This window comes from Ctenopharyngodon idella, chromosome 17, assembly GCF_019924925.1.
Source record: "Ctenopharyngodon idella isolate HZGC_01 chromosome 17, HZGC01, whole genome shotgun sequence".
NCBI lineage: Eukaryota > Metazoa > Chordata > Actinopteri > Cypriniformes > Xenocyprididae > Ctenopharyngodon > Ctenopharyngodon idella.
Genome location: NC_067236.1, coordinates 34702488 through 34766659, shown reverse-complemented (window position 1 = coordinate 34766659; position 64172 = coordinate 34702488). Strand labels below are relative to the sequence as shown.

The 64172-nt window shown below is 35.9% G+C and overlaps 3 protein-coding genes across 4 annotated transcripts in view; 2 read left to right on the top strand and 1 right to left on the bottom strand.

The window, feature by feature from the left end:
• Positions 1-3637: 3637 nt before the first annotated feature.
• Positions 3638-33225, bottom strand: nol10 (nucleolar protein 10). 2 transcript variants are annotated; one of them, XM_051868537.1, is made up of 21 exons: positions 32999-33225; positions 32392-32437; positions 31766-31864; positions 31606-31683; positions 31266-31303; positions 28584-28720; positions 24241-24306; positions 23822-23882; positions 23656-23741; positions 21711-21789; positions 21439-21588; positions 21248-21314; positions 18637-18689; positions 16945-17071; positions 15317-15396; positions 15111-15209; positions 12580-12666; positions 12279-12446; positions 10681-10994; positions 7880-7982; positions 3638-4737 (listed from the first exon to the last, which is right to left on the bottom strand). In XM_051868537.1, exons 1-21 carry the CDS (start codon positions 33062-33064, stop codon positions 4561-4563), a joined length of 2181 nt encoding a protein of 726 aa, XP_051724497.1. In that variant the 5' UTR covers positions 33065-33225; the 3' UTR covers positions 3638-4560. The 2 variants fall into 2 exon arrangements, with proteins under 2 accessions (XP_051724497.1, XP_051724498.1); XM_051868538.1 differs by having other exon boundaries at positions 10681-10991.
• Positions 33226-35705: 2480 nt separating this feature from the next.
• Positions 35706-62187, top strand: atp6v1c2 (ATPase H+ transporting V1 subunit C2). The gene is made up of 12 exons (XM_051869216.1): positions 35706-35834; positions 38051-38118; positions 48965-49050; positions 54346-54440; positions 54549-54640; positions 55449-55547; positions 55635-55707; positions 55964-56052; positions 56596-56683; positions 61538-61635; positions 61719-61848; positions 62050-62187. Exons 1-12 carry the CDS (start codon positions 35706-35708, stop codon positions 62143-62145), a joined length of 1143 nt encoding a protein of 380 aa, XP_051725176.1. The 3' UTR covers positions 62146-62187.
• Positions 62188-64159: 1972 nt separating this feature from the next.
• The window catches only part of ccr6b (chemokine (C-C motif) receptor 6b), a 4225-nt gene continuing 4212 nt past the window's right edge, over positions 64160-64172 (top strand). The window contains exon 1 of the mRNA XM_051868341.1: positions 64160-64172. This exon is cut by the window's right edge and continues 62 nt beyond it. The gene's annotated coding sequence lies outside the window, so the exon portion shown is untranslated.

Here is a 64172-nt window from a genome sequence, read left to right as displayed (position 1 = left end):
TAAGGATTTTTTTAAACTCTGCTGCTCTTTCACGGAAACTTGGCTGAATTAAACTATTCTGGAGAGCGCATTACATTTTCCCGGCTTCCAGCTGTTCAGAGCAGTTAATCAGAGACAGTAAAATTCTGGACCATTCTTAAATAACTATAAAGCAGGGATGGGAAATGTTGATCCTGGAGGGCCATTGTCCAACACTGAAGAAAAAAAAAAAAAAAAAAAAAAACGCACACCTGCCTGTAACTTTAGTAATCCTGAAGACCATGATTAGCATCAGGTATGTTTAATTAGGGTTGGAGCTAATGTTCCCCACCCCTGCTATAAAGGATGCATATCACTGTCTCAAAGGCAGCTCTGATCACTATCTGGTTCATCTTATACAGACCTACAGGCAGAAACTGAAATCAGCTAAACCTTTAGTAAGGACTTTTAAAAGATGGGACTATTGAAGCAGAGCAGGATTTACAAGCCTGCTTCGAGTGCACTGAATCTAGTTCCAAATGTAGGTTCGGGAGCAGCCCAAACATTCAGTCCTGTCAATCATCATTACAAGCGTATAAGCAGTAGTCACTGCATCATCCCTCCTCCTCCCCATCTCCTCTTCTATTTCTTTTATTCTGCCTCTGCGCAGTACTGTTATTGAGCCGAGCCGAGCCGAGCGAGCCTCGGGTTCAAGCCTCCTGCGAGAACAGCAAGCCAAGTTTGTTTTACCATTAACCATTCAGACTGAATGGGCAGGCGAACTTGTGAATTGGAGCGTTTTTGAGGCTGCTACCACTGATCTGGATGAGCTCACCGATTCTGCAACATCATATATCAGTTTCTGTGAGGATATGTGCATTCCTACTAGGACTTATTTAAAATACAACAATGACAAACCGTGGTTCACTGCAAAACTCAGACAGGCCAAAGAAGATGCCTACAGGAATGGGGACAGAGTCTTGTATAAACAGGCAAAATACACACTGACAAAGGAGATCAGAGTGGCTAAATGGAAATTCTGTAAAGCTCAGGAACCATCTTGCAGCCAATGACCCCTCATTAGTGTGGAAAGGCCTGAAAGTCATCACCAACTACAAGACCCCATCCCTCCTCCTGTCCAAATTAACCCAGCTCTCTGTGCCCACCTCCATCTGTCAGTGGATCACCAGCTTCGTGACAGACAGGCAACAGCTAGTGAGGCTGGGAAAAATCTCATCCAGCACCTTCACCATCAGCACTGGTGCTCCTAAAGGTTGCGACAGGTCCCCACTGCTCTTCTCCATCTTCACCAACAACTGCACCACAAAAGACCCCTCTGTCAACACTTCTGAAGTTTGCGGACAACACCACACTCATCTGCCTCATCCAGGATGGTGATGAGTCTGCTTACAGACAGGAGGTCAAAGAGGTGCAGTCATAACAACCTGGAGCTAAACATGCTCAAAACAGTGGAGATGATTGTGGACTTTAGAAGAAACACCCCAGCACTCCCCCCCCACTCAGCATCATGGACAGCACTGTGGAAGCAGTGGAGACATTCATGTTCCTGGACACCACCATCTCTCAGGACCTGAAGTGGGAGTTCCACATAGATTCCATTGTGGAAAAAGTCCCAGCAGAGACTGTACTTCTGTTACAACCCCCTTGTTTAGAGTCGCAACATAAAAGATGGATCAGACAACAAAGTCTAATCAATGCAAATATTTATTAAATTGAATATTACAACCTATAATAATAAACAGAAGTCTAGGGATAAAACGGAAAATAAAGAAATAAGTATAATTACAACAATATCAATTACTACATTATATAAGAAATGCAGAAGAAACAAATGGGACAAGAGTCAATAAGGTCTTACATACTGCAAGAGCCACTCCTGAGAAAAACTTTCCCACATAGAGTGCCTACCCTAAATAATACACAATACTCCAACTAATTATCAATTAACACAAAGAACACCAATCAAAAACTCCCCCACTCTGCCCAAAAGGATCAGGAAGAGACTCCCCCACTCCAAAAGAAAAACAAAGAAAACAAACATAATACAAATGTTAAACTATAATTTAAATATAGATATACAGTAACATTAATACTCATCTCCATAAATCCCACTCCATTTTGCTCCCGAAATCCTAGGACATCAGAGAGAAAAAATGAGAGACAGAGAACAAAGAAAGAGAGAGAAGAAAAGATTGTCGACACTACTGGGATACCTTACAAACAATAGAGAGCATCAGCAATCAAGTTATCTCATATTATTTATTTTTAACTTGTAAGTGAAAAGGTTGTAGAATAAGGCTCCATCTCATAATTCTTTGGTTCCTGCCACGCATTTTATCCAAGAAAGTTATATAGGACCACAGATCAAACTCAAATAGACCCTGAAATGTTGAACTGCTAAAACCAGGGCTAGAGCCTCTTTTTCCACTGTAGAATACATTTGCTGGTGACGATTGAATTTTTTTGAAAAATAACTGACCGGATGCTCAATCCCATTTACATCTTGCAAAAGAACAGCGCCAGCACCGTAAGCACTATCATCAACAGCAAGGAGAAAAGGTTTTTCAAAATGAGGCATCTTTAGCACGGGAGCATTGGCTAAAAGAGATTTAGCATTATCAAAGGCGCACTGACACTGTTCTGACCATTTAAAAGGTCTCTTTGAGCTTAACAAATCAGTCAAAGGGGCAACTACATTCGCAAAGTTCTGACAAAAGCCTCTATAGCAGCCCACCATCCTGAGAAATCATCGTAACTCGCGACGGGTAGCTGGAATGGGAAAACTACAGATAGCATCAACTTTAACGTTGATATGTATTACACAAACCCGGCCAACCACCTTACCCAAATATGTCACAGTGGCCTTGCCAAATTCACACTTGGAAAGATTTATAGTTAAGTTAGCTTTAGCCAAATGCTCAAAAAGCTCTTTAATTTGTGCGAGATGTTCACACCAAGAAGAAGAACTGTACAAAACATTGTCCAGGTAAGCTTCACATCCTGTCAACCCAGATAACACTCAATTTACTATCCGCTGAAATGTAGTCAGAGCATTTTGAACTCCAAAAGGCATAATTGTGTACTGCAGAAAACGATCAGGTGTAATAAAAGCAGATAGTTCTTTAGCACGTGAGGTCAAGGGCACTTGCCAATAGCCTTTCAGGAGACTGAATTTACTGACAAACTGTGCAGAGCCCACACGATCTACACAGCCATCAATTCTGGGTAACAGGAAACAATCAGGTTTTGTTAAAGAGTTAAGCTTCCTAGAGTCAGTACTGTAGTCTGCTACTTATACTGAAATTAATACGGATACCTGCTTACCTTTTGTTTTGTTTTTGACTGTTAAATATTCACATTCTTCATGCTATCTTTTGCAGGCTAGAGAATCCATTTTATTGCATGAAAGATCATTTGATGTTTTCACAAGTTTTTTAGAATTCCATTGTTGATTTGTCCTGAAAACAGTGTCACGCGCTGCTGCTTCAGCCATCATATGATAGAAATGTCCAAATAAAAATGTGTTCAGCAAGCTGACAGAAGTCGATCCATTTCTTTGTTGGAAATGTGTAAATGTAACTGAAGTTTTGTTTTCATTGTACATATTCGCTTTCCCGTTTGGCCACAGAGGGTCACATTCAACGGACAGACACAACGCTGTATTTTTTGTATTTATTTCAACAAATGGCAACCAAAATCAAACCCATAGACGCTCGTGAACAGTTTTGCAGTGGCTGCGTACAAGTTATGCTCATTCACAAGCCAAGTGAGAGTCATACTAGCAAATGTAATGTTAATTATTAAACCAAACAAAATACAAAACTTTAAAAAACACTCAGCAATGTGATTACTTTATTGAGTGATAGGCAGTGGGTTTAATCAGTGACATTAATAGATTTGCTATCCGGCGTCTTCTCATCACCTCCTCAACCTGCTGCCTTTGTGTTTTTACAAGTAGGATAGGCAAAATTTATGTTGTGAGTTACTATGGCATTTCTCCATGCACCATGAAGGACCTACATTGGCAATTTTTCACAATCATGACAGAAAATCAAAATGCTGCCCTAAACTTACTAGCAGAAAGGCAGCACGATCCTCCCAGTATAACGTGTACACAAAGCAGTTACCCAGAACTCAACAAGGTGTGACGTCAGCTTCACATTCTCTATAAAAAACACCACATCCCATCATGAAGTGCATATATTTAGTACACACTATACAGTAGAAGTACGTAAATCGGCACAGAGCCATGTTCAGTTTTGGTCTGCCGCTCTGTGCATTGGTTGATTAGTTTTGTAGAGTAAAACCATGACTTTGTAAACTAGTATCAAAAGCATTCCAGAAATGTTCAGCAGTAAAAGTGAATTGACAAATGTGTATAAATATAAGAGAAAAGAACAGGAAAGAGCAGATGTTGATAAAAATGTTTTATGGTTCTTCACAAAACACAAAAAAGTAAGTGAGTCAGTGACGGCATCTGTAATGGAACGGTCTCTTGAACACAAAAGTAATTCCTGACATTTTAAGGCAGTATTAGAAGTCCTGTATGTCAACATCTAGTGACCACAATCAGTCCTGAGTTTAAAAGGGTCTCCTTCCTCTTCCACCCCCACCTCCTCTTCCTCTCCCACCTCCTCTTCCTCTCCCACCTCCTCTTCCTCCCCTGTGCGAATGCAAGTGTCCAGCCGCCCGTCTGATCTTCCTCCTCTCCTCATGATGGTCACGTTCAGCCTGCTGTTGAAATCGCTGCTTTTCCGTCTGTGCAAGTATAAGACAGAGTTAGTGGCGAAGCCAAAATGGTCCACAAAAGGGATTTGTTATAATTTGTTCCAAAAGGTTACAACTCTGATGAATCTTAGCAGTGTTGGGTTGTGATGAACTAAAAGCAACGACACAATAGACTTGTCTCCACTATTCAGTAGCACAACAATCCCTCAGCTATTTTAAAAATAGTTGTTTTTTCCCCTCAACTAACAGGCGCCCTTTTCAAAAAAGCGTGACAACTCACTTGGCTGCAATCAGATGCGTTTTTTCATGCTCTCTCTTGAGAGGCAATGGGTAGCTTATTCATTTTAGTGATTCATCAGCTTTCTTTAATCATTCATTGTTTTGTTCAGACAGTTCATGGAAAGAAACAGTTCAAAGAAAGGTCTCTGTGTGGCATTTTACATCATAGTGAAATACAGTCTTTAAGTGCTGTCAATCAGTATATTTTTACTCTTTTCTAGTTTTCTAAGTTGTATTTGGTGTCATTTTTCTGTTCAAGTTTAATGTGGTAAACCTAATTAAAACTGATAGAAAAACAACTACTGTTTAAACTTGTGATGGTAGATTTGTTTGGACTCTAGTTCCACCTCTATGACAACAGTGTTTTAACTCTCTTTTACTGTAATTTGATTGAGATGGTCAAGAACAGAATGTTTTATACACTACCGTTCAAAAGCTTGTAAAAGTTTGTACGATTTTTTATGTTTTTGAAAGAAGCTTCTTCTGCTTACCAATTTTATTTGATCAAAAATACAGTAAAAACTGTAATATTGTAAAATATTATTAGTTTAAAATAGCACAACGGTTTACTTTTATTGTGAGTTTACAGAAATAAAAGTGGACCCTTTACAGTTTGCATTACTCTCATCCTACTCTTATCCTTAACCTGGCGCGTTAATTGCTGCAAATGTGTCTGTTTACAACGTGATTTTGAAGCATGAGTATTGTAGCCAAGCACAGACATTACTGTTGATAATAATGGCCAATCAGAGGTGTTTAAGTTAGACTCAGCTCAATATCCCTCAAAACACTGAATAAGTTTCTTTTTAGTGCCAGTTTAATAAGTCCTATGCTCACAAATCCTCTCATAAAAAGCGTAGTAGACACATTGTAATTTAAAGATTTATTTGAAAGACTTTGTGACTTTTCCTACTTTAGTACATGAAGTGCTGAACTTGGAGAGTAGAAATGGCTAATATAAGCCAACAAGTGCTTATCTGCCGCCATCTACTGGTTATAGTGGTATTTTTCGTGTTTTTTTTTTTTTATTTATTTATTTATTTATTTTTAAATCAAAGTGTTTGTTTTCCATCAAATAAAAATTTCAGTTTTACAAATGGGGACCATCTCTGAAGGATGAATAAATAATGATTTGTCATCATATTCAAAATAACATTTGAAGTGCTGGAATGTCCAATTACATTGTGTTTCTTATTCAAATGTTCTCAATATCTTCAAGTCTGAAATGTAATCAATAAAACTGGTTCATTGGTAAATTAGGTAATTGTGACAACTGCATTAAAATATAAATGCCGCATTTACTTTGATTTAGTGTCGATAAAGGGGTACTTGAGCCTTATTGATGGAGTTGTGGGGGTACTTGAGGCTAAAAAGGTTGGGAACCACTGGTTTAGATTATTTAATCTGTAGGTACTAAATAAGCTATATCATAGAGAGGGAGGAGAGAAAAAAAAAAAAAAAAAAAAAAAATCAACCCTTTATGCTGGGTAAATAAACAACCCAATTTGCTGAGTTAAATTAGCCCAACCTGTGTTCTGTCCTATGTTTACCCAGCCCTTGGGCTAAAAACAACCCAAAATATACACATGTATGTGAAAGGAGAATGTAAGTGTGTAAGAGTGCCAGAATGAATTATGGCTTGTACGGCCCCTCATACATATATATATACATATACATACATATACATATACATACATATATATATATATATATATATATACACACACATACATATACACACACGCACGCACATGGGTCCCATGGCCAAACCAGTTGAGAACCACTGTTCTAAATAATAATAATAACACTCGTTTTTGATACATTTAATGCTTCTTTGCTATATGAAAGTATTTATTTCTTTAAAAATCTTTCTGACCCCAAACTTTGAACGGTAAAGTGTAACTGTCATATTACTTTGACAGCTACAGCAGAAGGTGTAGATAATCACTGAACAATTACAGAAAGCTATTACATGACTTCAGAAGACTTGTATTATAGTGCATGAGTCATATGGACTACTTTATTTTAAATGGTGCTCGACAGGCTGTGCTCAATATGAACTGGCGTTCTATGGAAAAGGTCTGTGTGAAGATACTTTTTTGGTGTTCCATTGGAAAATCTATTAGCATGTGAGTGAAGTTATATCATTTTCATTTATTCATTCCTTTAATGCAAAGAATGAGGTCTACTAGCACAGTCGGAATAAAAAAAAAAACGCACATGTAACCACGTCAATCGGAATGAATTGGCCAAATTCATTTCATTCGGATTGTAAGGGGTGGTTTAAACCTTTTCTGACACTTGGACTGAAAACCGAAACTTGAAAATACTGCGCATGTGCAATGATGTAGAAATGGCGTAATGACGTATGGAACAAGCTGTTGTTGTTGAATAAAGTGTCAAATGACTGACATGTCATTCTAAAGTTCACCTTCCACTCATCGTCTATAAAGTGGAGCAGGACAATGTCTCACCAGTCCTTGTTTTGGACTTTCATCCACAGATGACCGGTTTTGGGCACAGGATTGAATGTTTCTACTGCTTGATTGATACAAGCTGCATAGCACAGCGGTTCATGTGCTCGTCTTCCTAATTAGGACCCAGAATAAATAAATGTCAAGTCTGCTAAATAAGCAATTTAGGAGAATAGTTAATGCAAAATCAATTTCGATTTATTTGAAGCTTGTGACATAAACATGAACACTAAATAAAGTGATTGGGTTGATGTTCGTGTGTACACTACGATCGGATTCATCGGTCAGAATGAATTAAACGTGTAAACCAAGTAAACGTGGCTATAGTGTTCTGCAACTTGGCAGATCTGGATGAGACATCAGTTGAGTTTCAGTCTGCACAGGTGGCAGCTGGGAAAGGTTGCCATCATCATGCTTACCTTCTTGAGTGTGAAAGTAAGCTGTTTGCTTCCAACTGCTGTGTCACTGAGGTTTAGCATCCCTGATCTCTCCTCCCGCTGGAGCCGCTCCTCCAGAGAAGTCCTGTGTGACATCAAACATGTTGTTCAATTTTCATCTAATGTGTCTAAATGCACAGTGATTGAGCAAAACACATGAAAAAATTACCAACAAATAAAGAATGACTCAAATAATAGAGCACAACGGGGCTAAAGGCACTCTGGGTAAGAAACACATTTCATTTTGCTCTCCTCTAAACCACTAGATTGCACAAAAACTAACCACAGCACAGCAACGCAAAGTTGATTCTGCACTAATAATGTTTTTTTTTAATTTTATAGATGTAGCAAATATGTTTTGAAGTCTTGTTAATGATTTTCAGTCAAGTTCAAGGTAATTAAATTGACAGCTTTTCAATAACTGAAGAATGTGAATTCTTATCTTATTACATTCTCATTACCTATTGTCAAGACAACTATTCTTTTTCTTTATAATAATGTGCATTTAAGAATCATTCACAATAAGACCATGCACATATATAAATAATGCAAATAGAGTACATTTTGATTTCATGTTGACTTTAATTTGTCAAAACCCTGTTAGGGTAAGTGTAAAAGGTAAACCATGTAAAATCAAGTCTGAGCGCATTAGACCATTTTCTAACACGTTAAAATCCATTAGGAGGTTCAGAAAGACATGCTTGCTTTATTTGGCACGCACATTTATATGTGGCCCTGAGTCAACGTGTTACCTGTCGATAAACCACCCACTGGGTGTCAAACAAGGTTAGTGACATTACTGACTGACACTGAGCGCTAGTGTAGTTATTATAACTTTCATTACAACATGTACACATTTATCAAATGTCTTAGAAGTAGGAACTAAAAGAAAAACGTACTATTTCAACTCTATTTTGGCTTTGTTTATAGAAGGGGTGTCAAAAATACAGCCCGCAGGCCAAATACGGCCCACAAGGGTGTCCAATCTGGCCCGGGGGATGATTTGAACTAAAATATAAAATAGAGATGCAGTAGTCCACTGGTCATAAATCCAAATGTTTTTTAGTTTTATTTTGGTCAATCTTTATTCCGGGCTTGCAAACAAACTGCTTTTGTAATAATTTCCCAAAATTTCCTTTGTGTGGAAATATTTACAAAATCTGTAAACAGGACGTTAACACAGGCACACGCTAAATACAAACACAAAGAGAAGAACAGACACGCCAGCAGAGAAAATACTGTACCATGCACAAGCTCACTGTTCGCAAAATATAGGAAGAATAATATAAATATTGAATTGGGGTTGGTATGGATGTATCTCTGAAGGGAAATGTCTTCAGAAAAGTTGAGATAGCTTTTCCTCTTATCTCCGTATAAATTAGTAGCCTATTTATAAATGCAGCGCTGCTTTGTGTATAGTGGTAACCATGGAAACGCTATATCACTGCTGTTCCATAAGCGCCACCTACTGTCAGAGAGTGAATCTGGATTTTCATTCAGTCCGTCTGATGATTTTGTTTTGTGCAAGTGTCTTATCACAAAGCTAAAGTCATACCATGCTGTTTTTGCTGTTAATCTTGAAGTTATATAATAACTTAAACTAAAAACAACTGCTCATGCTCATATGCATAACATCTTTGTTGGGATTGTGATAAAAACGCAGTGTTTGCCTCTAATATCAAAGAGCTATACATATTTTTTTTTTTTGTTTAAGGCCAGTTTGGCCTGTGAAAAAACAAACAACAAATTCATTCGCTTATTAAAAAAAAAAAAAAAAAATCTGCAACCAGTATCAGAATCGGCCAATTTGCTTCTAAAATAAACTGGAATTGGCCATGAAAAATCTAAATGGGTGCTAAAAAAAAAAAAAAAAAAAAAAAAAAAATAATTAAATAAAGCATTATTTTAAAAATCTAAGTCCTTTCGCTCTAAAAACAAATGCAGTTTCAAAGAGCAAAGTACTATACTATTTATCTTGCAAATTAATTTCTTGCTTGTATGGTTAACATTAATACAACTGTTAGCGCACTAAGGTTTGGGGGGGAAAAAAACTGGTTTACAGTATTGTGACAGTATCGTATTGTGAGATCAGTATTGTGAATTGAAACATGACATTAGCGTATTGTTACACCTCTAATAAATAAAAGCGTTTCAAATATTCAAAATCGATATGCATCGAACAATTTTTGACATTTTTGTATTCCCTTCAATTTGAGCAACCCATCTTTAAAGGGGACCTATTATTCCCTTTTACAAAGTCTTGATGTTGTTCTTGTGTTCTACTACAACAGGTTTTCCTGCTTGAATGTTGATTATTTTCCTCATTCTCCATTGTTCAGCTCCTCTCTTCCCAGTCTGTCAGTAACGCTCTGTTTAGTTCTTGTCTCTATGAAGCCCCTCCTTCTGAAAAGCACAATGTGCTCTGATTGGTCAGCTGGAGCAGTGTGTTGTGATTGATGTTTGGGAAATGTCCATAACCGCCAGTTTCAACACACTACTAACTCAGTCAACCAGGCCCCGCCCCTTTATTCTGCGTATGAATTATTTAAATGAGGAATATTGTGAAGAAAACTCAAAACTACAATGAACACTGACACTGATATAGAGAAGAACTGGAACTTTTCAGAGCTTTTTCAGGCTCAAACAGCAACATTACACACTAAAAACAGATGAACATGAGAAAAAGCATACTAGGTCCACTTTAAGCACAAGATGTACTTCATTTTCCAAAGTTTGGTGCTATAAATGGTTTTAAAATGTATCCATGACAACGGGTAACTTACTTCTGCATCTTTTGCTTGTGGGAAACGTCGCTGAAGCTGCGAAACTCCTCTCCTGCTTTGATCTGGTAGAATCGGGGCTGGTTCTGATGCTCCTGCTGGAGGTTTCTGACTGGATCAGAACTCTGTAAGCTGGTGTCGCGGTCCTGTTGCCTTCTCTCTTTCCTTTGGTTAAAGCTGCGCTCTCGCTCCTCCACCCGTAAAAGACGTCGCTGCTCCCTCACTTCCTCCACCCAACTCTTATCGTCATCATCAGAGCTCTCCTCTTCCTCTGAGCTGCCACGGCCTTCCACCTCCTCCTCCTCCTCCCCATCCTTCTAGTGAGACAAAGTGAGTTTCAGAGAAATCTCAATGTGCAAATTAGATATTGCACTACTTGCTATATTATTATTCATAACAAATCAGGATACTTTAGCTCTGTTCCTTGTGACCTGCCTTTTCGTGTACGCCAGTGTTATTTTAGTTTTTTTTTTTCTCCATACTATGGAAGTCAAAGGGGTCCATCAACTGTTTGGTTACAGACATTCTTCAAAATCTCTTCTTTTGTGTTCAGCAGAAGAAAGAAATTCATACAGGTTTGGAACAACTTGAGGGTGAGTATGGCCCTGTTTACATCTGGGGTTTTAATCCATCTCTTTTGTCCACTTTCGAACACTTCTGCCCTGATTTTTTTATTATGGGTGGGTAAATGTATGGGGTTTTCAGGTTGCTACACATTTTCAATTTCAAAATTCCATACTTTTCCAGACTCAAATTTCCAAACCTCTCTGTAGATTTCTCAGACTCTACAATAATGCAGTTTGACCAGTGGGGCGCTGTAATGCAACTAATGTAATAATCGATCAAACATACCGATTAATTAGTGAAATAATCGTCGATTAACCATTCTAAGAATCATTAGATTAATCGCTTATCAAATGAATTGTTTGTTTTTTTAAATAAAAGCTGTTATTTTGAATCTATTTTTATTCATCAAAGAATCATAAAAAAAACCCCAAATATATTAAGCAGCAAAAACTGTTTATTCGAAATCAGCATATTAGAATGATTTCTGAAGGATCATGTGACACTGAAGACTGGAGTAATGATGCTGAAAATTCAGCTTTGATCACAGGAATAAATTACATTTTAAGAGAAGAAGAGAGTTCATTCAAAAACATTAATAATCGCATTATATTATACGGAAAATAAACGTGCAGATCTACATTACTATGTACTAAATAATCATTTTGCGTGACATTTTGCGTACTCAGCTCTATCAGTAAGTGTGAGTTTGCTTTTGTCTGTTGATTTATTATCCACATAGTTGATTAATTTTTCAGATAATAATCAAAATAATAGTTAACTGCAGTCTTTTCAGTATATAATTATGTTTGCCATCTTTCATTAAAATATTATTCATGTATTTTTTCCCCACTGTGACTGTCTTCTCTATGCTGGATACATGTGATACTGCCTAAGAATTTGGTGAAAATGATCTTATATTAGGCAGCATTATGATGCCTACCTTTTAAAATGGATTTTGGGACACATTAAAAAAGTCATCAGGTTTTGGAGCAGCGCAGTAAATAGTGCTGAATTAAAGTGATGTTGTTGTGTACCTGTTCCTCTTGCTGAACAAGCTGGCTGAGTTTCTTCCTCCTCTTTTCACCCACTTTAGACACAATGGGGTTCAGCAGGCGGAACTCCTCGCTCCGCTCATCCACCTGGTAATCAGGGTTCTCGAACATCACCTTGAAACGGTTGTCCATCAGGAGATTTTCTACGGCCTTGGAAAGACACAAAGATGGCAGCAAATTTTGAAAAAGAGTGTTGTGTGACAGAGAGAAAAGGTTTAAAAGATTGTTTGGAATATTTATTTAGTCCATCATTGTGGAAATGGGTGAAAGAAACATTGCCCACATTGCCCTTTTTCTTCTTCTTCTTGTTTGGAAGCTCACTTTCTTCCATGAGCTTCATGGCCAGTTCCTTATTGACCTTGGGCAGCTTCTGTTTAGAGATAACAAGACAGAGAATGACAGTCAAAGCATTGACGATAACAGACTCTGAGAAATTAGAAACGTTACATTCACTCAGTGGTGGACAGCTAACTAAGTATTTTTACTTTCTTACAGTATTTTTATTTTGGGAAACTTTTACTTTTTACTCCACTACATTTCATAAAAACATGTTCCTCGTTATTTTGAACTGAAGAACCAGCCCCGAGACGGATAGCAGTGTCTGATTCGTGAATGAACTGATTCTTTTCACTTAACCTGTTAAATAGGTTCACAAAAATCGCACCGAATGATTCATTCGTGAACTGGACCGGTCCGATTGGATCTGTTCTTGAGTCAACAGCTCGCTGATTCAATTGATCCGGTCAGAGCGAGTCTCCAGTTAACGATTCACTGAATTCACAAATCTGACTGACTCAAAATGAGCTGAGAACGGGAGATCCTTGGAGCGACTGATGGCGTGAAAAGTAAGTTAGTAATGCTGAATTTTAGGATTAATATTGTAAATGAAAATCATATTTAGGTCATAACTGTCAGTTGTTTGTGAACTAAATCTGCTGTAAAAGAGCTAGATGTATAAGCCCACTGAACTGCATGAATGTGGACATGTCCATATTTACGTATTATTGTCTGAACGGGGAAGGTTTTAGGTAAAAACTAAACATTAGAGTTAAAACAACTCAAATTAATGCCCATTAATGTTCCACGCTGCCGTACAAATTTCAAATGATATAAAACCAGAATGTTTGCATAGCGTTCTTCTTAAAATCTTATATTGTGTAAGTCGTCAACATTTATACACATTTTGCTTTTCCTCATTTCTATATACTACATATGGTATTTTTTTTTTTATTTTCACTTGTTTGCACACTTGAATTATCAGTAATTATCAGTAGGGTAGCTACCAGTGTACGACAAGTTTTGGTTATAAAATAAAAAATAGAGCTAGAGCTGGCTAATTAAAAATTCATAATGATGTCATACTGGGCTGTATTTTAAGCTCTATCTGTGTGTCTAGTACAATATAGCACAAATACTTTGAGCAGCAGGATGGAGTATATGAAATTGCAAAATAAATCAACTTTCATCAATTAGTACTTTTTACTTTTAATACTTAAGTACATTAAAAATCAAAGTACTTTTGTATTTTTACTCAAGTAAAATTGAAAAGGAATATTTAATACTTTTACTTGAGTACTTTTTTGTTACTCAATTACTTGACTTGAGTACTTCGTCCCCCACTGCATTTACTCAAACGAGGGCTCTATGATTTATGATTTGAGGAATCCAGTCATAAAACTGGAATTTACAGTATAACACAGAATGTCAATGAATTTGGCTGATTTTGGATAAATAAATATGAATTCTGCATGTCTCTGTGTGAACGAGCAGTGAAGTTTCGTCTACTACATACTCAAGAATGTTAAAGGAATATCACACAAATTTAAAAGGATTAGAAAAAACTATTTAAAAATCACTGGACTACATAAAAAGAAATGACAATACGTTTCAGTGTTCATCCAAACACCATCTTTACTTGTACACAGGAAGTAACTCTGGCAAATATACAAAAGTCACATGATCCGCACACATGTAGAAGTCACATGACTACCAAGTTGTCCACATAGTATGCTGAAGATGGTGTTTGGATGAACACCGAAACGTCTTGTCATTTTTTTTTTTTTTTTAATGTAGTCCAGTGATTTTTAAATAAAGAATTTGTTTGAAAATTTTATAACCTGGATGTTTTAGAAAGTCATGAACCTACAATTTAAAAGGAATCGTAGCATTTTCGTTAGAATAAAAAATTGATAGTTTTATGCCTCTAAATCATACTAAATCATGAATCCAGAAAAACAGACAACACAGATTTCTGAAAACATAAATCATCTCAGAGCCCTATTATTGTAAAACAACAACAAAAAAAAAGTTACATAAATTGTATACATTTCATGATTTCAATTAATCAGGCAAGCAAGAATTTAGATTACTAAAATTATTTTTAAACATTAAAATAGAATCCAGAAAAAATTAAATAAAAAAATAAAAACTACAGAAAACAAAATAAAAAAAATAAAATGAAGTTCATAACTCCAGCTAACTAAACATTTTTAAAAATCTGACTTGAAAATTTGTATTTTTTCCTAAAGAAAAAGTGTTTAGTGATTTGATTACACTTCTTATTTTAAGGTGTCCTTGTTACAGTGTAATTATACAGTTAAGCAATATTGAGCAATATTAATTAACTACATGTACTTTGGTACTTGGTTCAGGGTTAGTTATCACTATAGTAACTACGTGTAACAAGGACACTTTCTGTAACAAGATTTCGTTCCGCCATCCCTTCAGTCATTCTTCATCTGCCATGTTTACTCATAGCCAAGATAAGCACACAATCAAACATACAGAGATGGTGAATGTGGCAACAAGTGTTACCTTAAGCTGGACTCTCTGAGCTCTCGACTCCTCGATCTTCTGCCGGATTCTGTCCTTACGGTACTCTTCATAGGCAAATGGGTTCGCCATGGTCTTTACCTACAGAAATGCAATCAAAAAGCAATCAAAAATGTTTCATCATTTAAAATACACCAAGCAGATGTCCTTTAAAGAACATACACTAACACTCTGACACAAATCTGCACCTTGTGGTAGAGCCTGATGTCCATGAAGAAGCCGTGCATGTAGGCCCTGAGGAGAGGCGAGCCGATCAGATGCATCACACCTTAGAGGAGGGAAACAAGCACAATGTCAGGAATGCATGAATTACAAGTATGGTAAAAGTTTAGCACAAATATCATAACCTGCTCAGTTGGTCCCAATCCACTATATTTTTCTATGGACACTTAAGCCAGATTTAGTGCACTAAAAATCACCTTGACATCAGTTAATTAAAGAGCCCCTATTATGCTGTTTTAAAGGTTCTTAAATTTTGTTTTGGAGGTCTCCTATATCATGCATCAAAGGTCAAAAAACGCTTTCATTTTCTCACAATATACATTGAACATCACCACATTTTTCAAAGATTCTCCAATCCCTGTACAGCGCATGCAGAATTGAAACGCCCTTTACCATAACTGATTCAGCTCCGGAGGCTTCCAGAGCTCAGCAATTGTACACACTGTAAAGACCGTAACGATGGTGTCGATTTTACCATATCAATCTGAGTGTGATTCCGATGATGAAACATTGGAAGAACTAGTTATTCAACCCAAGCCCCCATCGCAAGAACTGATACACTACTCAGTTTAACGTTCATCATGAGATGTTGGAACTGTAATTTCTCTACATCAGCATTAACAAGTGTATGTCCATCAACAAACCAATGTGTATATATCTCATTATATTGTGGTGTACATGTCTGAACTGTATCATTTAACTGTATCAATAATAGTGCTTACGTTAGTCGAGAACTAATGTGAATGACTGATGTAACAAAGTTTGTTAAACAAATCTTGCTCCATCCTTTATCATTACCGAGTTGTAAAAATGAAATCTGTATTAATGGACACAGTTTTAGGTAGTAGTGAACCACAGCTGATTAGCAGAACTCTTTCAGTAAGAGTGATAACATGAGTTAGCTGGAGACCTAGCACAATATAAAACAATATAAAGCAGCACATTTGAGCTTCAGCAAGAACCAATAAGATTCATTCTTGTGTTACGCTGTACGTTTGAGCTGCGTAACCAAAACTGAACACCCTTTCCCAATAAAAATCTTGCCTTCCATCAAATCAAATCAAGGTGCACCCAATAAATTAATGGTAACACACATTTAAAAAAAAAAAAACGGTGGTACAGTGGAACGCTAACAGGTTAAGAAACGAAGTAAAAGGCTCTTTTTTATGAATAGATCATTGAATCACCGATAAGTTAAAAATCCATTCAGGAACGAAACACTGTGTTGCTCAGAGATGCAATTTTGTGGTCATTCTAACAGCATTCTACTAGACAATATCACACAATGAAAGCATGGACTCGCAAGATGAGCTTTTGCAAAGGGAGTGACACACTAATGTCAGCTTCCACATATTTAAAACAACAATTACGACATTAACGTGAATGATACATAATCGCACACCCCTACATAAAACACTTATTTATAATACTGGTTTCCATTAATTACAAATTCAAGCCTGAAAAACTGAGCAGAACCCAGCACAAAATCTAACTTGGGTCCAGTTGGACTCGGGTTGGGTAGCAGATCTTTAATGCAAGTATCTTATTGGTGATCTTAGGACCAATTCTCCAGGTTCCAGATTCTCCAACTTACCCAGGTTCTCCAGGTCTTTGCGGGTGACAAACTTGTAGTCGTCATAGATGGTGCTCTCCGGGTTCTCCTCAAGCTCCTCGGTGAGGTTATCCAGGAAGGAGCACCAGCGTGGAGCTGGACCCAGAGCCTGAAAGACAGCATAACACAGTAGAGAAAATGTGAGTGAATGGCAAATAAGGATCCTTTTGAGGGAGATCATGAATGGCTTCTCAACATGGTAGTTTACAGACATTATGAAGATGATCTTGAACAATTAAGGATCGATCTAACAAAAACAGTTTTTTGATTAACTGATTAACTGGTCAGATTTCACAGCAAAATCAAAAGAAGTTGCCCGAATAAAGGCTATTTTATGTGTCAGTTTGTATTGTACTTAATTGCCATAAAAAAAATAAAAAAATAATCAGATTTCCTTCCAGAATTCCCAGTGAAGTGGAAAAAAAGGGTACATAATGGCAATATTTGTTTTAACTGACAATAATTTATGCTGCATTAAAAAAAAATAAAAAATAAAAAATTACCAGATAAAATTGATTTCTCTTGAAAAATTTATGGCAGAATTCTATTATTACTGAGTAATAAAATTTACTTCTCAAAGTAATAACAACAACATTAGATTGATTATTATTATTATTATTATTATTATTATTATTAAGAACATCATACAACCAAGATAGTTTTAAAGATGTTTTAATTTATACAGTATACAAGTTCTGTTGTGCAGCACCTTGTTTGACATAGTTATTTAAATTTTTAAAGTTTCATGAATTTATTTCATTAGACACTTGTAAATTAATTGTTATTTTTATTTGATTACATTTTAAATAATTAAATTATGAATTTTATTATTTTCATAATTCATAAAATTATGAATTGAATTGTTATGAATTTCATTAGACATTAATTTTTGATAAAATTTGTATTAAATCCTGAAATGCAGAATACAGAAAAAATAAAACTGAAAACACGGAATCTGGCAAAAATGAAACAGATTTCATGGGAACCTAAACTAAAAAGTAGCTTGCTCTGAGGAGTTTAAGCTGAATTTACGTTAACTCTTCAGCTCTTGTTAAATATCAATACCGAATGATATGAAAAAAAAAAAAAAAAAAAAAAAAAAATTAAATGAATATTTCTGGCCATATAGCCCAACTTTAATTGTGCGTTTGGGGGGAAATGTGATGAAATTCTGGCTTCATTTTCTTCATGCAAAATACTATTTAATTAATTCTTTTGAGTTTAGTGTGAAATGTGAGCCAGACATTCCATTACACATTTCACTGTTGTTTGACAGAAATGTCACTGCTTTCATGAAGGGCTTATCAACTGATCGAGTGTGTTTGTAGTTCTTATTTCTGCAAATGTGTGTATGTGTTTGTACTCAAGCACAGACAGAATAAACTCTCTCTTATTGCCAAACACACAGAGCTATATAATGTGCAGGTCTGGATCACAACACAGTTTCTCAGAAATGTCTCAGTTGCCCTTAACTTCCCTAAACTGCCCTGTTAACAATAAACACTATAAACCCACTGTGAAGGCTTTTACTTAGAAAGACAAGAAAAAGGTGTAATTAGTAGAGCAAGCCGTACACGGACATGCCATGACTAATCAAGGTATGAGGAAAGAAATGTGCTCAAAGCATTGGCTCATTTTTACATTATACTTCATAACACGTCATCTGGTACTTACAGGAATGTAAAAGGTGTTCATTTTGGGAGCTTCATTGGCAGTGAAGAGCATTCCTGTAAATTGGGTCACAAAGCAGCAATTAGAAACAAAAACAGCACTCATGGGACATGAAACCCCTATACATGCGAGTCAACTTCAGCACATGTCAGCTGATGGTCTCAGACGTGACAATGTCAACCATTTCCCGATGTGTGTTTACAGGCCTAATCATTCCAGCTGTGTAATTATAATGCACTCCCAAAAAAGCAAGCACAATGAACCAGTCACTACCGTTCAAAAGTTTGGGATCAGTATAATTTTGGTCAGTAATACTTTTATGAACACCATATTTTTGATCAAATGCATTGAACAGTTAAAAACAGTAAAAAGAGTCACATTGGGAAATCTTATTCAAATAAAAAACTTCTATTGAAATATATTTTATTATCTATTGCTTCTTTTGGATCAGGGTTTATTTAGAAATTTCATTAATAGATGAAAATTTTAGAAAGTGCTCTATGAAATATTAAACTGAAAGATTTTATATGAGTTACTGTAATGTTGCAAGATGTTTAAATGTATATTGTTATATAATTTACATAACACAATTTTGCGTTTTTCTGCAATAATTTGCTAATTTTTCTGCAATAAACCAAACTCCAAAATACAGTAAAGACAATAATATTGTGGAATATTATTACAATTTAAATTAAAGCTGCAAGCAGCGATGAAAGGGCCCTCGCACCCAGGCTCACCGCCACCCGGTGGCCTTAGGAAAACTGTGAACAGTGGGTGATAGTCATTTAAGCGGATAAATAGAGGAGAAATATGGCAAAGTCATTTTGATGCACCACATTTCCTGCTGCCAGAAGGTGGCGCTTTGACTATAACTGAATATTGCCATGTAGATATCTTCAGGTCAGGACTATTATCAAACATGTAAAGTTTGGAGCAGATCGGACATTGAATGCCTGAGTTACAACAACTTCCTGTTTCGTTGCGTTAATCGCATACTTTAGCACTTAGCCAAGTGTTTCATGATTTAACATGTATCTAGTATGTTTGGCACTTCATGGCATATTGAAATGTGTTTCTGAGTGTGAATTACAGTGCAAAGCATGCCATTTCCTGTTGCCTGCAGGTGGCACTATGACTAACCTAATATTGCCGTATAGATGTCTTCAGGCCAGGACTCTTATCATACATGTGAAGTTTGGGGCAGATCGGACACTGTATGCCTGACTTACAACAGCTTCCTCTTTAATGGCAAAACATCAGACTTGTCAGGCCCTCACAGACACACCCTTCAATGAAAACTCAAGATCTTCGCAATTTAACATCACTAAGACCTCAAGATTAGACTGACCAAATATGTTGATGTTCTGATTAAATCTCTACGAGGAGTTTATCACAATGTAAAACATGTCACTTTCTGTTGGCTGCATGTGGCGCTAGGACTGTAACTGAATATTGCCATGTAGATGTCTTCAGGCCAGGACTCTAATAAAACATGTGAAGTTTCAGGCAGATTGGACATTGTTTCATGGCGAAACATCGAAATTTGTCAGGCCGCCACAGACACGCCCTTCAGCGAAAACTCAAGATCTTTGCAATTTAACGTCACAAAGGCCTTTAGATTACACTGACCAAATATGATGTTGATCTGATAAAAACTCTAGGAGGAGTTTGTTAAAGTACAACGTCTGGAAATGGCAAAAACTGACAAAATTTTGCAGAGAAAATTCAAAATATCTCACTTCCTGTTGGGTTTAAAGATTTTGCACCCAGGGGCTTTTTTTGTAGGTATTGGGCTGTTACATCTGTCTACCGAATTTCATAACTGTACGTGAAACGTAGCGCAAAGGGCACTTAATTGAAATTTTTTTAGGTGGCGCTGTCGAGCCATTTTGCCAAACCTAATTCTGAAACCCATATCAGATGTAAATTTTCACCACTTCTGACGCGTGTGCAAAGTTTCGTGAGTTTGAGCATGTTTAGGCCCTCAAAAATGCGATTCATTTTGGAGAAGCAATTAAAATTGGCCGAGCAATTACAATAGGGTCCTCACACCATCAGTGCTCGCGCCCTAAATATCTTAAAGTCCCCCTGTACTGTAGTCAATACTTGTATCCCTTAAAACTCATCTTTGATCACTAAAATGACATATTTAAACATTTTTTTTCCTGTGAACAAAATTTCGACATGCCTTAAAACAGCTAAAATCATCTGGCATGTTGGCATTCCTGCTAAATAAATTCTTCAGGATAACAGAATCCCTTTTGTTCCAGATCACCCTGTAGAGTTTAATTTGTGATAATGACTAGCTGCCTATTATATTTCCTTTTAAAACTGGAAATTGAGATGGAATACATCAAAAGAAGTTTTTAATATCTAATATTCTTTCATTTAAGACATTCTCATTCTAAATTTGGTCTGCTTTCCAGTGAGAAAACTAACTTTTAAAATATATATATATATCTTCTACAAGTTTTATGTTGGCAACCTCAAGCAGTGTATAAGACCTTAAAAGTCACAAGGACGAAATGCCACAAAACTCCAATTTAGAAAGGGTCAGTTAGAAATGAACTACTCTTATTGTGGTTAAACTTCAGTTCTTTTTGTGTTAACTAACCAGAGCCGGGGTAGAGACACACATCATTGATGTTGGCCTGCGGTTCGATGGAGGAAAATACTCTTCCCTGAAATCAAGACCAAAAAAAAAAAAAAAAAAAAGGTTACGCATTTGATGTTTTTCCAATAAAGGATCCATGCAGAATGTCTGCATTAAAAAAAAAAAAAATACACCAGCAAAGCTGGCCTTACATTGTCTCTGTGCCACATCTTGATGATTTTGGAGTCAGCGGAGAGCACCAGGTCCAGCGGGTCATGGAAGTGAAGGGATTTGATGGGCAGACCATAGTAATGATCTTTAACTAGCAGAGGATGTGAAGAACGAAGATCATAGACGAGAATCTGAGAACACAGCACAACTCCAAGTCAGAATGAGAATAGAATCTGAAGAGTTTACTGTTGCTCTCTATTATCTCCAGTTCAGCAGGACACACTTTAAATGAGAGGGTTAAAAGAGTAATGACCTGTCCGGTGCTGGTCCCCACCGCCATGCCCAGAGAGCCATTGAACTTGAGAGCGCTGACGGATGGCAGACCATCCACCCTTCAAACACAGAACAGCAGATAATGACAAGATTATTAAAGTCACTTCATTGATAACAGTATTAGACTGCTGAAAAATCAGCTTTGATCACAGGAATAAATTGCATATTAAAATCTACAATAGAAAAGTTATTTCATAATATATTCATAAGTTTTTTACTGTATTTTGAACAAATAAATGCAGCCTTGGTGATTAAACACTTGGCGAGCTCAAAATAAATAAATAAAATAAAATAATAATAATAATAATAATAATAATAATAATAATAATAATACTAAAATATAATACAATGATTTAAAAGTTTATAATACTGATATTATAAGCGTGGATATTTCACAATAATTTATTCCACCACTGGTCAAAAGTTTGGAATATTTTTAATGCTTCTGAAGGAAGTCTCTTATGCTGACCCAGGCTGCATTTATTGGTAATAATAAATGCGAATAAGGTTCATTAGTTAAATATTAGTTAAAGTATTAACTAACATGAAATAACAATGAGCAATACATCTGTTACTGTATTTACTAATCTTCGTTAACGTTACTTAATAAAAATACAGCTGTTCATGTTAGTTCACAATGAATTAATGTTAACAAATACAACTCTTGATTTTAATAAATGTATTAGTAAATGTTGAAATCAACATTAACAAATATTAATAAATGTTGTAGAAGTGCAGTTCATTATTAATTCATGTTAACTAATGGAACCTTATTGTAAAGTGTTACCCATATTTAATCAAAATTACAGTAAAAACAATAAAATTGTGAAATTACTACAAATTTAAAATAACTGTTTTCTATGTGAATATATAGTAAAGTGTAATTTATTTATGTGATCAAAGCTGAATTTTCAGCATCATTACTCCAGTCTTCAGTGTCACATGATGTGTACCAAGAGCTCCTGTAGAAAACCACAATAAATTCCTTGTGTGTTTGTGCACACCTGGCGAATAAAGCGCATTCTGGTTCCGATTCTGATTCAGAACTCATTCTAATATGATGATTTAAGATTTATGATTACTATCAATGTTGAAAACAGTTGTGCTGCTTCAGATTTTTGTGGAAACCATATTTTTTTCTGGATTCTTTGATGAATAGAAAGTTCAAAAGAACATAAATCTGTCTATTTCTACAAAAATTTGAAATAGAAATATTTTATAACATTATAAATGCCTTTACTGTCACTTTTGATCAATTTAATGTGTCCTTGATGAAAAAAAAAAAAAAACATTTTTTAAAATCTTGCTTCAAATTTTTGACTGGCAGTGTATCATGGTTATCACAAAAATATGAAGCAGCAAATATGAAGCTGTTTTCCACACTGATAATAATCATAAAAGTTTCTTGAGCAGCAAATCATCATATTAGAATGATTTCTGAAGGATCATGTGACACTGAAGACTGGAGTAATGATGCTGAAAATTCAGCTTTGATCACAGGAATAAATTGCATTTAAAATATACTGAAATCAGTTCTTTACATTGTAATATTTCAAAATATTACTGATTTCCTTGTATTTTTGATCAAATAAATGCAGCCTTGGTGAGCAGAAGAGACTACTTTCAAAAACTGTAATGACCAGCAGTGTATATTTACTGCAAAATCTCAGGTCTTCTGAAGCATATGATAGCTTTGTGTGAGAATCAGACTGAAGCTTATTCACAGAAAATCTTGTTTAACAGCTGTGGCCACCACTCATTTTTCATTGCACAACACTTCTTATGAGTCACCAGAAAAAAACAATCATACGAGTGTTGAAAGACAAGATGGTGAGTAAACAAATGACAGATTATTCATTCTTGGGTGAACACTGAACAATTTTTCTAAGAGCTTTACGGGAATAACAGAGATGAATGTAACATACTCAGTGCCGTCAGTGATGCTGCTGAGAGCGCAGTCCAAAACTCCCACTCGACCCCTGACACGAGGATCCCAGCAGTCCACTCTGCCCTTCACAAACACACCCGTTCATTGATACACAGCACACTAACAGGAACATGAACATCAGTCCTACTGACATAAACACATACCTCTAATGTCCCCGCAGCAAGTAAGTGATGAACAGGGTTGATGTCACACACATTGATTTCTCTGCGAAAACACGAGATCTTTACAATTCATACACAACTAATGTGATGTGACCAACGTTTGGCTGTTTATTATGACGTGTCCAGCAGTATCCTTTAGTGAAGAATGCTACATCTCAAACTTTTACGAACAGCATTTTCTATTCCTTTCTTATATCTCATTATACCAGTTGCTCATTAACAGAGATTAATTTTAAATGTGTTTTGATTGCGCAAAACAGTAAAACAGTGATTAAAAACGTCTAAAATCATCTACTAAAAATATACATTCCTTATAGAATCGATTCATGAAAAATGCAACCTGAAGTTTTGATGTTTACATAGAAGAGTAGAACTGCACCCTCTGGTGGCAAGGTACTTACGCAGCATCTGTCTGTAAGGAGTTCAGGAATCTGCCTTGTTCAAGATTCAGTCTGAAGATCTCTGAGCTACACATGCATTTCATTTAGAAAACAAAAGAGAGGACACAAAGTTAGGAGTTAAAAGGGATTTGCACAGAGTCCCGTTTATGTATTTGGGCCATTCTACAGAACTGGTTCAAAGTCAAAGTCGTGAAACATCTTGAGAATTTTTTTTGTATGTATGCAAATTGTCTAATATCCAAGGTTTTTTTTAGTAATTGTGCAGTTTATTCTCATATTGTATTTTCAGAAAGTTTTGGAATATTTTTCCTCTCCTCAAATTTGTCACTGAAACACAATAATAAATAATTTAATAAGAAGGGTTACATTGACCTATTACGATTTTGTTTACATCTACCTTGTAAATATATTTTTTGCTATTTTATTAAAAAAAAAAAGTTTTTCACAGATAAATCAATAATTACAATTTTTACAATATTTCAAGTGTAATTTATGAGATTTGTTGTATTTTGAATCCAATCTTTCATTGTCATAAAGTTTATCATACTGATTTCAAAGTGAAGGATTCATTAGTTTGAATATACATTGAACCAAACACTATAAAAACATCTTAGTTGATCATTCAATATATTTTATTTTTGATAAAACATCCCATGTTTCGGTCGTGACTGCACATTTTCGGTAGTGACAGTAATGTGTTGGTAGTGACCACATCATATCACAGAATTTTAACTCGCATACTAAAACAAACTAGTATACTAATGATTTGCATAACTGTACTAAAATTGTTTGTGTTCATTTCCCCCCAAATAAATGATTATGTGTTCCCTTTTGTCACTACCAAAACAATGATGACGTGTTTCGGTTGTGACTGTTTCGGTAGTGACAATTTTAGATATTTTTGAGCTGCTCAAAGATGCTAATCAGCACATGGTTAGCTAGCACAGTTCTGAACAGTTGTACACACATAAAAACTACATTTTATGGAATAACACCCAAAAAAGTTTGCTTAATTGCATGAAAAAGGTGTTTGGTAGTGACGTTCCTGAAAGTTCCACACAGATTTTCAGACTTTTGAACACATTTAACTCAAAATGATGGACCTATCTACTGTGAAAGAGAGACTATGAGAGGGAGGGACACAGTAATTTTTCCTGATCAGAAATGTAGTACCCAATAAATTATGATTTTTATATTAAGCTTACTGATATTTTAAATATTATTGTGGGATTCAATAGATAATTGAAGGATCTTAGTAAACATCTAAAATTTGAATGCTTTTTAAATGCATTTTGGTTGTGGGACAGCAGTTTGCACCAATTCTGTAGAATGGCCCATATAGTAATGGTGTAATGGTGTAGAATGGCCCATTCTGTAATGGTTCTAAATAAAGGTCCTTTGATACCAAAAAATGTAACGAATAACAAGCAAATCTCAGATAAAAGGTCCATTCACACCAAGAGTGAACTGAAAAAGCACTTCAGGCGTTCACTTGCGTTCATGAAAGATGGACAGACAGTATGTGTATTGCAACAACAGACGTCACTCAGTCTAAAGCAAATCAGCCTACAACTCACCATGCAACAGGAATTTCAACCATTTAATGCAAGTCATCTGATTATAAATATTTCACTCTCTTTAATGCATTTATTTACTGATAGCATCATAGCTTAAGCATCACTGAATGTAATTTAATGGACATGAAATATTACACTACTGGTCAAAAGTTTGGGGTCGGTAAGATTTTTTTTTTTTATTTTTTTGAGAAGTCTCTTCTGCTCACCAAGGCTGCATTTATTTGATCAAAACTACAGTAAATACAGTAATATTGTGAATTATTACAATGTAAAACAGCTGTTTTCTATGTGAATATATAGTAAAGTGTAATTTATTCCTGTGATCAAAGCTGAATTTTCAGCATCATTACGCCAGTGTTCAGTGTCACATGATCCTTCAGAAATCATTCTATGATATGATGATTTGATGCTCAAGAAACATTTATGATTATTATCAATTGTGCTGCTTAATATTTTTGTGCAAATCATGATACATTTTTTTTCAGGATTCTTTGATGAATAGAAAGTTCAAAAGAGCAGCATTTATTTGAAATCTTTTGTAACATTATAAATGTCTTTACTGTCACTTTTGATCAATTCAATGCGTCCTTGCTAAATAAAAAGTAATCTCCCAGTTTCACAGACAAGGCTTAAGCTAGTCCTAGACTAAAATGCATGTTTGAGCTGTTTTAACTGAATCTAAATATGTCAGTGCCATTGTTTTGTCTCATGATGCACACCAGTAATGTTTTTTTCTAGTGAACGTTTATAAAAGCTACTTAAATGCGGCCTAATCCTGGCTTAGGCTAAGCCCTGTCTGTGAAACCGGGCCATTATGTCTTAAAAAAAAAAAAAATTACTAATCCCATATTAACTTTTGAACAGCAGTGCACGCCAAAATATTTTTATAATGTAAAAAGAAAAAGTGTGCAGAATGAAATGTAAATATAAAGTTGAAAATCAAACTAGCACAGCCATGCAGGAACAACAGTTCAGTGATCATTATACAAATACTTGCCTGCAGAATACCACGTTTGACCAACCATAATTTCAAGACAACCAGAAATATATTCAGTATAATGACAACAATATACAGTATCTCACAAAACTGAGTACACCCTCACATTTCATCAACCATTTTAGTATATCTTCTCAAGAGACAATACTATAGAAAAACTTGTATATATTTTAGAGTAGTTAATGTGCTGCTTGTATAGCAGTATAGATTTACTGTCCTCTGAAAATAACTTAACATACAGCCATTATTGTCTAAATAGCTGGCAACAAAAGTGAGTACACCCTAAGTGATAACAGCTCTACATCTTTTAACCATGCAAAGCCACATGTCCTATTCATCATGTTCATGTTTGCTTGACAGGAATATACAAATTTGCGTATCTTGTTTTAGAGCAGTTAAAATTTGGTGCTTTGAGTACAATTCTCTCATACTGACCACTGGATGTTCAACATGGCACCTCATGGCAAAGAACTCTCTAAGGATTTGAGAATTAGAATTGTTGCTCTCCACAAAGTTGGCCTAGGCTATAAGAAGATCAGTAACACCATGAAACTGAGTTACAGCACAGTGTCCAGGGTCATACAGAGGTTTTCCAAGACGGGTTCCACTCGGAACAGGCCAAGCAAGGGTCGATCAAAGTAGTTGAGTCCTTGTGCTGTGCGTCAGGTGCAGAAGCTGGCTTCAAAAAACAGATGCATGAGTGCTGCCAGCATTGCTTTAGAGGTTGCAGAAGCGGAAGGTCAGCTCGTCAGTGCTCAGACCATACACCGCACACTGCAGCAAGTCGGTTTGCATGGCCGTCATCCCAGAAGGAAGCCTCTTCTGAAGCTGGCTCACAAGAAAGCCCGCAAACAGTTTGATGAAGACAACCTGTCCAAGAACATGAATTACTGGAACCATGTCCTGCGGTCTGATGAGACTGAGATAAACTTGTTTGGCTCAGATGGTGTCCAGCATGTGTGGCGACGCCCTAGTGAGGAGTACCAAGAAAATTGTGTCTTGCCTACAGTCAAGCATGGTGGAGGTAGCATCATGGTCTGAGGCTGCATGAGTGCTGCTGGGACTGGGGAGCTGCACTTCATTGAGGGAAACATGGATTCCAACATGTACTGTGACATTCTCAAGCAGAACATGATGCCCTCCCTTCAGAAACTGGGCTGAACGGCATGATAATGACCCCAAACACACCGCCAAGATGACAACTGCCTTGCTGAGGAAGCTGAAGCTGAAGGAGATGGAGTGGCCAAGTATGTCTCCAGACCTGAACCCTATTGAGCACCTGTGGGGCATCCTCAAGCGGAAGGTGGAGAAGCGCCATGTGTGTAACATCCAGCAGCTCCGTGATGTCATTATGGAGGAGTGGAAGAGGATCCCAGCAACAACCTGTGCAGCTCTGGTGAACTCCATGCCCAGGAGGATTAAGGCAGTGCTGGATAACAATGGTGCTCACACAAAATATTGACACTTTGGACACAGTTTTGACATGTTCACTTGTCATGGGTGTACTCACTTTTGTTGCCAGTTATTTAGACAATAATGACTGTATGTTGAGTTATTTTCAGAGGACAGTAAATCTGTACTGCTATACAAGCTGCACACTGACTACTCTAAAATATATCCAAGTTTAATTTCTATAGTATTGTCGCTTGAGAAGATATACTAAAATGGTTGCTGAAATGTGAGGGGTGTACTCAGTTTTGTGAGATACTGTATTTGCTCTTGGTGTGAACAGACTTAGATAAGACTCTGTTTTTGGTGTGTCCTCTTACCTGGCACCCACAAAGTAGAGATCACAGGAAGGGTAGTGGTAGGAAAAATCTCTGCCAAACTTCGGGATGCGGGTTTTGTAGTAATGACCGTGCTGAGAGTGGAATTCCACATAGCGGTCTATATGCAGAAACACCAGCTAAGAGACAACAAAAGACAAAATTGAGCCTTCTGAAATCACATTTCATTTGTTTTTTCTATTCAGTAAATCAAAATTTGTCATATCACAACACAAACTCTCAATCCTCAGGGTTGACAGGGTTTATGCAGACTTTTTTTAAATCAAATTTAAAGTCAGCATGAAGCAGAAATTGTGGTGATGTGCCCTATTGTGCCGTATATCTGAGTGAAACGCTTCTGGAACAAGAACAAATGAAGAGTTTGGTTCCAAAACGCGATAAACGCCCTTTTTTTTTTTTTTTTTTTGAGTTTCCACCAGAATTGTATCTGGTCGGTATTGAAAAGTAATTTATTAATTTTGCGCAAAATGCGATATACGTCGTGTTATTCTGTCACGTTTTCTCCCTTTCTTTCCAAAACGCGACAAACGCCAGTCTCCTTTCTCTGCAGAATGCGATATATCCACTCAACCAATCACAGCGCACCATTCCACGCACTGTAAACAGTAACGGCGGCGCTCTGAATACACCCGACATCCTAGTTTTCCAGAAAAATTTATAATTTTGACAGCATTAATGAACCTGTGGTGGTTTCTGCGGTGGGGAAGAAATGCAGGTCATAGAAATGTAATCATTTACGTGAGGAGATTAAGAAGATGAGGCACTCGAGTCGGGAGGAGGAAAAATGCCGGCTGTTGCTTGCTCCACGACAGCATCAAACTTCTGTCACGGTCCCCAAAACTGAATCATGGACAGTTTTTAAAAGCCGTTTTTAATACCAATGCACTCTGTAAATGTGTTTATTTTAACCGTGCAGTGGCGCCAGATACTCTTTAATCAGTAATGACAAATGGAGACATAATTAATTTATAACATTAACAAGATGACTCGTTGAATTCATTTTGGGAGCGACGGCTGAATGTATTTTTAGTCAAATGCTTGTATATAAGATGAGTATTGACAAAGTTCAGAGGCTGTCATATATGTGGATCAACTTAATTTGTTGTGTATTTTCAATATGAAAAAAAACTTTTCTATTGATAGATTAATTGCATTTAAAAAAAAAAAAAAAAAAAAAAAAACCGTCATGGATTTATTGCATTTTGGGGAAAAAAATAATCCGTTTTTGTAATAAACCTTTTAAAATCAAAATGTAGATTTGAATTTTTAATGTTTTTATAACCAAAAGATGCTCTGTTTGAAAAGAAAATAGTGGTTTTCATCTTGCCACTTTCTTGGTAAAGAAAACACCTTTTTACTCAAATGAATGAAAATGGAGTTATAGCGTTTTGGAACCAAACTCTTCATATGTAGGGCGGGGCTTGATTTTGTCTGTGGGGAATTGATTGGATGGTTGTAGTTTGCTATTGGTGGATCTCATGTGAGTGACAGGTTGCCCCGCCTTTGTCATCAAAGAAGAGATGTCGCTGAGAGAGGGAGGGGAAGTTATTTTGATTCAAGGTTATGAAACACATGACTTAAAAAAAAAAAAAAAAAATATGTGCATGGATAAATCATTTGTAATAAATACTGCAAAATTCCATACAAAATAGGAATTGTCAATCTTGATGGCAACTTTAAGAATTTTTTTTAAGAAAGAAAGATTTTATGCATAATGTGGGACTTTTAATAAGAAACAAGCCTGAAATGCAGCAGGACTCTTATTTTGAAATGTCTATGCTTAATTGCTCCCACCTCATTCAAAAAGATGAGCTCAAATATGCCCTCTTACAACCATCTACAACATATTACAATATAAACACTATAACGTAAACATTGTCATAGTTCATCAACTGTAAATAAGTTTGAAATAAATGTGGTTTTCATTGATTACATTTATTTATGTAATATTTATAATTATATTATTGCCTTTTTAAAGTTCTTAAATTAATTTTAAATAGCACATTACACTGTATCGATTATTTTTTTCTTTTGAACTGACATATCTTTAAAATATGTCAGTGTCATTGTTTCGTCTCAAGATTCACACCAGTAATGTTTTCTTGTTTTTTTTCCTTGTAAGGCACGTTTATAAAAGCTACTTCAATGTCCTAATCCTGATTTAATCTAAACCCTGTCTGTGAAACCAGGACTATATCTAAGCCCCAAAGTCACCAAGAAAATCAAAATTGACAATTCTTATTTATGGAATATTGCGGTATTTATATTAAATTATTCATTGGTGCACATCATTGTTAATTTAAATTCATGTTCATCATAATCTATCATCAAAACAACTTCCTCTTGCAGCATCTCTTCTCTTCTCTGATGACGAGGGCGTGGCAACCTGTCACTCACATGAGATCCACCAATAGCAAACCACAACCATCTAATCAATTCCCCACAGAAAATAATCAAGCCCCGCCCTACGTGTTCTTGCTCCAGAAGCGTTTCACTCAGATATACGACACAACAGGGAAGAAAAAACTAGCGCAATGTTCGTTCATGCTGACTTTAAGATAATTTAAGACTTTTAAAGGATGCGCTGGACTCTAGACGAGTAACGTAAACAGCAGACAAACAGAAAGAAGACACAAAAGCATACAAAGTCCATTTGGGTTTTACCTTAGAGTAGTCGTCTGATAGGATGTCAAACGCCACCACTGTGAGGGGAATAAAACCAATGAAGCCTCCTTAATTACATCATCAAGCAGCAGCTTTAACGATCATCTGTTGTGTTATTTGTAATCAGCGGCTCATTAATGAGAGCTCAGGTTGTTTGGGTGTGGACGGTCTCATTAAACATTAAGCAGTGCGCTGGGGTTTTATTACAGAGAGCATCACAGACCAACAGCAGACAAAACCTTAGAGCACTACAACTATCAGTTAGAGCATTCTGACCCCGGATGCTGACTGGCCCATGACATCATATTTGCATGCATTACACAGTTATTATAACGCTTACCTTCTGAGTCCAGGCACCTCTCAAATTTCAGAGACAACTGGTAAGTGTCATAGCATCGGACTCTAGGTTTGTACGTGCCTGAAAGCATTCAAAAAGATTTTAAAGAGATTACATTTATCTGTTCCCACTCTATAAACAGCAGACTAGTAAAGATACAGACCTGCAGCTAAAATGAACTGGCCATCTCGTGACACCCTGATGGAGCTGCAGACTGTGGGCATCTCAAAATCCTGAATGAGCTCGATCCTCCTCTGGATATCTATTGAAGACATGAATAAAGAAATAACCACATGTCTCTTTTAATGATCTACAGGAGAAAGTATAAGAGAGAGTGTGGAAAGCTGTGCCAATTCTTAGCAAGAGAAAGAACTGGGACAGAAGTATAACTACTACATCAAATTATGATTCAGGACATCTGCTTTCAGCTGAAATGAAATTACATGCTATATAGGCCATAGAAAGACAGTATGTATAAAAAAAAACAAATGAAAAAAAAACAACAATAATAATAATAATAAAAAAGGTTATAAGTCAATGGATAAACTGAATCACTGGTGAACACACACACGTTTCACATTACTAATCTCATTTACTAATGCACATCATTCATATTACAGGCATCAGTGTGACGGGTCCTTCCAAAATATATGCTAGCAAAAACATGATGTGCATTTCACTAAATTAAAGGGTGGCATAAATTTAAATCAGCCTCAAACACATTTTTACACATAATACGACAATGAATATTTATAGCATTATTTAACATAAAATGACAAAGTAGCTCACCAACATCCTTCTTCTGTAAATCTCGCTTCTTTCGATCAGACAGCCACTGAAATAAACATACGTAATTAGGGCTGCAACTAATGATTATTTTGATAATTGATTCGTTATATAAGACAGTGTGATTAAAAACATATATATATATATATATATATATATATGATCTTACACTACAGTTTAATTTAAACATTTAAACTTGTATATTAGCTTCATCCTCACATCATAACAAAACCTGTTAAAGGTGACAGTCTGAATGTAATATATATCAATATCTGTACTACATAAATCCAAAGCATTAGTATTTATACAAATATATATTGAAATTATCTGGAATGTAAACTCAGAGTAGCTGTGTACATTTAAATAAATCGAATTATTTTACATGCACAAAAACAGGCTTATTTAGTTGATCATAATTACGTAAAACACATGTGTTGTAGTATTATCTGAAGAGGGGTCATAAAACTAACTGAAATTGACAGGTAGGCTAAGGTAAAAATTAGTAAAACTACAAAGCTAAGAAGGAGCTTTTAGTGTCTCAACCAGAGGTAAATGATAAAGTTTTACCAACACACTTCAGACTAACACACAAACAGATGAAGAGTTTTACCTCCGGAAGAGATTTCCCGTGACTCAGATTATATATCTTCACGTTATTCACACTGGACACCTGCATCTCTAAAGCGCTCAGACAGAGCTTTCAAACATAACACATAAAAGCATGTAAAAGTTGAAGTACTAATGTTAGCTGGCATGAACATCAGCACAAGACCCACGTGGATACACAACAGGAAGTGAGGAGAAAGTGGATGACGTCCGTGTAGAAACACATCCCGAGACGATAGTTCCTAGCGTTCACCGATCGCATAGAGGCATTTTTATTTTCTAAAATGTTTCATTTTATTGTTAACATTAACATTAAAAAAAAAAAAAAAATACGGGCAAAATTAGCCACTACTAATTATTAGATACTCTACTTTAAAATAAATTTACCTGTTACGTCAAAGTCCCATTTTAAGAGTCCAGCAACATTAAGTTATGAAAGCATTGGAGAAAACTTGACCCGAATGTCCAATCCTGAAAGAGAAGTTTAATGGGCACAATTTATTTGTTAAATTTCAATATATATTTGAATTGAAATCATAAAAATAACATCAGTAAAATACCAGTATAATAAAAAATCAATAAAAGTTGATGGTGGTGATGTTATGCTGATGTAATTTTGGTTCCGGTTCTCTGCTGCAGTTCGGATAGTTATGCGTGTTGCACCAGGAGTGGAATGTATGCTCTGTGTGTGTGTGTGTGTGTGTGTGTGTGTGTGTGTGTGTGTGTGTTTAATAAAAGAGCTGAAATGACCTCTCTGTCAAGTTGCATTTGTAACGTAATAATGGTCAGTTAATATGCCTAATGAAAATAGGTAATTGTAGATAAAATAATGTAGATAAAATAAAAAATGAGAAGACACTTATATTAATGTTACATGTACACCACAGAAGAAAATAACATTGTAATCTGGGGAAGCAGATGAGGTGGCAGTCAAAGACACGGATCTAAATGCAAAGGGTAATTTATTGAATAGCCTACAAAAGCAAAACAAGAACTGGGAAACAAGGAATGTGGGGAACAGGAACACAGACAATCTATTCAAAGACTGTCAGAGAACAAAGAAAAAACACAAGGGCGTATACACACTGGGTAATAGACTAACAAGACACACCTGGGAGCAACGAAGAGTAATCAACGGTGAAAACTACAAAGAACTACAAAGATGGCACAAGGAACCGTAAACAGAAACAGAACAACATAAGAGTCCTGGGAACATGTAACAAACATCATATGATGCTGGTCACATGGTGTTGAGATAAACTTGTGAGGAGTTGTAGGAAGGTCATTGGAAACTATCTGTCGAAAATATTTTTAATTAAAGTTACAATGAAATCAAAATTGACTATTCTTATTTTTATGGAATATTGCAGTATTTATTATAATGGTTTATCGGTGCACATCATTATTTTTTTTTTCAATCCATGTGTCTCGTAATCTTGAATCAGAATATCTTCCCCTCCCTCTTGCAGCATCTCTTCTCTTCTCTGATGATGAGGGCGGGGCAACCTGTCACTCACATGAGATCCACCAATAGCAAACCACAACCACCCAATCAATTCTCCACAGACAAAAATCAAGCCCCGCCCTACATTTGTTCTTGTCCCAGAAGCGTTTCACTCAGATATACATCACAATAGGGAAGAAAAGAATATTGCATCTTCTGTTAACTGCTGACTTAAAAAAAAAAAAAAAAAAAAAGAGTTACTTTTTTTTTTAATATAAGCTCTAAAATGGTGCACTGACACATTGGTGAAGCTTGAGGGTTTGAGACGGACCCCAATATTGGCACAGAATAGACAATGCCCTCTCACGGTGTTAAATTTCACTTCAAATTTTCATACATTTCTAGGCCCTAGATCTCCAGCCAGAAGAAAAAGAAAATAAGAATGATACAATAACTGCCTACACAAAATAATACAAAATAAGCAGACAGTAATACTTAAAAAATGTGACAAGAAACAAATGGCATTGTATGCAATGTGAGAAGAGCGTGTGTCTTTCAGTATGGTAATGTTTGCACACAACACCTGTTCTCTCACAGCGATCACTTTACATAACAGTCCACTGTCTGCCTTACCTCAGACCACATGAAGTACATATACTTTATTCTTTTAATTTAATTCATATTTATCTTCATTCATTGTTTTATTTGACACCTGCCTGTGCAGAATACACAGGAAATATGACAAACTAGGTAAGCGTCAATCATGAATTGCTTATTATTTGTTCTAAAATTCAGGATGAACTTGTAGGCCTTGTGTAACAGTTTAATTAAATATTAATTAATTAAATATAAACAAACAAAAATAAATAAATAAATAAATTAGTAATTGGTGTGCTGAATGTGCTGTATTATCAGTTTAAGTGATGTTATTTCTTTATCTACCAATGAACACAACATTCTTCACAAATGACTGTAACAGATGATATTAAATACTATTTGTGTGTTTTGAAAAGCTGAAGATGGATCTGACAGAGCATTTTCTACAGCCGATCTTGATGAGGTATTACCTCATTTACTCTCATCATAAAACTTTAGTGTCTTTAGAACATGAGAATTGTGCTCGTCTGTCTGAGAAACCTAATCTTCTCAGACACTGTAGTCAGCAAACCAATGATACAGTCAGCAAGCGGTCAGTGTACTTCCACTAGAATTCATAATTTGCCTCATTCTAAGTCACAGACTCCTGTCACAGGTGAGAAGGACAACTATGATGGAGTTCTGGTTGATTTCGGTTCCTCTGGATAAAATCAGCTGTCAGTCTTTAGAGAAACTCAAACGGGTCGCAGCTAAATCAGGTCTGGCCACGAGCTCCAGATTCCATGTCCCAGAGCTCAAGGTAAGGAAACCTCTTCTTCTTTGACTTCTGGGCTCTCTGGAGTTTCTCAGTCAGATGTTTCACTTTATGCCAGTTTGATGCTCATAGTTGCATCCCAGCAAATAATGTTTTGGGAATATTAGTGAAGACCAGACAACTTTGAAGGCATGTTCTGTTAATGTTACTGGAAAAACGTTTGTTCATAACTTTAAGAGAAACTTGGCAGAACGTTAGCCAAAGTTCCCTGTTAGCTGGGATCTTGTTGCTAAAGGTCAATGATCAATGGAGAATAAACAATGAAAAAACAAACTTGTGCTTGACTAGTGGTGGAAGTTCTTAACAAAAGGTTTTTATTTCTTTTTCAATCAAGAGTCAGTAAAGGAGGTGCTTAAGCTTCATAAAATGTTCAAACTAAACATTTATAGAGTTGTATTATATTCATGAGGTCTTATTATGCTTTTTCACATGTTCGAAATGCCTCAATTGGTCAATTTCTCATCTGAAAGCTGAATAAATAAGCTTTCCATTGATGTATGGCTTGTTAGGATAGGACGCTATATGGTCGAGATACAACTATTTGAACATCTGGAATCTGAGGGTGCAAAAAAATATAAATATTGAGAAAAGTTGTCCAAATGAAGTCCTTAGCAATGCATATCCACTCACAAAAATAAATTGACAAAAATAAAAACATGATCTTTACTTAATATCCTAATGATTTTTGGTATAAAAGAAAAATCGATAATTTTGACCCATACAATGACATACCTGACTGGTTATATTATACCTGACTGGTTTTGTGGTCCAGGGTCACATATGGTATTATATATGGTAAGGGGCGTTACATTTCCGACACATGCTCTAAGCGGTAGACCAATCACAACAGACTGGGGCCAGCTGACCAATCAGTGCAGACTGCGCCTTTCGGAATAAACCGAAACTAAGGCTGCGTCTCAAATCACATACTCTCTGGGTAGGTATTTATTTTGAATAAATTATTACTTTGCAACCGTTAAAAAATGATGTTCTTTCTAGAATCAGCGTCAGTTGCATTACCTCACTGCCATTCACAAATCCTCTTCCATGGCCTCATGGGATAGTAAACTCTCCATTGTTTTGCCATTACTCTATGAGTACTGTGAATTTGGACATACTACTATTGTCACATACTATTTTATGGCTACTATATAGTACGAAAGTATATGATTAAAACAGAGCGTTCAGACAGAAGGTGAAAACAGTTGCTGCAAGAATGTAAATTATAAGAAATTAATGAGTTTTTTGAAAATTGAATGATATAAATGTATTCTAGTAAACCCCATAAACAAAATTATATAAGACCCCTGTGATTCTTAGATACAGGTAAGAAAAGTATTATTTCACCCCAAAAGTTCACCCCAAAATTAAAATTCTGTCATCATTTACTCACCCCGATGTCATTCCAAACCTCCATTCCAATGACTTCATTTCTTCTGTGGAACAGTTTTGGTCCCAGTGACTTCTATTGTATGAACAAAAGCCTTCAAAGGGCTCCACACAACTCCAGCCGATGAATGAAGGGTCTACAGTCATTTTCGGAATGAAAAATGTTGTTTTTTTTTTTTTTAAATGACTGATTGTTTTGCTAGAGAAGACCCATATTTGTTTGGTTGGGGTCACGTGGAGCCCTTTGAAGCTGCCTAAATATGGATTTTGGACAATAAAGTCATATACAAGTAGTATACAAGTATACAGAAAAAAAGTCATATACATCCTGGATGGTCTGTGAGTAAATAATCAGGAAATTTGGGGTAAATTAATCCTTTAACTGAAGTTGATAGAATATGATAATGGAATACATGAGTTCTATTCACAAACAATGGGATTGCAACATGATTCTAGTTAGTGAACAATTTGTTCCATATGAATTAATGGAAACAGAAAGAGCTTACTGGTGTGTCAGGTGCTATCTGTCAGTCAATGAATCATCAGAGGTGTTAGATTGCCTGCTTCAGTGAAATGTCTCTTTCAGGAGCACACTTCTCAAAACCTTCAATGGGCTAAATGTTTGACCTCTGAAAGTTTTAAGTCATATACATTTCCGGGGACCATGCAGTAAAATGGGACCTCAGGGTTCTAAACTCCTGGAAAAACCTCAACATACGAGAGGCAGATAAAACAAATACTTTCTTATGTTTAATTTGTTTATAATGCCATTGATGTAGGTTGTGTAACTCTTTGTTCTGATGATTATGAAGGTAGGAACACTGGATGTGCTGCTGGGGGTTTCTGATGACCTGTCCCGACTGGACTCCTATACAGAGGGGTAAGCACACTTGCTTTAAAAATACATTTATATGTATCTCAATATAAATGCATTATATGTTCTTTACTGAACTATCACTTCCTTCTATATTATAATGTATTCCAATAATAATAATAATAGGCCTACCATTGACTCAACTAGTATAGGTTTCTAGTTTACAACTAGCAACTTACTGTAAATTTACAGTAATATTTAGTGAAGTTCACAAACGTAATTTCGGGAAGAGTGAACCCATCTAATCTTTCAATTAGTGAAATTCACAAACAAAATTTCAAGAGGAGTGAACCCTAATCTTTCAATTAATAGCCAGAGCATATAAGCAGCTACTCACCTTGCTCTGCAATCAGCTGTTTCGATAACCCTCCACCTCCCCAACTCCACCAACATAATTTAGGCATCTCATTTATCATACTCTTCCAAGCACTAGTAGTCCCTCTGGGGCGTATATCCAAGCTCGAATTGAAGCTGCTTCCTCGAGCCCATCCACAGCGGACAGCTAGCCAAATACATTTATTCTTATTAGCTTAAAGATTACATGAGAAAACTAACTTGTTAACTGATTCAAATAATGAAATATTTAATATGTGTTTGCAATCACCAAATGTTATGTTACCCTGTAAAGCCTGACATATGCATTTTTTTTAAATGAAACAGTTTATTGAGTTTTTAGATAAAATATAAAAGAAAATCTAAAAAAAAATGCATATGTTTTTTAAGTATCATATTTGTATCAGGCATTTATGGCTCATATAGAATCTGATATAGAATCTCAAACTGAGCTAAAACATGCAATTTTGTACAGTTGCTGATATTTAGTGAATGTGATATGGTATCCCATACTCCCATAATCAGAATTTGTGATCTGCATTTCACCCATCCAAGTGCACACACACAGCAGTGAGTATTGAACACACACACCGTGAACAGTGAACACACCTGGAGCAGTGGGCAGCCGTTTTTGCTGCGGAGCGACTGGGGGTTAGGTACCTTGCTCAAGGGCACCTCAGTTGTGGGTAATGAGGGTGGAAGAGAGCGCTGTTCATTCACTACCCCCACCTAGTAAATTTCCTGTCAGTACTAAGACCCTCGGGTTACAAGTCCTACTGGCCATAAAGGCCAGTACATGGCCAAAAAGTAAGATGAAATTCTGATTATGTAAAACAACATAAAATGCATATAAATATCAGTTGATACTCTATATCTGTTACAGTGCAGCTGAGGCAAGAGGTGGATCCAATCGCAGCCGTCTTAAACTTTTAATAAACAAACTAAAAACAAACATGGTATTCCAAAACACAGAGTGGCAAAACTGTGGGCTTAAATACACCGGCTAAAAGAGGAACCAAACAAGACACAGTTGAACATAAATCAATTAACCAATGATTAGCCATAGTAACAAAGAAAATAATCAGAAACCGAGGAAACAAAGTCAACAGGAACTAAACACGGGTACCAAAGAAAACACAACATAAGTCTACAAACAGAACATAGCCATTACAGTTCTCCCCCCTCACAGAAGGTGCATCCTTGTGTTGTAACTAGTCCAACAGAGAAGGGAGGATGGGGGTTAGGTCTACATTCAATGATCCAAATCTGAATTTTCATCAATGCCAAAGGTTCAAAACAGTTGGTTATTACAAAACTTGTTTTTAATAAACATGCATAACAAATCAACACTAATTTTTAGAAAAAAATAAAGTGCCTTTTGCATTCAAAATACATTAATAACAAGTGCAAAAGTGGCCTAACAATTAATTTAAGTGTCAGCATTTTTTATGAACAAACCACAACAAGAGGTAGGCAAAAGCCTCCGAATAGTTCTCATTGCGTTACCGTTCCATTCCGTGCTGATTCGGGCCAGCTGGTATGCTTATGGTTTCATTTTCTGCTGTGGGGCTGATAACGGCCGCCCCTTGGTAATGTAATACAAAAGCGTCTGTCATTGCTTTGGTAACACAACGTGTACTGATGATATGAGATGTTAATAACGACCGCATTATGGAGGATGATCAGATATTTCTTTTAATTTTATTATTAATTTGTGTTTACATCGAGCGCAAATAGAGCGCAGCCAGCTACAGAGAAAGACAACCGTGGCAAGAATTCAGGAGCCGAGAACAGTTTTTGTAATTGCGCCATGCTGATCCAGGCTCAAGTGAAAACACAACTGGAACCGTTCCTTACCATTCTAAAAACAGTTCGACCCAATGGTGGAAAAGCAGCTAAAATGTCTGTGTTTTGTTTCATATTGGCGTTTGACATTTCCACTCTTCACAACTGCAACTGTCTCGTTACAAATCAAACAGAACAGCTTTGTGCTGGATTGGGGGAAAATGAACGCATACCTCTCTGTCCAATCATCTTTGAAAACTCTATTTTCTTCGTCAACTTTTCTTTTCCTGGAAACTGACATCCTCACCCATCCAAACACTCACTGCGATGAAATGTTGCCTGATTCCATCAAAAATCATATATTCACTGGATATCATGACAACAATGTCACACAGGAAAAATTTAAATATCTTGCCTTCGCTTTCATTTAGGACCATCTCCAAAAAGACATAAAAAACTAAACAAATGATTTACAAGTTTAACATGTGTTTATCAAAGTAGGAAATCCACACTTTTAATCCCTTACACACAATCAGTGTTCTTGAAATATGAAATGGAGGCGGGTCCGGATTGAATTCACACCGGCTCCGGATCCGGACCGGAGTCCAGACTTTGAGAACACTTGGTTTAGGCAATGGACGAGGAATTGAAGACAGACAAGGCCCTGGAGGAGCTGATAGAGGGAAGAGCCAGGGAGGACAAAGGAGCCAGGGAGCCACCCAGAGCAGAACCATTAAGATGAGGGCCCAAGGCGGAACCAATGGAGGGAGAAGCCAGGGTGGAGCCAGGAGCCTGATCGAATGAGGTGGTGCTGGAAGAAGTGGAGACCAAGGCAAAGCAGAGGAGACGAAGATCCAAGTCAAGTCAAGTCAAGTCAAGTCATCTTCATTTACAGTATATAGCCCTTTTCACAATACAGGTTGTTTCAAAGCAGCTTCACAGAGATAATAGGAAAAATTAATGGACAGAGATTGTTTTGGCTTTACAGCAGTTCTAAGAAAAAGTTATTATCGAGCTAAAGTAGGTTTTTGATTTAATCATTTCCGTTGTAAAAACTGTTAATTAATACCTTAGGGGCTGCTTAAATGACACCTTTTTAACTGAAAACTGAAGACTTTTAATGCGTTCTTGCCATTCATTTACATGTTTAGTCTATGGGTATGTGCGTTTGAATGTGTATGTGCGCAGATGCTTAGGGCCAGATTTACTAAACGGGGCAAATTAACGCAAGAACGCAATTCCACAAATGCGCCGATGGGAGTGGCAATTTTTGCGCGTGATCTACTGCTGACGCGCAAATTAAAGAACACAGACGCAGTCAAATCATTTACATAATGACCAGGGCTGGGCAAAAATACATCATAATGTATTTTAAAATAAAATACCAAATACCTTAATTTTAAATGTATCAAAATAAACTACAAAATACAGCAGCCACACCATGTATCAAAATAAACTACTATATTTTTGTATTTTAAAAATACTAAAAAATATTTTTACAAGGGAGCATGAAATTCTTCGCAAACCTTGCATCAACTGGCCTATGTGATCTATCCCTTCACCATTAGACTGACTCAGTTGATTAAGTAAACAATGTTTGATCACACCAGCTTTTCTTTGCCGATAAATCTGAAATATGCAACCAGTTAAAGGCACAATATGTAGGATTTTTAGATTAATATATCCAAAAACCACTAGAACAATATTATATATTTTGTTGACTTGTACTTACATTATCCCAAATGATTCCAAGAATGTTTAAATCCAGAGAAATAAGCAATTTTAACCAGGACATGGGCTGTATCCGTGTGTCCCCTATCAGTGACATCATACCCGCGTTACCCTCAGTTTCCGGTTTTATTTTGTAGAAACCATGGAAACACCAAAGACGCTTTAGTATACTATGTGTTTTATTAGACAGGTGAGCAACTGTTTGATACATTCATCGACAGAAAACTCATCATGTTATATAGCTCAACACAGTCAGTCTTATTGTTTGAATCTCATTTTGAGTACCATGTTTTACCATGCCTGATGCCCGGAACACACCAAGTCGACGGTCGGCCGCTGGGTAGTTTTTGTTCGTCTGCCGACTAAGTTTTCTCTGTGTGTTCCGCACCGTCAGCTGAAGTTGGTCCTCATCAGCTTTTTTTCGGCGTCAGAACTCGTCGGTCAGTCGGGCCATCTGATCATTCTGATTGGCTGTTCAGCTACTGACACCTGCTGGTACGGAAAGGCATTTCATCTAATGCAGACGCAGAACGGTGGACCCAGACACTGCGACGTGAGCCAACCCCGCAGTCTGCTTTCGTCGCCACTAGACGGCGTCGGCTTGGTGTGTTCCAGGCTTAATATCAATCTATCTTACTGCAACAGCGCTGCATTACCCCACATACTCAGACGAAGCGGAAGTGGCGACTGTGGCATAATAAAAGTTCCGCTGCTCTCGAGACGTGTCACACTCATCTCTCATTAGCAATCACTCCAGCAGCCTTGTTCCGCTCCAACGGCTTTCAAGCCGTTCAATCAAGCTACACCTTTGTTTTGAATAAGCGACCTCTAGCGGCGAAAATGTACATATTGTGGCATTAACAGATCAAATATTCATATATCCCTGTGATCGCCCAGATGAAGGTTAGTTTTAAAGTAACCAACAGTTTAATGTTTAACAGTTTGCAAATGACTCATAACTGTATCCTAATTTAGTTACTTGGTGTTTGGTAACGAAGGGCCTATTTTCCATCAGCAACACTGACTCAATGACAAACAAGTCATTTATAAGAAGAGAACTGATGGCACCTGTATTCATAGCAACTAGTTTCTAACTAATTAATTATTTGATTGTTAATCATAAATATAGGGGGCTACTGCTCGGTATAATAGTTTTCAAGAACATTATGTAAATTGGTAAACTATTTAGCCTAGGCAACTAAAACAAACACCAAAACTTAACATGAACTGTTAAAAACTATAGCAATTTATGCCAAAAATTGATGGATAGCTTGCATTCTGCACGTTTCTTACCTTGACCACCTTCATCCATATGGATCAATTTTCTGTTCTGATCTCAACAAGTCTGGACAAACTACTGAGCAGGCAATCAGAGGCCGCATTTTTATGATGTCATCATGTAGACTTCTTACAAAGTATTTTACAGTATTTCAAAACTACAAAAATACAAAACACTAAAGTATTTTGATACAAAATACGAAGCCATTTTCATCAACCCTATCAAATACAAATTACAAAATACTATTTTATATTTGAAATACATATTTGAAATACATGTATCATAAATACTGCCCATCCCTGATAATGACCAACGCAATCTAACAAGAGCAGCGCAAATTAGCATTGGGACACAAATAAGCAGAGCTGATGCTCATCAGGTGCAGGTCGACACAGGCGCAACTTGTTACATGTATAATCTGACAAACGTACACATATATAATATTGTTTGCCAAGCCATATTGGCCTATATATATATACATATATATATATATGTATATATACATGGCTTGGCAAACGATATGTTCAGATAACGTCTTCCTCTGGCATTCCAAAGAAATTAATACGAGTGGAAAATATTTTCTCCTTTCTACCACGCGCTCTCTTGTCACGAATGTGGCTCCCTCGGCCCTTCCTACGGACCACCGGAGGGAGCCATCACCGGAATACTGATCAGTTCTCATTCGGACTACGTTTCCCATGGGCCCTCATTCCTGGGACTGATTGCACACACACCTGCACCGCATCACACTCACACTATTTAAGACACACACACACACTCACACATCGCGAAGTCTTGATTTGCCTTGGTGATCATTTCTGAGCGTTTTTCTGTGGACTGTTTACCTGTTATCGATTGGACTGTTTATTCCCTGCGACCCTTTGCTGCCGACCCTGATCTTTGCCTGTTTCCTGGACTGTGAATGTTTTGCTGCCTGCCCTGATCCTTGCCTGTACCCTGATTCTGTTTGTCTGCCGCCTGCCTCGACCATTGCCTGTTACTGTTTTTGCCTCTGCCTTTGCCCTGTCTACTCTGTAAGTACTTTTAATAAACTAGCTGCAAATGGATCCACATTCTGTCGACCCATCATTACATCTCTGTTCTCTGTGGTGTCTCCCCCTAGCAGCAACAACTGCAGTCATGTCCCAAGCTGGGTTAAGACATGCTTTTTTTGGCCGTTAAATAATGGTGCAAATACCAGCAAATTGACGAGCGCAAATATTAGTAAATTGCGTTGCGTGATTTATTTAAATACTCTCCTCCCATATATTTTGCGTCTGAAAGGGAAACTCCTTCAAATGCATATGCAATAAGGTCAGCTGCAAAAACAACTTGCACTGCATGTCTTTAGTAAATTCAGACAGTAGTTTTTTAATGCAAAAAGAGGGTTTGCACTGGTGCAAGCTGTTAGTAAATCTGGCCCTTAGTCTTTTTTACAAAGTGACATTGCCAAATTACTTGTCTGGCCCACATAATACAGAAAAATTAGTGGTGATGTAAGACCCATTCCATGAAGCTCTCTACGCACTGTTCTTGAGCTAATCTGAAGGCCACACAAAGTTTGGAGGTCTGTAGCTACTGACTCTGCAGAAAGTTGGCGATTTCTGCGCACTGTGCGCCTCAGCGTGTGCTGACCCCGCTCTGTGATTTTACGTGGTCTGCCACTTCGTGGCTGAGTTGCTGTTGTTCCCAATTGCTTCCACTTTGTTATGATACCACTAACAGTTGACCGTGGAATACTTAGTAGTGAGGGAATTTCACGAATGGACTTATTGCACAGGTGGCAACCTATCACAGTACCACGCTTGAATTCACTGAGCTCCTGAGAGCGACCCATTCTTTCACAAATGTAGAAGCTGTCTGCATGCCTAGGTGCTTGATTTTATACACCTGTGGCCATGGAAGTGATTGGAACACCTGAATTCAATGATTTGGAGGGGTGTCCCAATACTTTCGGCAATATAGTGTACATAACAGGTGAGCAAATAGCAAAGACAAACCAGGACAAAGGGTAGAACTAAACTGAGGGCTTTAATACACAGGCTAAAAGAGGAACCAAACAAGACACAGGTGAAAATTAACCAATGACTAGCCATAGTAACAAAGGAAATAATCAGGGTCATTCTTCAGTTCCGGTGGCAAATGGTGTTCCCCTAAATTGCAACAGTTAAAATAAACTTATATTCTGTAGGGTGAAAAAAATTTTGCACTTTTAATTTTTTTTTTTTTTTTTTTTTTTTGGAATACATATTTTGTCAAATTTGAGAGATTTCATGTGTAAGAAAATCTGCATGCTCCCACCACAAATCGTCTCAGGTTACGCATGTAACCATGGTTCCCTGAGAATAGGGAACAGACGCTGCGTTCCCTAGGGGTCGCTTTGGGGAATGCCTCCGGCATATCCGGTGTCATTAAGCTTTCATTTGACTGGATATAGCATATTAAAAAAAAAATTAAATACACAGCAATAAATTGTATCATTTAAAAATAAATTTTGTGTCTCGTTTGCCACCGCAACTGAAGAATGCCCCATCAAAAAACAAACAAACAAGGAAACCAAGCAAACAGGAACAAAACCCAAGAAGGAAATACAACATACTGTAATTGTCCACAAACAGAACATAACCATTACAATATCTCCCAATAATAAATCAAATGATATTTAAATGCTTAGTTTCATTATCAAAGCTCTATAGTTTTAAAACATACAGTATAATACAAAGCAATATAATGATGATCAAGAGATAAATGAATGTTCTTAATAAGCCTGATAGATCATATTTGATACTCACATTTTAATGTTTTTTTTTTTTCCCCTAAAAAATTATGTATTGATAATCAAGTTCACCCAAGTTGCTTCAGTCCAGTAAATGCTCATCTTGAGATATTACTAACAATATAAAAGTTATTCTTACATTTACTTTATAAAAATCAGTAAGGAATTCACAGCAAAAAGACACATGAACCACAAGCTGAAGTAGGACATTTGTACAATTATAGAAGTCCTATAAAGAAAGTCTAAACTATAAATCAGACAACAGAAATCATGTACAGTAGTAACCTTTTTAATAGAATATAGGCCTAGATGTTTTGTTAGTTTGTGGGTTTTGTGGGTCCTTCGTCACATTATCATCTTGTTCCTACATTACCAATAAGGACTAGCTTACTAGATCGGACTGGTGTTCTATAGCACGTGTACCTCTGAGTGTTTGTGCATGGGGAAATACTCGAGCTGCTGTAATACAATTATCACTGAGTCACTCAATACAGTCGAGTCCAGTTTCAGGTGCCAGCTGACATGAATCTTCCTGTCTCAGCTGCAATGTTTATGTGTTGTGGAAACTGCCCTCTCTTTTTCTCCTTTCTCTCTTTCAGTCTACGATATCCATTCATATGACTTCCAGACAAGGTTACACTGGGTTCAGGTGCTGTTTTGAACTTTGAGGTCATAGCTCTAAGTATGAATAGTTGCATGATTTTAATGCTTCATTATCTGAATGAAAGATATTTGCCATTGCAAGATGAATGGAAATTCAATGCTAAAGATTTCAAACAGTATTGTTACATATCCTCATTATCTTGATATATTTGTGCTATATTTTTAATCAGATTTTTTTTTTTTTAAAGTACAGTTTATTATACTTTCAAAACATAGTACTTATTCACATACTTTAAAAGGATATACTTAAGTGTAAATTGAATGTAATGTTTACATTCACTAAATTTCATGTTAATTGCAGGTTTAATTTTATATTAAATAAGTTGAACCTAAGAGTGTTTTTAAGTAGGACTGAGGTACAAATTTATATGTAATTTCATAATTATATGAAATACGGTTAAAGTGTATTGCTGAATGTATAGACAAGCATTTATGGTAAACTAAAATAAACTTTGTAATGTAACTTCTATTGAAATGTGTGTTGAAATATATTTGTAATTACATATTTATAATGATGAAGTTGCAATTTAGTACATTAAAAATACTTTAAATCACTTTAAATGTAATTGAATACTTCACTACAGTTAAAATTATAAGTATTTTAAAGCATAATATTAAATATTATTAAAACATAATGATTTAAAATGTACTTTAAAGTAAATACTTTAATTTGACAATTATCAGGAGTAATAAATTACAAATATTTACGTAGTTTTTTTTTGGTAACACTTTACAATAAGGTACATTAGTTAATGTATTAACTAACGTGAACTAACCATGAGCAATACATTTGTTACTGTATTTACTAATCAACAGTTGTTCATTGTTTGTTCATGTTAGTTCACAGTGCATTAACTAATGTTAACAAGATTTTAATAATGTATTAGTAAATGCTGAAATTAACATTAACAAAGATTAGTAAATGCTATATAAGTGCAGTTCATTATTAGTTCATGTTAACTAATGTAGTTAACTAATGTTAATTAATGAATCTTATTGTAAAGTGTTACCGTTTTTTTTTTTTTTTTTAATCAGAAATTGTACTTTTACTATATACTATTTGAGTCATTTATATAGATCAGTGGTGGACGCTGCTGATAGAGCAGCTTATTTGCCACAAAGAGACGTGCATTTGTGTGTATTTTCATCTTTCTTTTGAAGAAGTTTTCCCGGAAGTACTTCCCTATTTTTATTGCATTTTTTTTCCCGTTACAAATTATATTATCAGTATAACAATTTGAGTAAATGTATAGCTGTGTAATATGATGCCCCCTTTTAGAACAATGTGCATTTACATTTAAATTGTAACATATTCAATGGAATGAAATTATAATGTATTTTGTATTGGCTCACTATCTTAAACTATTTCAGTACATTAGGTGAGGTAACCTGTTTGATAATATTAGTGTTTCTCATTTATTTATCACAAAACGCCAAAACTGGTACCGTTTTGGAGAGAAATTGGTTCTTTTTAATCTCTCTTTTTAACCCATCTCATGGTGCGTGATGCTGAACTCTTATGTTTCTAAAGGTTTTTGTATTCTTTGCACAGTTCTGAGCATTGATATTTTGTGTGCAACAATAGCATGCTCAGGCTCAGTGGCCTTACAACTGATTTTAATCTTTTTTTTTCTTCATACATTATGATTTAAATGGTGATGAGTGTCCTGAGAATAAAATTCATCAAAACAACACCGAAAGAAAATTACAGAGATGAAAACGGTTGGATGATAGATATTCTTTATTCTTTCTGACAAACAAAAAAAGATAATGTGAATTACAGTATGTACACTGTTTTCTACATTTTTTAATTGCAGTACAGTGTTTATTATACAGGGTAGAATCCACAGCTCACTACTCACTCCTCATGAGTACTTTTATATAAGCTACTATTTTACTCTTACTCAAGTAGATTTTTGGACAAGTACATTTTACTCTACACACACTACATTTTTTGAAAAGTAATGGTTCATTTACTTGAGTATATTTTTCAGTACTCTTTCCACCCTGCGTGTTTTAAAAGTGTACTTAAGTGTTTTAAGAACAGTCACTTAGGTGACCATTTATTTTAATAATATTATATTATCAGAAAGTTAGTTAAAAAATATGTGCACATTCAATATAATTAAGCACACTTATTTATTAAATTAACAATACCAAATTGATAAATGCGGTGAAACGTTAATTTATGACACCTTGTGCCTTAACTAATGTGAATGTCTAGACCCTTATTACAAAGTGTAACCAACATTTCACTCTTAATTTGTCTTGCACCACTATAACAGTGTGATGCGTCAGACGTCTCAGTGTTTGGGTGAGGTGATGGAAGAGTTCAGTGGAAAACTCCTGGAGAGCATGCTGGCCAATGGAGGTGAGTGAATGTGGTGAACATGGGTGCTGTAATGGCTAAACCTGTTGCATAAGAAAGCAGAGAAGAGCTCATTAGCACAAGGCCACCCCCTCTGAGCCAGGCCATGTTCACCAGTAGATCAAGTAACATAACATAAACATGGCCTGATGGAAGGGTTTCGTATCTTTCAAATTACTATTGTCTTGCAATATTATTTCTTTTTCTTTTTTTGACTGTTAATCAAAATTCTCAGAGTAAAAAAAAAAGAAAGTATATTTTGTTTCTGCTTGTTTTGTTTGTTTTTTTTGTTTTTGTTTTAGTTTTACTTACTTTTTTTTCAATTCAAAAACATTGGACGAATCACTTAGATAAACAAGGTAGATTAAGTTTAGTTTACTAAAATCAAAAATGATTTTTACAGTGTGTTTTTTTTATTTTTATATATATTCTCACCAGAGTACATGACCAACCAGAAAGGTCGACAGTCACCACTGAAATCATACTTCCAGACTGTACAAGGTATACTAACATATGCGAGTTAACCTTCTGAGCTAAAACTGACCTTGTCTGTGTAAAGTAATAAGCATATCTTTCAGCTCTTGTGAAAAAGAAGTTTGCTTAATTATATTGAATGTGTACTTATAGTCTTAAAATTATAGTTAAAAAAAAAAACTGTGCTTGCAGATAATATAATATTAATGAAATAAAAGGCCACTTAGGTGTATTTAAAGAGAGAGCACTTTCATGACTGTTTCTTAACACACTTATGTACACTTTTAAAAAGTGCCCTTTGTAATAATGTCAAATAAAAAAAAATTACTTTAAAGTGCATTTTAAATCTAATATGTTTTAATAATCTTTTGTTGTGTGTTAAAGAAGTACACTTATTTTGCTGTGATGACTAACATACTAAAGCACATTTAAAGTACTTGATTATAATTTTAATTGCATTGTTTTACGATGTTACATTTACAGGTAAAGTTAATGTTTTAAATGTACTGTAACAGTTCCAGTAAACTGTTACCTGTCTTCTTTACTTTGCGTAAGTTGTAATGTTACTCCCTGCCATTAGAGGGCACTAGGGGGTCATTATCAGAGATATTTCTCTAGGCTAGAGAGTAAAAGGAAGGGGGAAGTTTGAGTAAGATATTCCTGTTAGCTGGGAGTGTTTGCTCTCTCCATGCTTTCATCTTGGAAACCCTGGTTGAGGAACATTTATGTTTTACATCTCAATAGGGTTTTTTGTATCTACCTGATTTTGAGGACATCTCATCTAGTTCAAGATTTTGGTTTGTGTTTCTCCTCAATTTGGGATTATATCTGAGCTCCTTTACAAACTTTGGATTAACCTGTGATGGGTGAATTACAATCTCCTGCTCTTAATATTTTAACATCTACAATGGAGTGAAGAACCAAGGACATTTGTGGTACTCAGGACTTTAATAGACTTGGGTGAACATTTATAAGTACTTGCTTCCAATGGTGAAAAGGTTGATAATTCTGCTTTATGTATTTTTGTCAAGACATTTGTGATGTTTCAAAATTGAATATTTTTCTGACAAGGAAATACAATGTGTTATTAAGTGGTGATTGATCCCTCCTCATTTATTTATGTGACTCTTGATTTAATTGTTACAGTACCAAATTGCTACTTACCCTTGTTATAGTCTCCATGGTTACTAGTCTACACCTGTCCCTCATTGCCCTCTTGTTACTCTGTGTATTTATACATAGTTGTTTTAGTTGTCGGTCATTGCCTTTACACACTTGTTGTAAAGCCGTTGCTCTTCACGTATGGATTATTACCATTGGCTTCTTGTTTGGATTATCCTTGTGTTTGTATGTTCATGGAATAAAGACTGCTTGCTAAAAGATCCTCACCTCTCCTCATCCCTGCTACACCCGTGACAGAATGTCCAACCAAAGAAGTATGGCTCTAGCAGCAGTACACTGGACTTAGACAGCCACAGGTTGTTGGACCCACCAATGAAGTCGGTAAGAGCTGCGCTCTTACTGTAAGTCTGATGGTTTCAGCGCTTTGCAAGTTCCTTGGTCTCAGCACGTCCAAGCCCAGTGGTTCCACGTCTGGTGGTCTCAGGACTTCCAAGCCCAGTGTTCCCAAGTCTGGTGGTCTGAGTGCTTCCTAGTCTGGTTTTACCAGAGGTCCTACCACCATTGGCTGCACTTTCAGTGATGGCTGTCACAATATTGTGAGTTTGGGCTGCACACACTTCCCCAGGAGCAACGTCCACAGCAGCTCCTCCTGCCATCAGCCAAAGATGCCATTCCTGAACTTTCTACCTGTCCTGTATTGGCCAAGGAGCCAATTCCTGTCTCTGAACCCTTTGTCTGCCCTGTCATGGCCAAAGAGGCTGATTATGAACTCTCTGTGCTCCCGGTTGGCTCTGTTACAGCCATGGTGACCAATTCTGAGCTCCCAGTTAAGGCCATTGAGACGACAATACCTTAGTGGTCCTGTCTGCTCTGCCGTGGCTTCAGTCCCATCTGCTCCACTGTGGTGGTCTCCAGCTACGCCTGCTCCTCCTTGGGGGCTTATTGCGCCACCTTGCTGGTTCTCTGCCCTGCTGGTTTCATTTTGGCTCTCTGAACTATGGTTTCTACCCTGGCCAACTGCTCTGCTTGCTTCACCATGGTCCTCTGCTCTGCTGGCTCCGGCATGGTTCTATTCTCTGACGGCTCCGCCATGACTCTCTGCTCTTCCAGCTCCGCCCTGGCTACCTGTTATGACGGCTTCACCATGGTGCCCCAGTTTTTTTTACCCAATTCCTCCTCATAGACCTGGCCCTCCATTGGTGGTTCTGCCTCCACTACACCACCCTCCTGGACTCTTATGTCAGTTTGTGGAGCTTCTGTAATCTAAACTATAAGGGGGGAGTGGCTGGTTCTGTCACATTCTGTACGATTCCCTCTGTTTAATGTTCTTGGAACTTTTATTTTGATATTCTTGTGTCATGCTGTGTCAGGCTTATTTTTGCTTCTTGTTTCTTTAGTTAGCCTTGTTGATCTCCATGGTTACTAGTCCACACCTGTTCCTCATTGACCTCTTGTTACACTGTGTATTTATATCCTGTTGTTTCAGTCTGTAGTTGTCAGTCATTGTCTTTACACACTTGTAAAGCATCTTCTGTGTCTTCATGTTTTTAAAATTATTACCATTGGCTTCTTGTTTGGATCATCCTAGTTTTTGTATGTTCATGGAATAAAGACTGCTTGCTAAAAGATCCTCACCTCTCCTCATTCCTACTACACCCGTGACAAATGCATTATATAGTCTAAATATTAAATGCAATTAGTTGAACTTAGTGAATGAAATATGGTAAAATGAATATGGTTAACTGAAATATGATGTAGGCTACTGTTAAATGTACTGACAATATACTCCAATGTCATTCCTATTGAAATGTGTATCTTTTGTATGTAAATATATATGTAATTACATATTTGTAATGATGACATTGCAGTTTAGTGCTTTTTAAATATTAACTTTAAATTTAATATCTTATAATACTACACAGTTAAAATTATAATCAAATGTTACATGTGTTTTAGTATGTTAGTCAACACATCCAAATAAGTGAACAAAATATTATTAAAGCATTATGATTTAATGTCTACTTTGATGTCAACTTTTAATTTGACATTAATACAAAGTACACTTTTTAAAACTGTACTTAAGTGTGTTAAAAACATGCAAGTGTGCTCTCTTAAGTCCACTTAAGTAGCCTTTTTATTTCACTAATATTACATTATCTGCAACTAAATATACGTTTAAGATTTGAGGTACATTACAAGTGCACTTATTTTTCACAAGGGAAAGCAGTGCATATTTATTATTAACAGGTTCCATCATTCACAGTGACCATGTAAACGGTGCAGTGCTGTGTAGACGAAATGTCGGTGCAAGTGGAGATTTGGCACTGAGAATATTTTGTCGCGCATAGCATAGTGAACTACAGAACACTGCACTATAAAGCAATGTATCAACATGATCTTTTGCAACATAGGCTTTTATGAAGTATTATAAAATAATTGAGTGAAACTTATTCTAATCCTATGGCTCAGATTAACACCAACCTCTAACCTGGTTATCGAACCTCTTGCTGTGGCTGTGAGATCTAACGCCAGCATTCACGGTATTAGAATACTAGGCATTATTCAAGGGACATTGTATGAGTCATTCTACGAAACGGGTGCCATTTGGGTCCGCGACATTTGATCAGATGCATAAGGCACAAAAAATGTCACAAAGTCTGTTTCCAAAGCTTAAAGTTATAAATTCAAGTGTTCTTTTTAACATGATGATAAAATGCTTTGTTTGAAGATTAACATACTATTTTTAATCATTTTTCATTATTACATCAATTTCACATGTCCGTGTTAACCAACATGACATTTGCATCTAAAATATCACCAAATAAGTTATATATTTTTTTCAAACATATACTATTTTCAGGATTTTATATGTGTGTCCCTGTTTACACAAAATATATTTATTCACATATCTTTTGAATTGTATCGTTGATCTGTGTATTTTGATCTGTGAACTTTTGTATATTCTTGGCAAAAAAACAACAACAAAAAAACATTTTATTATGGTCATCACCTCAGGTATCTTCAGTCAATATGTGGTTGAGTCAGGCCTCCACTCTTTTACCACAGGAAAGACTAACTTGGGACCTCCATAAATGTTCAGATGCTTTCTGGCATACTTGGTCCTCTCTTTGGAACTTTCTTAAAAACGTTTAGTGACTACTATATCTCTATCTCAGTTTATATATTGCCCTTGACAGTTATTTCCTTTTCAGATATGCCCTGTTGTAATCTTTTTTTTTTTTTTTTTTCATTGTTTTCTTTGTTTTAAGTATGCACATATGTCTAAAGATTATAAGCTAATTTTTAGTTGTACCTGTCGCTGTGAGATACCAGTACCACTGCTGGTTGTTCAATAATAATATATTAATAATAATATTAATAACTGCTCAGTGACAGGTAAATCTGACTGAATGCTGATGATTGAAGCAGTTTATATCTACACTTAGTGGATCGTAGCTACACTGTGTAGACCATTAGTATGTAAATGTTACTCCACAAAAGATTAAAGGACATATTCAGTATAGTAAATCAACAATCACTTTGTCTGCCTGCTGTTGTAATTATGCTGCTGATTTGCCTTACACAGTGCTAGAGTGTGTAGTGTGAAACAGGCCTTCGTCTCAGATGCATTTAACCGAGAATATTCCTTTAATGTATTTTGTGGCTTACTGCTTTCTGATTCAGTGTTTCCTGATGTTTCAGTGGACTTGGCAACATATGTGACCAGATTTCAGTGGGACAGAGCCAAATACCCCACTGCACAGCCCCTAAAGACCCTTAATGACATCATCTCCAAAGTATACACTTTATATCAAGCATGTTTTAAACAACAGCAACTATTTGTTTCCATATTTATGTCCTATCGTATAAATGTTTGTCTTTGTGGGTGGTTGTGTGTGTGTTAGCAAGTTTCTCAGGTGGACACTGAGTTGAAATCACGCAGGGCTGCTTACAGTCACGTGAAAGCCAGCATTCAAAGCTTTGAGCGAAAAAATGAGTAAGTTTTCATATCTACAAATATAGGGCATTTTATAAGGAGACATACATAATAATCCATTATGAAGTCTATTTTTATGACATTTTTTTTGCTTTGTTTTCATGATTTATTAAGTTTATTTGAACCAAGCCCATAAAAGGACATGGTGATAGGAAAAATGTGATTGGAGGAAAATGTCTCAGGTTACAGATGTTGTGTTGACGCTTCAGGATCGCTTCTGCATGAGCTACAGAGGCTTATTGATTTCACTTTTGGTTTGAACAGGCCTTTACATTTGCCAAATGGGATTGACGCTATGAGAATGCTTTCACCCATGCTGAGATGTCCAGCAGTCTGAGGAGCTGCCAGGCAGCCACACAACTGGTGAAAGCCGCCAGCTCCTGGACACAGCGAGAGATTAGCTCCTTGAACGCTGCCGACTGAAGTTTCGCCTCCTGGTACCTGTTGACAACGGTATTTATTGCATTACCGAACAGGCCAGAGGGCGAGATTGGGGTGTCAAGGAGAAAGGCCTTGTCTTTTTCTTTTATTCCCATAAGACTGAGCCAGAGATGCCACTCTCGTTCGCAAAACATAATGTTTCTCAGGGGAAAAATGCAAAACAGAAAATGCAAGAGCATTAACTTATAATTTTTCCTCTCATCTCATATTTTTTTCCATCCCCATGTCCTTTTTCGGGGTTCCGTACAGTTCCCCCCTAAATGTCAAAATGTAAAATAAGGTTCTTAGTTTTTAAATGTGACCTATACATGTTTATGTGAGATTCAAAGAAAGTTTAATAACCATCACTACTGCTGTATCTAACCAGGGGAAGCTTGCAGACCCGTGCATTGACCAATATTGTGAAGAAGGAGGACTTGGTCTTGAATTCAGAGTACCTCACAACACTGCTAGTTGTGGTGCCCAGGTCAGCGTGAGCTCTGAGAGCAGATAGTTCACTTATTACTCATCAAGAGTTTTTCCTGAATGTGTTTATTTGTGTGTATTTCTATAGGACGGCGTATGCACTATGGGAGAAGACATATGAGTCGATGTCAATGTTTGTGGTTCCTCGTTCCAGCCGGTTGGTATCCATGCATGTTTGTGAAGAACTTTGTATTTTAGGGTTCCCATGGTCATGTAAATCCTGAAAATATACATTTTAATTGTTTAAATATATTAATTACAACGGTGGGTATATGACATATTGAGATCTGCCCCAGTAATATATAACATGTTAATTAAAAGTCTTTATCTAGTAATAATGAATGACTGTAAAAGGTTGTTGAAAGGTCATGGAAATTCAGTGCTCAAAACTGGTAACCCTGTTGTTTTGACAGGAAGTTGGTTGAGGATGCAGAAGCAGGGATTTTCACAGTAACACTGTTTAAGCGTGTCATCAGTGAATTCAAAGCCAAAGCCAAAAATCGCAAGTAAGCATACACTCCCTGGTGAAAAAGAAGCACAAAAAAAAAGCATACTTTTTATTTTATTTTTTTTTTTACTAATATTGCATAATTACATGCATCTAACCCTAAACCACACCCTAATCCTAAGCCCAACCCTATAGTAAGTACATGTAGTTATTCATTATTACTTACTACTTAATTACACTGTAACACAGGCACCTTAAAATAAAGTGTAAGTGGTTTAAATTTATATTAAATACAATTAAGGTTTACTTTAAAGTAGGAAAAAACATCATTAAAACAATGATTTAAAATGTACTTTAAAGTAAAACTTTTAATTTGGCATTATTACAAAGTGCACTTTTTAAAAGTGTTAAGAAACAGTCATGAAAGTGTACTCTCTTTAACTTTTATTTTATTATTATTATATTATCTAAAAGAACAGTTTTTTTAAAAATATACTTTTAAGATTTTAACTTAAATTTTAACACTTCTTTTTAAAAAGGGCTGACATGCCTCTATATTTTATTTTGGCTTGATAATTATTGTTATCGTATTGGCCAACAGGTTTACAGTGCGGGAATACAACCCGGATGAGGCCGAGAAGCAAAAGCAGGAGATGGGTCGTCTCGCTGTGGATAAGAAAGAACTGCATGTAAGTAAATCCTAATAACTGAGAGCCTATTCCTTTTCATAAACACAAAACTATCTGTATTTAATAGTTTTTTATTAAACTCAGCATGATACAGAAGTTGTGATAGTCTTTTCTTCCCTATTGTGTCGTAAATCTGAGTGAAACGCTTCTGGAGCAAGAACAAATGTAGGGCGGGGCTTGATTTTGTCTGTGGGGAATTGATTGGATGGTTGTGGTTTGCTATTGGTGGATCTCATGTGAGTGACAGGTTGCCCCGCCCTCATCATCAGAGAAGAGAAGAGATGTTGCTGAGAGATGGAGGAGAAGTTATTTCGATTCAAGATTACAAGTCATATGAATTAAAAAAAATTATGTGTATGGATAATGCCATAAAAAATTATTCACACTTTAAGCACTGATTATTAAGACAAAACTGAACTGACCACTGCATCAATGATCTTGATTAAAATCTTCAACTTGTTTGGCAACCTCTTTCTTCCATTTTCACACAAAACGTGTGTCTTTCCTTACAACACCATCAGATACAACACTGCCATATAGAATAGTTATATGCTGTAAGTATTTTGCACATCTAGCAGTCAGCTATAATTAAGAATGAAGTGAGACTACAAGATTTCTTCAGCTCCATCTATTGATTTGTCAGAACAGAAAATCTTACATTGTTGACAAAATTACAAAATTGTTGACAAAATTGTTGAGCTTTTTTTTTCTTCTGGCATTACAAATAGACTCTACTGTTAAACTAATATCAGGTGAAATATAGAAAAATTACCTTTAGGGTGAAGACTGAATTCGATATTGGTTGATTTTTAATCATTTTAATGTATTTCCATATATGACAGTGTTAGCAAAAATGTAGGGACAAAGCTGTAAAACCTTATAAAAGCGCAATATTTTTTTAAGTTAAACTTTTCGGTAACACTTTAGTATAGGGAACATGTATTCACTATTACCCATGACTTTTCCCTCAATAAACTTCTAATTTACTGCTTATTAATAGTTAGTAAGGTAGTTGTTAAGTTCAGTTATTGGGTAGGATTAAGAATGTAGAATAAGGTCATACAGAATAAGGCATTAATATGTGTTTAATAATTACTAATAAACAGCCAATATTCTAGTAATATGCATGATAATAAGCAACTAGTTAAAGGACCCTAAAATAAAGTGTTACCAACTTTTCACTCTCACAGAACATAGCAGTAAATGTACATATGTATATATATTTTTGGGTCACACTTTAGATTAGGGTCCAATTCTCACTATTAGCTAACTATTAACTACAACTTTTGTCTCAATAAACTCCTAATTACTGCTTATTAATAGTTAGTAAGGTAGTTGTTAAGTTCAGGTATTGGTAGGATTAAGAATGTAGAATATGGGGTAACACTTTATAATAACTGCACACTATGAAGCATTAGTTAAGCATTAGTAAACAGTCAATTCATCATTTATAAAGCATTAATAGACATTAATAAGCAGTTTATAAATACACCTATAAATGCTTTGTTCTTGATTTATAAGCATATCTATAATGTGTTTAATAATTGTATTTTCATACTTTATTAATGATTAATTTATCATTTCTAAATTAAGTATTACATTATTTACAAACCAGTTATTTAGGAGTTGTCAGTGGTTCATAAGATCATTTATAAAGTGTAAGTAAATGATTAATAAACTATTTAAACATACATTTATACATCTTATTATTTATTCATATAGTAATAGTTACTCAGTGTGTTAATAAATGCTTTATTAATACATATTCCTGCTGTAGTTCATGATTAATTCAGGTAGTTATAAAACATTTAGTAGTTGTCAGTTAACTATTGTTGTGAGCTCATCTAAAGTGAGGACTATTCATGCCTCGTAAAGCTTTACAAAGGAAGATTTAAAGGCTCAGTGATCTTCTGCACTGCTGTTCTCTAATGTTTTAAAGATAGTACTGAGGTAGTTTTGACACTGTGAAATATTTTATTACATTATTAATGTTTTATAAAAACATTATTTGTTGTATTTTGGCACTCCTGTAATACAGTGTTGGCACTGGTAAAATTTTATTCAGCAATGTTTACACTTTACAGAAATGTATTTTTATATCAGATTGCAAAAGCTGTTTCATTTTACTGCACAGTTATGTTTTCTGGAGGAGTACAGGGATTTTTACTTTCTGTGAAATTGCAGAGGTTTACTTTTAGTTTTATATAAAGTTACCCATCGTAAAGTTTCATTTTTTTCCTTGAAATAAATATTTCTATGTTCTGTATCCTTTAAATCTCCTTTATAAAAGCTTTACGAGGCATGAATAGTCCTTACTTTAGATAAGCTCACAAAAATAGTTAACTGACAACTACTAAATGTTTTATAACTACCCGAATTAATCATGAATTACAGTAGGAATATGTATTAATAAAGCATTTATTAACACACTGAGTAACTATTACTATATGTCTAAATAATAAGATGCATAAATGTACATTTAAATTGTTTATTAATCATTTACTTACACTTTATAAATGATCTTATGAACCACTGACAACTCCTAAATAACTGGTTTGTAAATAATGTAATACTTAATTTAGAAATTATAAATTGATCATTAATAAATTATGAAAATACATTTATTAAACACATTATAGATATGCTTATAAATCAAGAACAAAGCATTTATAGGTGTATTTATAAACTGCTTACTACTGTCTATTAATGCTTTATAAATGATAAACTAACTATTTACTAATGCTTAACTAATGCTTCATAGCGTGAGTTATTCTAAAGTGTTACCGAATATGGTCATGCAGAATAAGGCATTAATATGTGCTTAATAAATACTAATAAACAGCCAATGTCATAGTAATATGCATGTTATTAAGGAACTAGTTCATACTGAGAATTGGACCCAAAACTAAAGTGTTATATATATATATATATATATATATACTATTAATCTACATGAGATATATTGATACTTATACTACAGTGCTGTTGAATGCTCGAATCTGATTGGTCGACCAACGTTCTAAGGTGTGCAATTATTTTCAGGGAAACCCACGGCTAAAGTAGTTCCAGCAGGTCCTGAACGCATTACAGTTCCATATTATTTCGCCAAATGATTTCAGTAATTTCAATAGGTCCTACAGCCTACAACTGCAAAAGAAACAAAACCCACAATGACACCGACCAAGCAAATAAATATAGTAAACAATAGAATTAAAATGACAAATTATTGACGTTTTTTTGCCACAAAATACGTTTTATTGTGCCCTGAAAGTGCATCTCGCGCGCGCTCTCTCTCTCTCACTTTCAAACGTACACAGCACACGTCAGTGCTGCTCTGATGAATTAATCAGTAAAATAGTTTAGCAACTTAAAGGACATGACATTTCTCACCAGCGAGGTAATAACTGTGCGATTCTTGTGGTAGATAAACTTATAGTTTCGCTATTAATAGAGAAGCTGCTGCCATGAGAGACGCACAGACCCTCTCTCTCTCTCTCTCTCTCTCTCTCTCTCTCTCTCTCCCTCTTTCAAATTCAAATTCAAATTCAAAGTGTGCTTTATTGGCATGACAGTTGTTACAATGTATTGCCAAAGCATTTCTAATTTTTAGAGTGAATCAAAATACATGTAACTATACACATATATAAACAGTAAGTAGAACAATCAATCAACATTTTAGAATTCTATGAACAATTTAGAATTTAGTGTGTATGTGCGTGAGTCTGCGTGTTTGTGTGTTTGTGTGTTTGTGTGTGTGTATGTGTGTGTGTGTGTGTGTGTGTCTGAGCGCATTACTGATTAGTCGAATCCCTCTTTTTGTGACAGGCATCAATGTATCTAGCTGCTAGTAGGATACAGTCTCCTTTTTCACTTAATAAATGTTGAATTTGTGTTTTATTGTTTAATTGTATGAAATTAGGGCAAAGTATTTCAAATTTTGGATAAAAAGTCTTTCTGATTTCCTCATAGTTAGGGCAGCTGGTGAGGAAGTGTTGCTCTGTCTCCAGTATGGGCAGATGCGTCTCTCTCTGGGCAGCCAGTTCTGTCTGTATCTGCCCGTCTCTACAGTCAGCGTGTGATTGCTCAGTCTGTACCTCGCCATTATTCTTCTTAATTTACAGTCTTTCACTGTACTCAGATATTCTGCTGTTGTGTAGTCTCTATTTAGGGCCAAATAACGTTCAAGTTTACTTTGTTTTTCTGTTGTTTCAGTCCAATAGGTCAGGTCATAGTTTCAGTTTTGTTACCCCAGGTGAAAAAAAAGTACACTTCTATAATGTACTTAAACTGCTCTATTTTCACACACTAATTTTGTACTTAACATACTAAAGGTTCTTCTTTACTTCTTAAGATAATCTTAAGAACATCTAAGTGTACTCAACTGTGCTATTTTGAGACACCATGAAATATGAACTGAAATGTGCTTTTAATATACTATCTCTGTATTAAAAAAATGTATTTAGTTACCACTTGTAGTACACTATGGGTTCAAGTATACTACAAGTACTCTTGAAATACAACATCAGAACAGTGTCTTGAGGTGTATAAGCGGAATAATTTACTCATTCTTAGAAAATAATGCACACCCGCTTCGCATCGTGGCCGCATTACCACCTCGGGTGTGCATTATTTTCTAAGAATTCAATGGCCCGTTGTCAATTATTACTTACATATCGATATGAGGACAGGTGGTTTTGGGACAGTGAGACATTTGATTCGATAAAATGCAGATAAAGAAGAAAAAAATCAACTGAATTGCTATGATTTTTTTTTAAAACTAATGGGAGGCAAAAGTTTGATCCCATGTCTCAAGAATCAGTGCAACAATAACAGGATGCTTATTTGTCCCAACAGAGAACATTTGTGTGTTGGCTGAAGGTGAACTTCAGTGAGATCTTTGTGGCCTGGATTCACGTCAAGGTCCTTCGGACATTTGTTGAGTCAGTTCTCAGGTAAAAGGACCTCTTGAACAAGCAATGAATCACAAATATGAACAGATCAACACACACATTACAGTTGCTCTGCTGTTGGTTAGGTACGGTCTGCCGGTCAGTTTCCAGGCTGTTTTGTTCCAGCCCAGTAAGAAGAGTATGAAGCAGCTTAGGAAGCAACTCAACTCTTTATTCAAACACCTCGACCCAGCAGCTGTGACCGGTAAACCAGACGTAAGATTTTTTCTCTCTCGTCCTGAATTCCCATTTCCATAACCACTCACAATTAAAAGATTAGTTAAATCATTAGTTAAATCAGATCAAATGAAACAGATGAAAACATAGCTAGTGTTTAATTAAATGAGGACTTTAAAGACTATCAGAATGAACCCTGTTCTGCTCTTGTTGTGATGGTTTTGCTATCACTCTTCTTAGGTGGGGCTTGAAATCCCAGACGGAAGCACCGGACAGCAGGAATATTACTCCTACATTTGTTATCCTATCAAAATTAATTTGGTGGATCCAAGTTAGTGCTAAATCATGGAATGAACTCAGGAATTTTTGAAGTTATTTGGCACTCATGTTTCTGTTTTGCATCTTACATATTAAAAAAAAACGTGACAAACAAATTAAATCCATGGTTACTGAGTGTGTACTTTTCCCCCCGGTTTCACAGACAAGGTTTAAGTCTAGTCCTAGACTAAAATGCATGTTTGAGCTATTTTAACTGAAAGTGACAGAGCCATTGTTTTGTCTCCAGATGCAAACCAATAATGTTTTCTTCTAGTGTACGTTTATAAAAGCTACTTAAATATCCTTATTAAACTAAGGCCTAATCCTGTCTTAGTCTAAGCCCTGTCTGTGAAACCGGGCCTTTAAGTTTTGAAATGAATTTAAGGTACCTTTAACCAACTACAAGGTTCCATGTTATCCCTAAAGTGTTTAGTATGCTTAGGATTGGTGCATGTGTAAGAGATGTGCATGTAGACCTCACTCCCTTGGCCTCCAGAGGTCATAAATACAGCCAGCTGCTTCATTACTGAATGAATTAATGACTCACTCATTAAGATAGTGACTTGCCGCCACCTACTGGAGGTTTTATTTCAATAAAAAAGTATCACTTTGTTTATTACCATCATTTCATATTTCTTTATATATTTATATTTAAAACATTACCTCATAACATTATTTATGCCATTGTAATTGCATTCATGCCAGCATTAAACAGTGTGTAAATACATCTAGATGCAGCTTGTGCTACTGCAGTGCAAAGATGGCTTTTGTTGATACTGATTTCATTTGATTGAAAGTGTTGGTTTAGTTTAAATTATTGCTTTATTTATTATATTAATAATTCAATAATGGAATTTTAGGAATTTGACAAAAAATGACAATTAATAGGGTTAGAAAAACTTTGCCTTTTTAAAGGTAAAAAATGGACATAAAAATCAATTTAAGGGTGCAAATATTGTCCCTTAATGGAAAAGGTGTGGCTGCAGTGGAAGAGAGGGGTACGCAGAAGGATGTTAAATGTCTAACGGGGGTACGTCTCTCTAAAACGTTTGGGAACCACTGCTGTAGGGTTCAGTATACTGTAGGTTGTTTTTCAAACACTATAGCGCATTAACCTTTAGCGCCACTCACTGGACATGACATTTCAGAACTGCCACTATACGTACAACAACCAACGTAATAAAACATTGCCAGATTCGCATTCATCTATTTCAGGTAAAACTGAACATGCTTTTAACGCCACTCACTGGACATTTCAGTTTGAAAGTGTCGCAAAATGTTCAAGCAGCAACATAATAGGCTTGTTTGAGATGTGCGCATAACTGATCACCGTGAGATGCAGTTAACTGATACTAAAAACTAAAACCATTAAAAAAACACAACAAAATCACTAAAACTAACTAAAATTAAAGGTATAGTTCACTGAAAGATGAAAACTCTGTCATCATTTACTCATACTCATGTTGTTCCAAACCTGTATGAGTTTCTCTGTTGAACACAGAAGAAGATATTGTAAGAATGTTGGTAATCAAACAGTTGACGGTAGCTATTGACTTCCATAGTAGGAAAAAAAAAAAAATACTATGGAAGTCAATAGCTACCGTCAACTGTTTGATTACTGACATTCTTCACAATATCTTCTTTTTAGTTCAACACAAGAAAGAAACTCATACAGGTTTGGAACAACATGAGTATGAGCAAATGATGACAGAGTTTTCATCTTTCAGTGAACTATCCCTTTAAAATGAAAATTATAATAATAAAAAAAACTAATTCAAAATATTAATAAAAACTATAATAGTATGTCAATGATACAAAAATAATGCTGGTCTTGTCTCCTTATAGAGATTAGAGGTTTAATTAGACAGATCTACATATTTAGAGATCAAAGCTCTCCATGTGGGTGTTAAAAAGCTTTCTCATTGGTGTAGGTGGAAGAAAAGGACATCAAAAAAGATACTTTATCAGATAGCAGAAGAGGGAAAAAATGTGACATTTTTATCAGTGCTGTCTGTGTTTGTGACAGTACCTACCACATGATCTCA

Bases quoted from the DNA above. Each gene is read 5' to 3' on its own strand.
- nol10 (XM_051868537.1), bottom strand. From the start codon at position 33,064: ATGCAGGTGTCCAGTGTGAATAACGTGAAGATATATAATCTGAGTCAC. The intron at 12,447-12,579 runs GTGGGCAATGTT...TGTCTTTCCAAG, and splicing joins AGAAGAAGAAAAAGGGCAAT to GCCGTAGAAAATCTCCTGAT. The intron at 7,983-10,680 runs GTAAGTTACCCG...GATGTCACACAG, and splicing joins CACAAGCAAAAGATGCAGAA to GACTTCTCTGGAGGAGCGGC.
- atp6v1c2 (XM_051869216.1), top strand. From the start codon at position 35,706: ATGATGGAGTTCTGGTTGATTTCGGTTCCTCTGGATAAAATCAGCTGT. The intron at 54,441-54,548 runs GTATACACTTTA...TGTGTGTGTTAG, and splicing joins TTAATGACATCATCTCCAAA to CAAGTTTCTCAGGTGGACAC. The intron at 55,708-55,963 runs GTATCCATGCAT...TTTGACAGGAAG, and splicing joins TTCCTCGTTCCAGCCGGTTG to TTGGTTGAGGATGCAGAAGC.